General features: G+C 40.4%; 1 protein-coding gene across 1 annotated transcript; it reads left to right on the top strand.

Moving 5' to 3' along the window:
- Positions 1-16,487: 16,487 nt before the first annotated feature.
- LOC141549095 (uncharacterized) lies at positions 16,488-61,879 on the top strand. The gene is made up of 18 exons (XM_074278415.1): positions 16,488-16,628; positions 16,789-17,844; positions 23,912-24,070; positions 25,095-25,145; positions 34,004-34,042; positions 36,053-36,791; positions 37,168-37,258; positions 37,383-41,642; positions 41,879-41,934; positions 43,009-43,206; positions 43,347-44,131; positions 44,265-45,082; positions 45,159-45,249; positions 45,348-50,012; positions 50,264-53,334; positions 53,746-53,836; positions 54,100-56,266; positions 58,551-61,879. Exons 1-2 carry the CDS (start codon positions 16,488-16,490, stop codon positions 17,737-17,739), a joined length of 1,092 nt encoding a protein of 363 aa, XP_074134516.1. The 3' UTR covers positions 17,740-17,844; positions 23,912-24,070; positions 25,095-25,145; positions 34,004-34,042; positions 36,053-36,791; positions 37,168-37,258; positions 37,383-41,642; positions 41,879-41,934; positions 43,009-43,206; positions 43,347-44,131; positions 44,265-45,082; positions 45,159-45,249; positions 45,348-50,012; positions 50,264-53,334; positions 53,746-53,836; positions 54,100-56,266; positions 58,551-61,879.
- Positions 61,880-69,777: the final 7,898 nt, after the last annotated feature.

Raw genomic sequence — 69,777 nt, 5'->3', positions numbered from 1 at the left:
ACACAGTAACATATGGACACAATTACAAAATGCTCTTTACACACATAAAGGCAGCTCTAAATAATTAAACCAATTAAAATAAAAATGAGTATACTTCCAAAATTAAATTTCTTTTTTCAATGCCATATCAAACTTCCAAAGTATAATTTCATACAGCTAGAAAACATAACATGTGGAGAAATAAAAGTTAGATATTATCAAGGAAATCAATGGAAAAAAAAAAGGAAGGGTTAGGGCTGGCTATACCTCACCTCAAACAATATTGCATAGCCATAATCTTGAAAACAATTTATTACTGGGTAAGAAAAAGAATTTTTTCAAGATAACTCACTGGTCATAAAAACATTCTTTTTTCTTTTTTTTTTTTTCTTATTTTTCCTATTTATTTAATATTTTATTTTTTCCCAGTTACAAGTAAAAATACATTTGTTTTAAAAACTCTGAGCTCCAAATTCTTTCCCTTCCGCCCTCTCAAAATATTCTTTTCCAACAACACTAAAGGTGAATCTAGACCACATCATTAGATGGTCAATACTGAAATCAGACTGATCTTATACTTTGTAGCCAAAAGTAGAGAAACTACAATCAGTTAAATTTAAAACAAAGAACTGAATCTGACCATGTAGCACACACTGAGCTTCTTTCTTATTGCAAAATTTAGATTTAAATTGAAGAAAGTAGGGAAAACCAGCAGACCATACAGGTGTGACCTTAAATAACATCCCATATGAACATGAAGTAGAGAGGATGAATAGAGTTAAGAAATTAGATCTGGTAGATGGAGTGCCTGAAGAGCTACAGAGTTGTTTGCAATGTTGTACCGGAAGCAGCAGCAAAAAAAAAAATGCAAAGAAAGAGAGCAAGAAAGCAATTTGATGGTCTGGTGAGGCTTTATAAATAGTGGAAGAAAGAAGAAAAGGAAGAGAAAGATATACCCAACTGAATGCAGAATTACAGAGAATAGATAATCAGAAGGTTTTCTTTAAAAGAGCAATGCAAAGAAATGGAAGAAAACAACAGAATGGGACAGACAAAACCCCAAGAAAATTAGAGAAATCAAGGGAAAGTTTCATGTAAAAATGGTAGGAATTTAACAGAAGCAGAAAAGATTGAGAAGGTGGCAAGAATGCACACAATACAAGAAAAATCTTAACATCACTAATACCCACGATGATCTACTGATCTAGAGCCAGACACCCTGGAGAATTAAGTCAAGTGGGCCTTAGGTCTGCCAAGTAATGAGGACAATGGATGTAATGGAATTCTAGCTGTGCTATTTAAAATCCTTAAAGATGATGCAGTTAAAGTGCTGCACTCAATATACAGCAAATTTGGAAAATGTACCAGTGACCACTGGATTGGATAAAAGTTCCTGTCCCATCGCTAAAGAAGGGCATTGACAAGGAATGTTCAAATTGCTAAACAATTGCTCTCATTTCACATGCCAGCAAGCTTATACTTAAGATTCTGCAAGTTAGGCTTCAGCTATATGTAAACTGAGATTTGTTAGAAGAGTAAATTTGCTTTTGAAACAACTAGAAACCAAAGTGCTGTCAATTGACGAATTCCCAGAACTAGAAAAAAAAAATTGACACCTGTTTCGTTGAATGCATTAAGGCCCTTGACTGTGTGGATCACAACAAAATGTGAGAAATCCTCAAAGAAATGGGAGTATCAGATCATCTTGTCTGCCAGACACATCTGCCAGAAACAACTAGGTGAAGAACAACATCTCACACTACATACCAAGTACGTATCAAATTGGTACAATACACACACAAACACACATAATAAAGAGTGACAACATTAACAAAAAGTAAAGTGTTGAAGAAATTACTTCATATAAATGGAGAGGGATGATTTCAGGGATAGACAAGAGATAGAGGGACTCAGGAAGTAAAATGGACAATTTTGATCATCTAAAATTAAAATGCTCTTTGGCAGAATGAGGAAGAAGGAAACAGTAAAACCATTAAATAAAACCAAAGACATCAATGAAACCTTTTTTTTTTTTTAAAGGAAATTGAGAGCCCTGATTGGAGGAACAAGACAAGCAATTGTTTTTAAAAAATTAAGTATGTTGAATGGGACATTTTAGATCCTTATAACTAAGAATTACGTGATAACCATACTGGGATCCAATGAAAGTGGAAATACCAAGAGACATGTCTATTACTAGCACACTTGGCAAGATATTGAACTTTTGTGATTTTTATGATTTATTCAATCATGCACTCACGTGGTCTATATGGAGGCATGGGTTGTCATCCCCCTTTTGACAGCTTTCTCTACTTAGTGGCAATGGGGTGGCACTATAAATAGAGCACTGGGCCTGCAGTCAAATTTGATCTCAGACACGTCCTCATTATGTGACCCTGGCCAAATAACTTAATGCCATTTGCCACCATTCCCTGGACTGTAGAATAAGGAAAATAACAGCACCTACCTCCCACAGTGGTTGTCAGAATCAAATAAGATAACTATAAAGTGCTTAGCATGGTGCCTGGCACATAGTAAGTACTATAGAAGTACTAGTTGGGATGATGAGGAAAATGATGATGATAAAAGAGGGGCCATATTTTCAAGACCTCACATGGTACCAGTTTGTGGGTTTTTAGGCCCAGATTTAGTCATGTGATCCCACGCAAATTGAATATCAACCTATGCTGATGACCATAATGAGGAGATCATGCCTAGAATGTGCCATCTTCATAATATGTTAAATTCTTTTAAAAAAGGCACCAAAAAGTCTTAGACATTTCTCAGGCTGTGAATTGACCTGCATCAAAGTGATAGACAATTTTTCTCCAAAATGATTGACATTTCCATGAGAATAATTAAAGACTTCAGTAAAAAGTTAGGGGTAAATAGACCAAAAAGTAATTGGAAACTGAATAATCTCATCTTAAAGAATGACTGGGTGAAAGAGCAAATTATAGAAACAAAACAATTTCACCCAAGATAATGACAATGATGAGACATCATATCAAAATCTTTGGGATGCAGCTAAAGCAGTAATAAGGGGAAATTTTATATCTTTAGAGGCTTATTTGAAGAAAATTGAGAAAGAGAAGATTAACGAATTGGGCTTACAACTTAAAAGGCTAGAAAAAGACCAAATTATAAACCCCCAACCAAAAATTAAACTTGAAATACAAAAATTAAAAGGAGAAATCAATAATATTGAAAGTAAAAAAACTATTGAATTAATAAATAAAACCAAGAGTTGGTTTTATGAAAAAGCCAATAAAATAGATAAACCTTTGGTAAATTTGATCAAAAAAAAGAAAGAGGAAAATCAAATTGATAGTCTTACAAATGAAAAGGGGGATCTTTCCACCAATGAAGAGGAAATTAGAGAAATAATAAGGAGTTACTTTGCCCAACTTTATGCCAATAAATTTGATAACTTAAGTGAAATGGATGACTTCCTCCAAAAATATAGGCTCCCTAGATTAACAGAGGAGGAGATAAATTGCTTAAATAGTCCCATTTCAGAAAAAGAAATAGAACAAGCTATTAATCAACTCCCCAGGAAAAAATCCCCAGGGCCAGATAGATTCACATGTGAATTCTACCAAACATTTAAAGAACAATTAGCCCCAATGTTATATAAATTATTTGAAAAAATAGGGGATGAAGGAGTCCTACCAAACTCCTTTTATGACACAGACATGGTACTGATACCTAAACCAGGTAGATCGAAAACTGAGAAAGAAAAGTATAGACCAATCTCCTTAATGCTAAAATCTTAAATAAGATATTAGCAAAAAGACTTCAGAAAATCATCTCCAAGATAATACACTATGATCAAGTAGGATTTATTCCAGGAATGCAGGGCTGGTTTAATATTAGGAAAACTATTAGTATAATTGACCATATTAATAATCAAATTAATAAGAACCATATGATCATCTCAATAGATGCAGAAAAAGCATTTGACAAAATCCAACATCCATTCCTACTAAAAACTCTTGAGAGTATAGGAATAAATGGACTATTCCTTAGAATAATCAGGAGCATATATTTAAGACCGTCAATAAGCATAATATGCAATAGAAATAAACTGCAACCTTTCCCAGTAAGATCAGGAGTGAAACAAGGTTGCCCACTATCACCATTACTATTCAATATAGTACTAGAAACGCTAGCCTTGGCAATAAGAGCCGAGAAAGAGATTCAAGGAATTAGAGTAGGAAATGAGGAAATTAAACTATCACTTTTTGCAGATGACATGATGGTATACTTAGAGAACCCTAAAGACTCTGCTAAAAAGCTACTAGAAATAATTCAAATTTTCAGCAAAGTGGCAGGATACAAAATAAATCCACATAAATCCTCGGCATTTTTATATATCACTAACAAAATGCAACAGCAAGAGATACAAAGAGAAATTCCATTCCAAACAAATGTTGAGAGTATAAAATATTTGGGAATCCATCTACCAAAGAAAAGTCAGGAATTATATGAGAAAAATTACAAAACACTTGCCACAAAAATAAAATCAGATTTAAACAATTGGAAAGACATTCAGTGCTCTTGGATAGGCCGAGCGAATATAATAAAGATGACAATACTCCCCAAACTAATCTATTTATTTAGTGCTATACCAATCAGACTCCCAAGAAACTATTTTAATGACCTAGAAAAAATAACAACAAAATTCATATGGAAGAATAAAAGGTCGAGAATTGCAAAAACTCAGAGGAAGGTGGTCTAAGTGTACCTGATCTAAAGCTATATTATATAGCAGCAGTCACCAAAACCATTTGGTATTGGCTAAGAAATAGACCGGTAGATCAGTGGAACAGATTAGATACAAAGGACAAAAAAGGGTACATCTATAGCAATCTAATCTTTGACAAACCCAAAGATTCCAATATTAGGGATAAAAATTCATTATTCGGAAAAAACTGTTGGGAAAACTGGAAATTAGTATGGCAGAAATTAGATATGGATCCACACTTAACACCATATACCAAGATAAGATCAAAATGGATCCATGATTTAGGCATAAAGAGGGAGATAATAAATAGATTAGAGGAACAGAGGATAATCTACCTCTCAGACTTGTGGAGGAGGAAGGAATTTATGACCAGAGGAGAACTAGAGATCATTATTGATCACAAAATAGAAGATTTTGATTACATCAAACTAAAAAGTTTCTGTACAAATAATACTAATGCAAACAAGATTAGAAGGGAAGTAACAAATTGGGAAAATATTTTTAAAAACAAAGGTTCTGACAAAGGTCTCATTTCCAAAATATATAGAGAACTGACCATAATTTATAAGAAACCGAACCATTCTCCAATTGATAAATGGTCAAAGGATATGAACAGACAATTCTCAGAGGAAGAAATTGAAACTATATCCACTCACATGAAAGAGTGTTCCAAATCACTACTGATCAGAGAAATGCAAATTAAGACCACTCTGAGATACCACTACACACCTGTCAGATTGGCTAAGATGACAGGAACAAATAACGATGAATGTTGGAGGGGATGTGGGGAAATTGGGACACTAATACATTGCTGGTGGAGTTGCGAAAGAATCCAGCCATTCTGGAGAGCAATCTGGAATTATGCCCCAAAAGTTATCAAACTGTGCATACCCTTTGACCCAGCAGTGCTACTACTGGGATTATATCCCAAAGAAATACTAAAGAAGGGAAAGGGACCTGTATGTGCCAAAATGTTTGTGGCAGCTCTTTTTGTTGTAGCTAGAAACTGGGAGATGAATGGATGTCCATCAGTTGGAGAATGGTTGGGTAAATTGTGGTATATGAAGGTTATGGAATATTATTGCTCTGTAAGAAATGACCAGCAGGAGGAATACAGAGAGGCCTGGAGAGACTTACATCAACTGATGCTGAGTGAAATGAGCAGAACCAGGAGATCACTATACACTTCAACAACAATACTGTATGAGGATGTATTCTGATGGAAGTGGAAATCTTCAACATAAAGAAGATCCAACTCACTTCCAGTTGATCAATGATGGACAGAGGTAGCTACACCCAGAGAAGAAACACTGGGAAGTGAATGTAAATTGTTAGCACTAATATCTGTCTGCCCAGGTTGCATGTACCTTCGGATTCTAATGTTTATTGTGCAACAAGAAAATGATATTCACACACATGTATTGTACCTAGACTATATTGTAACACATGTAAAATGTATGGGATTGCCTGTCATCGGGGGGGGGGGGAATAGAGGGAGGGGGGGTAATTTGGAAAAATGAATACAAGGGATAATATTATAAAAAATATATATATATATATAATAAAAAAATTTTAAAAAAAAGAATAATTAAAGACTCTAAGAACCTTCACATTTAAAGAATTTAATTAGGATAGAATAATTATTCAGAAAAAGGCTGGAATATGATAAAGATTGGCCACAGATGGGGTCAGCAGTGGGACTGAAACCTGGATCTTCCCTACACAAAGTCCATTCCCACACACTGCCTCTTTAGACATGAAAAGGGCTGCACAAGGCCAAGATCAGATAGAGTGAAAGGAGGGAGAGTAAAGGTCCCAGACTGGTGGGGATTTCAGAGGGAAGGCTCAGACTGGTGGGGATTTCAGAGGGAAGGCTCAGACTGGTGGGGATTTCAGAGGGAAGGCTCAGACTGGTGGGGATTTTAATTTTTGACCACTCACCTCAGTCATCTTGCTGGCTACTACTCTCTAAGTGCAAGTCCCTTCCAGAAAGTTACCTTGAAGAACATGTGGAAGTATTCAGAAAATATTGGGTTGAACACAAAATATTCCTTAGCTGCAGGGCTCCTTCAGGAACCACTATACCTTCAGAGAGAGAGGCTTTGAGAAGATTGGAAAACTATCCTGACCCGCTCCCCAGACATCCAACTATTATCTGTACCTAGCCAGGGCTTCATGTGGAATACATCTTTGGTGAAACTCAGAATACTAGGAAGCCCGGGAATGGAAAGAAAAGGGGGGGGGGGAGGAATGGGCTGGGAGAAAGAAGAGTAGAAGGGTGGAAGAGGGAAAGGGTGGGGGAGAAAACGCACGCGAGAGAGGGGCGTCCGCGCTCCGCCCAAGGCCCCCGGGCACCAGCCGAGGAGCGCCGTCCAGCACCGATCTCTTCGGCCTGGGCCCGCCGCAGCCACCAGGCGGGTCTCGGCCTTGGCCCAGGGGGCGCGGAGCCCGCTTTCCATGTGGCCAATGGACAATTGCGGGGGGGGGGGGGGGCAGGGGCAGGGAGGGCGACGTCCCCGGGATCTCATTGGTGAGAGGAGAGCTGAAGAAGGGGGAGCGGTCTTCTCGAGGGGGGGCGGCACGCCTGTGCCCTCTCTGCCACCAGGAGACTCCCGAGGAGTGGAACCTGAACTTCCCGTAGCCGGGGTTAATGAGAGGGACTTCCTTAGGCTCTTCTCGCTGTCACAAGGAGGGGATGCTGGCCAGAGCCCAGGCGGAAGGCCAAGGGCCCCGCCCACAGACCCGCACCCTTCCCTTCGCCCGCTGCTGCCCCGGGGTCTCCCGGAACGGGGGAGCCCCTCAGTTTCCTCATGCGGAAAACGGGGCAGGCAAGCATGCCGCTCCCTCCTACTTGGCAGGGTGCTTGGGGGGGTTCCTCACAATCCCTCGGGATTTTCCCGCGGATCTAGATGATGTGGGGGATGAATGGACTCATAACCCAGGCTCCTCACAGCTGCCTCTTCTGGCTCGGGAGCCAGAGCCTGACCCGCAGCTGGGAAGGATCAGTTCTTGGCGAGTTCTCCGTGTCTGTCAAAGCTTGTAGAACCTGTCCCTCACAGAACCCTGGTCCTGTCTGTCCCCCCCCAAGCAATGACCCCGGGGATTTCCCCGACCACTTACCAAGCGTTCCCACAGTTCTGAGAACACCCGGGCTCTCGTGGGCAGCCACTGGGGCCCTGCCCCGGATCGTCTTGTACTCCGCCTTGCCCTCCCTTGGCACTCAGGATTCGGGGATGAAACCTCTCCCTTCCTGCATCAGGAGCAGGCCCCCTGCCCGAGAACGTCCAGCTGGGGGTCCCCCCTCGGATTCGGTGCTTAAGAAACCCTCTGCCTGCTTCGTGCAGGCCCCAGACCCACAGATCAGAGACCGAGACGGCAGCAATTGCATCAGCACGAGAGCGGGGATGAAAAAGACACCTGGACACCCTGTGGAGCTCCATAAAGGCCAGTGCTCGGGCTGAGCATCTTCAGTCTTGCCCTCCCTAGGCCTTTCCTCCCGCTGCCTACAGTCTCCAGGGTCCCCTGTTCTCGGATATAGAACCCTGAAAAGCTTTTCCTTCTGCCCCGAAGCTGGCAAATGCGCACCAGAGCGTCTGGGCCCCGAGGACTGCTTGGGCAGCGAGCGGGCTCCGCTCCGTCTTGGGGTTCTGGCTCCCGTCTTGGGGTTCTGCCTCCCGTCTCCGTGCCCCTCAGCAGACCGTTCTGCCCCAAGTCGTCCCCGGCCTCCCACAGGACAGAGCCGATGGCCTTTCCCTCTCCAGGTTTCAGGTGCTAAATGCCTCCCGTGTGCTGGCCGCCGCGTCCTTCCGCTTCAGTCTCTCTCCCGTCCCATCACCAGTTCCCCAAGGCCAGTCCTCCAGTCCGTTCCCTCACATAACACGACCCGGTCTGAACTACTGCCCAAAGTGCCCGAGAACCTCGTGCCCTTACTCACGCTCTCCTCCGGGCTCTCCTCGCCCTCATTTCCAGCAGGAGGCTCACTCGGGCCCTCCTCGGGTCGCGGCAGCCTCCGCTCCAAGCCGTGCCGTGGCACCCCACGCCTACCGAGTGAGGTCCGAGCTTTGTGCCCGGCCTCGGCTCCCCGCGGGACGGGGTCCTTCTCCTCTGGGTCTCGCCGCACAGAGCCCACTCCCTGTTCCAATCAGAAACAGTCCGAGCCCACTCCCTGTTCCAATCAGAAACAGTCCCTCTGGGCAGCAAGCGCTCTAGGCCTCCCTCCCCCCTTCACAACTGACTGGCCCTCCCTCCCGACCCCGGAATCCCGTGCCACTCGCCACGTTTCTACGCATCTTTTAGAGGCCGAGTGGCACGGCCCCTTGTCCAGAAGCCATGACGGGCCATGGCCAGAGGGCCTTGGCCTCCTGGGATCTCTGGGCCTGTCCCCTAGGCTTCTCCTGTGGGACTGCTGCCTTCTTTCTGCCCGTCGTCGCATGTGCCCAGGAGGCCTGAGAGCTCCCTGAAGAAGGGACCCAAGCTCCTCTCCATCCTTTCCCTCTTTCAGCTTCTCGGGCAAGCCTCGGAATCCTTGGTGCATTTAGAAATACCGTAGGTGCCCACCTCCTCCTCCTCCCGCCTCCTCCCGCCTCCTCCCCTGGCATCTGTCCTGCTGCCCCAGGCTGTCACCCAACGGAGGGAGGGAGGGAGGCTGTGAAGCCAGAGGGTGACCTCCTCCGAGATGGCCATTCAGGCTGCCCTGCGCACACGTGGCCCACGGGTGTTGGGGATCCCAGGTCTGACGCTGTGAGGGACCCCAGAGGCCAGCCACTGCAGTGCCCTCTCGTCACCGAGGCAAAGGAAGGTGCAGACAGACAACCAAAGTCCCCTGGGCAGGAAATGCCAGAGAGACGGATTTGGCCTCGAGTCCGGGTTAAGGTGAGACTGGGAGGCGGAAGCTTCAAGGAAATTGCCATTGGGGAAACTGAAGGGAACAACAGCTTTACCACCATTCTGTGCTGTAAGCAGGCGAGGAGAGACACCCGTGGGCACACACAGACATGCCACACAGTCATACCATACACACAGTCACACCACACACACACAGTCACACACACCCAGTCACACACCCAGTCACACCACACACACATGCACACACAGACACGCCACACAGTCATACCATACACACAGTCACACACAGTCACACTACACACACACAGTCATGCACAGACACACAGTCCCACAGCAGGCTTGATCCTTCTCCAGAGCTCTCTCCCGCCACCAGCTCCCAGCTTGGGACCCTTCTCCTCTCCAGGCCCAAGGGATGCTGGCTCTCCAACTCGGGCTTGCCGCGATGCACCCCCTTTCTCCCGCTGCCCCCTCCTCTCCCTCATCTTTCCCTCCTCCATGATCCTCCCCCGCCCCTCCCCGCCCCCTCCCCGCGACCCTGGGCTCAGAAGGACCATTGCACCCACAACAATTGGCTAATGAATTCCCCTGAGGATTTGGGGCGGAAACGTGGCCAGAGAAACTGGGTGGCTACAGATTCCCCCTCCCCCATCACCACCAGAACGTCTGACACGCAGACCCCCGCCCGCTGTCCCACCCCGCCCTTCCCTTCCGAGCAGGCAGGCCCGGGGAGAGATACCGCCTAAGCCTGAGGCAGATGGCGCCAAGGCGAGACCCTCATCCCGACGCTGGGGGCTCGGCTGCTTCCCACGTCCTTCCCAGGGTGTGTCACCCCACACCTCAGCAGGCAGCGCGGGCCGGGCAAGAAATGCCGCAGGAGAGAAGGCAAAATGCGCTGGCCAGGGAGGCAGTACTCCCGGGCACCCTTGGCACCGCCCCCAGCCCTGACTGACAGAAGCACCGCCCCCAGCCCTGACTGACAGAAGCACCGCCCTGACCCCGGACTGACAGAAGCACCGCCCCCAGCCCGGACTGACAGAAGCACCGCCCCCAGCCCGGACTGACAGAAGCACCGCCCCCAGCCCGGACTGACAGAAGCACCGCCCCCAGCCCGGACTGACAGAAGCACCGCCCCCAGCCCTGACTGACAGAAGCACCGCCCTCACCCCGGACTGACAGAAGCACCGCCCCCAGCCCGACTGACAGAAGCACCGCCCCCAGCCCGGACTGACAGAAGCACCGCCCTCACCCCGACTGACAGAAGCACCGCCCCCAGCCCGGACTGACAGAAGCACCGCCCCCAGCCCGGACTGACAGAAGCACCGCCCCCAGCCCTGACTGACAGAAGCACCGCCCTCACCCCGACTGACAGAAGCACCGCCCCCAGCCCGGACTGACAGAAGCACCGCCCCCAGCCCGGACTGACAGAAGCACCGCCCTCACCCCGACTGACAGAAGCACCGCCCCCAGCCCGGACTGACAGAAGCACCGCCCCCAGCCCGGACTGACAGAAGCACCGCCCCCAGCCCTGACTGACAGAAGCACCGCCCCCAGCCCGGACTGACAGAAGCACCGCCCCCAGCCCGGACTGACAGAAGCACCGCCCTCACCCCGACTGACAGAAGCACCGCCCCCAGCCCGGACTGACAGAAGCACCGCCCCCAGCCCGGACTGACAGAAGCACCGCCCCCCAGCCCTGACAAGCCCCTCCCTGGCCTTGTACCCCTAAGTGTACTCCTTGTACCCCTGGCTAAGGGCAAGATTTCCACTGAGGCCTTCTCCTCATTTCCAGCTTGGGGGGTGGGGCGAGAAGGCTCCGTCTGCGAAGGAGCTCTGCTGAGGCTCGCTGCCACCTCCCGCCACCTCTTGGGCCTCTGGGCCCCCAGGATGACAGTCACACACTGTCCCGGTAGCCATTCCTTCAGGCAGGCCAGGGTCGGGATCGTAGGTGCCCCCTCCGCCCGTCGGGGCTCTCTCCTCAGCTGGGACTCCATTCCCCTCCTCTGGGGCAGTGAGGTTTTTCTCTATTTCCCGATCAAACCCCCAGCGGCTGCTGTCTACAGCCTCCTTCCTCCCCTACAGGCCACTCCCCTTCCTCGCTTCACGTCATGCCTGGTCCGCAGTTTTACTCTCCTCCCCACTCCTATACCCCCACTCATCCCAGGAGGCGTCAGCGTAGATACACAAGTGTGTGTGTGTGTGTGTGTGTGTGTGTGTGTATGTGTATGTGCGCGCACACACGTGTATATGTATACAAATACGCACGTATATATGTGTATTTGTCTACATATCTGTGTATCTATAGATCTGTCTATATAGATTTATATATCTATCTATATACATATATCTATGTCTCTATACACAATGGAGTTCAAAGGAGAATCCCAGATTGACTACAGAGCACAATGTCTACAGCAGTAGCCTCACTTACTATTTGACTTTGAATCCTGCAGTATTGAAAAAAAAAAAAAAAAGTTAAGCTTAATGATTTTTATAAGCCTTTGGCATGTAGACGAGCATTCATCTGCATGTCTGATTTAACATTGGTAAAGTCTTAGTCAAACTTGTGATATTTGCTCAAACTTAAGAAATACTATCAAAACGATCAGCCATCATTTGAAGGAATGATTGAATTGAGCTCAGGTTTCTTCTCTTCCACAGACACACTTTCCCTCTCCTACCCCTCCAAAAACATGTACCTGTTAAATTTTATATGATTATTAGAAGCCTTTTTTCTGGCAACTCTACTTTCCCTCTCTTCCCACTGGTTGCCTTTTACTCTGCTCTGAGCTTTATGCATGTATAAGGTTTTATTTTATTTGAAAGTTTTTCCATGTTTGCATACTACACTAGGCCAGAGGAATTAGGCCATGCAAACTTATTCAGGAGAAGATGCAACAGAATTTGTGGCTGTGCTTGTGTCTTCCTCATTAGAACTTGAAGTGCATTAAGATAATTAACCGGAAACAATTCGATTTCTTCTCTTCCCAATACGAATGGGAAGAGTTTTTGAGCCTATTGATTCACTTCAACTTAGAGAATTGTTTTCTGAGGAGAAAAGATATGGGGGGAGAGAGTTTTCTCCAATGTCTCTTATACTTGAAAAGTATTGATGAAAAGGCATTCAGCGAATCCATTTAACTTGGAATAAGTGACATAGTGAAAGTGTTGAGCCAAAGCCTTGTTTTAAAAAAGCCAACCTATGGAAATAAATACTTAAAACCTGAGTCTTCATGTTTTATAGTCCAGTTCCAGAGTCACTTGCCAATATTAAACCAAATCATACCTGCTTTGATGTGCCTTGGAAGTTTATGTGGTTGATTCCATTTTTTTTTTAATTCTTTGCTCTCCTTATTTTAAGGCCAGGAGACAAGAGATGTTTTGTTTTGTTTTGTTTTAGTTTCCCCTCCCACCTCAGTAGCATTCAGATCACTTAGCCTTCAAGGAAGGATGCTAAACTACTCAAGTCAAATGTAGATCCATCTCCCCATCTCCAGAACATATGTTTAGAAACAAAATTTAATAGACTGAAAAGTGTACGATATAATTTTTGTTAGAATTCATAAAAAAAAAATCAAGTGGTTGGGGCAAGAGGAAGCTGTTTGGAAAAAGGCACTTAATATATTCTGCAAGTCGAGATAATAAAAGTGACGATTCATCAATATATGCTCATAGCATCTCATAACAAAAGGGGCTGTGGAGATCAGCCTGTCAAATGAGGCTCCCAAAGGTAGGTGAAATCCCAGAAGCCTCTTTTGGGTAGTGCTTTCCTTTTCATGCCTAAGGTGGGGATCCAGGTACCAATCATGCCTCTTAAATGCCAGTAAAGTTTGTAAACTGAAAACAAGAACACAAGCTGAATTGAAATTAGTCAAGGATACAATCATTTATCTAAGGCTAAATTACTAAAGGATTTTGGGAAGATCCATCATTTTATTTCACTGAATAACTGTTGAATTTAATAGAAATAAAATTTCTTTATTCTACCTTGAAGCAACCAAAAAAGCAAACAAACCAAGATTCAAACTTTGTTGACAAATTATTCTAAATTCTATATAAATTTGGGGTTTTCTGATAAATTCAGCATGAGAAAATCACCAATATAAATTACTAGGTTGTACAAAAAATTATTTAGGAAAAGATAAGAAAAAATTATGAAAAATCCAGAGATATTCTTCTATCAAGTGACCATTCTTGAAATGTTTAACCTTGACAATTATTAAATGATGTAATATGAACAATTCTATGTTTGGTCTTGATGGCTGACTGGATTATTAGTTATATGTGTACCATATTTATATAAATATGTGTATTTTTATCATTGTTGTCTTCCTGAATTTTACAACAGGAAAAGGACATTGTGGGTTAAGGTATTTACATTTTAAAGCCATTTAATGTTTGTACGAAGCAGTGTTTTATTGTATTGAATCTTGAACTTATTAATTAGGTATTGATTTTATGATTTTGTTAAAAGTGTATAGGTTTTTTTCTTCCTTAGTTATTATGGTCAGAACTCTGAAACAAGGATTCTTACAAGGTGCTAAGTCAGTGTAATTGATGAGACAATGGTTATCTAGTTTGGCATGGTGATTAATAGTTCTCTAAGTTCAGTGTGATTGATTTAATCTTACAACAAATTACGGTTTCCTAGTGATATAATGATTGGTTTATACTCAGTGTAGAGCATATAAGCTGGGACTCAGAACCAGAGAAGACAAGAGCACTGGAGGCTGGAGCTCAAGCTCTCTGAGCCAAGGAGAGAGATTCATTCCATCTTCATCAGCCTCATGGTGGCTGGTCTGTCCTGCACTTCCCTCACTGAGACCAAGGCTGGTCTGAAAGACTCTCCAGAAAGATGGCCTGGGACCCAGGCAAGGAAACTAGATTCGAAAGGAAACAATAAAGAATTTGGACTTCAGACGTTAACACCTGGCTATTCTTGTGGTGATTACTGAACTAAAAGGCTAGTCTAGAGACCTGTAGAAAACCAAACAAGAACACTACACTTAGTAAATGGTTCACACAATAAATAAACTTAGCAATAATTAGTTAAAAATAATAAAAATGATCAGCCAATTTCCTTGTATTTATTCTTCCAAGATTTATTCCCATAGATGGGCAAGAGGTGTGTCATACAAAGAAACCAGCTCAATACTATCTCCAATGATACTGAACTTAATCCTGTTTCAGATGACCTTTGATAGGGATAACAAATGTAACTGGCAATTTTAATAGAGATGATTTAGTCTGAATTCACATTCAGACTCCCTTCCCTTCATTTGTGGCACATTTGTGCCACTGACAGAGAGTGACTGAAGATAAGTGGCACAGAGAGTGAAATCTGTTGGAAGAAATGGAATGGTAGGTCGAGAGAAGGTAGAAGGTTAGCCTTGGCAAGGCAGGGGTGAAGGAGGAGATAATAGCAAAAAGAGACTGTGTGATGAGAGGTGGGAAAGAGAGGAAAATGTGGAGCTCATGCAAAATGGCTTCTATTTTTCTTTTTTCCTGTAAAAATATGAAGCAAGGATCTGAGTGTGAGGGGGTAAGCCATGGGAAGTTGAGGGGAGCTTCTCTGGGAGAACTACTGTGGAGAGGAGGAGAATGTGTTGATAAGGAAGGTGTCAGAGGATCACCTAACAGCAGGGAGGGCTTAGCTGAGGTTTGGGTGACTTAAATTTGTAGTAGATCATCTAGATCCGCGGGAAAATCCCGAGGGATTGTGAGGAACCCCCCCAAGCACCCTGCCAAGTAGGAGGGAGCGGCATGCTTGCCTGCCCCGTTTTCCGCATGAGGAAACTGAGGGGCTCCCCCGTTCCGGGAGACCCCGGGGCAGCAGCGGCCAAGGGAAGGGTGCGGGTCTGTGGGCGGGGCACTTGGCCTTCCGCCTGGGCTCTGGCCAGCATCCCCTCCTTGTGACAGCGAGAAGAGCCTAAGGAAGTCCCTCTCATTAACCCCGGCTACGGGAAGTTCAGGTTCCACTCCTCGGGAGTCTCCTGGTGGCAGAGAGGGCACAGGCGTGCCGCCCCCCCTCGAGAAGACCGCTCCCCCTTCTTCAGCTCTCCTCTCACCAATGAGATCCCGGGGACGTCGCCCTCCCTGCCCCTGCCCCCCCCCCCCCCCCGCAATTGTCCATTGGCCACATGGAAAGCGGGCTCCGCGCCCCCTGGGCCAAGGCCGAGACCCGCCTGGTGGCTGCGGCGGGCCCAGGCCGAAGAGATCGGTGCTGGACGGCGCTCCTCGGCTGGTGCCCGGGGGCCTTGGGCGGAGCGCGGACGCCCCTCTCTCGCGTGCGTTTTGTGCTTTGTAAGGAGGGAGCCCACGCGCAGAGGGGCCGGGAAGGCCGAGTTTGGCCGCGGAGTGGAGGACATGAGCCGGACCGCGGGACAGGGGCCTGGGGAGAGGGGAGAGGGTGGGGCGGCCCGAGGGGCGCATGCCTTGTCCCGGCTGTTCCAAACATTACCCTGGCCGCCCCCCTCCCCCCTCCCTTGTAGGCCAGCCCCCCCCCCCATCAAGGGACCTGAGGCCGCCAGCTTCTCGGGGCCCACAGCCGGCTCCGGCCGCGTGGGGCCTCCCCACGAAAGCCCCTCCGTCCCCCGGTGCCGGCGGATGGGCGCACCTCTTGTGGCTTCGACAGTCACCCCGTCCCTCCTTGCTGAGGGCAGAGGCGGGAAGGAGCAGGCCCCAGCCCCACCCCAGGTCCTCGTTTGGGGAGGGGTCTCTGAGGCCCAGGCTGCCGACGCTCCGGGGGCAGCTGGGAGCTTGGTCCTCCCGCGGATGCCAGCCTCGGAGCCAGGAAGGGCGTCTGGCCCTCTCCCCGAGAGGTCTGCTCTCCCTAATCTGGTTGCCTAGGAGATGCTGTCAAGCCCCGCCCCCCTGCACCCCGGGGGCGGGGGGAGGCCGTGGTTGTGCGGATTGGTGGATGAATGAGAGCCTGCTGGGCAGGCTGCTGCAGGGCGCATGCTCTCCGGGCGCAGGAGAAAGGGGATCTCTGGGGGAGAAGGTGCCCCTCCACGATCCTTCGAATCTGCTGAGTGAGGAGTTTGGGGTCTCTGAGCGGAGGGTCTGTTAATCTGGCTCCCTTCTTATATCCCTCCCCCCCCCTTTGTTTCTTACTTCATCTCCCTCTCCTGTACCCTCTCCGCTCTGCTCCGTAATCTGGTTGCCCCAAAGATGCTGTCAAACCCTCCCCTCCCACCCCCCCGCAGGCGCATGCTCTCTAGGGGGGGAGCAGAGAAGGGACGGGAGAAAGGGGATGGGTGGATGGGACCGGTGCTCCTGTGTCCCATCATCTGGGCTGGAGCCTGGGTCCCGGGATCTACTTCCTCCCCTTCCTCCTTCTCTCCTCTTCCTTCTCCCCTTTGCTCCTCTACTTCCTCTCCCCTTCCCTTCTCTTCCCTCTTCCTCTCCATTTCCCCCCTTCCCTTCCCCTCCTTTCCCTCCCCCTCAGCCCCCTTTTTCCTCTCCCTCTCCCCCATTTTTCCTCCCCCTTTCTTACCCTCGTTCCTTTCCCTCCCCCTCAGCCCCCTTTTTCCTCTCCCTCTCCCCCATTTTTCCTCCCCCTTTCTTACCCCTCGTTCCTTTCCCTCCCCCTCAGCCCCTTTTTCCTCTCCCTCTCCCCCATTTTTCCTCCCCCTTTCTTACCCCTCGTTCCTTTCCCTCCCCCTCAGTCCCTTTTTCCTCTCCATTCTCCCCTATCTTTTCCTCCCCCACCTTTCTCACTCCTTGTTCACTTCTGTCCCCCTCAATCCCCTTTTTCCTCTTCATTCTTCCTTACCCCATCTCTCCCTCCTCCTTCTTTCTCACCCCTCACTCCTTTTCCTCACCTGTCCCCCTTTTCTTCTCCATGCCCCTCCCCCAAGTTTCCCTTCTTCCTGCTCGTTCCCTTCCCCCTCCCTCCTTCTCTCCTGTTCTTTGTCTCTCTGGCCTCCCCTTTCCCTTCCTTTTCTCTTTTCTCCCCTCCCCTATCCTTTCATTTTCTCCTCCTCCCGCCTCTTTCTGGGTGCTTCTCCTCCTTTCCTTCCACCCTTCCTTTTCTGTTCCTTCTCTTCTCCCTTCTCCCATCCCCCTTCCCCCTCCCCACTCGCTTTCCCCTCCGCTTTCTTTTACCTCTGCCCCCCTTTCTGCTCCCGTACCCTCCTCTTTCTTGTAACTCTTGTGTTCCTCGTGAGTAAATGTTGATTTTGATTGTGATGAACTACTTAGAGCGTTTTCTTCATGTTAAGGCTCCTGGCATCCCTAGTATAAGTTCAGGTCGGTCGTAAGGAATGACTCGTTGGGTGAGTTGCTGAAGTCTGACAGTATTTTGTTTACCATTTGGAATCAGTTTTGGGGAAGGATATGGACACGTAGTTCTTCTGCACGAGCCCCTGCCACGGATTAGGTGTTCGAGCTGATGGGGGAAGGATCTTGTGAGTGCTCATACTTTGCGCAGGACGGGTACCAATATACTCTTTTCGTTCTTTTTGTCGATTTTTGCTTCCTCCGTGGCTACTTTGCTGCTTTGATTCCCTTTCCTTTTAATCCAATCAGTCAGTAATAAGTTTTCATTAAGCACCCACAGGCCCTGTGCTTATGCTGGGCATGTGGAAATAAAAGGCGGTGTTACCTGGCCTCAGAGCTTACAAGATCTTGGGAGAAAATAGCAGAGAGAAGGAAGCTGAAAAGCTGAGGCTGGGGTCAGGGGAGCTGGGGAAGGAGGGACCCAGGCCGGGTGGAGGAGAGCAAGCTGACGGGAAGGGAAGAGCAGGTTGGCCTGGGAGCCATCTTGAGATGGAAGAGTGCCTTCCATTTCGGAGAGCTTCGGAGTGCAGCCCTGCACTCGGAGGGGTAGAAGGTGCTGTGGCAGTGGGAGTACCAAGGCCAGTGTCTCCTGGACTGTGAGCATCCTGATGGGGGGTTTCCTGGGGCCTGCTGGTGTTCAGGGTGGTGGGAAGTTATTGCTGTCTTGTTATTGCAAAGAAAGAACTTCTACTGATTGTTTTCATGGGAATTTTTTGTTTGTTTCCAATTACTTCTCCTTTGATTTCTAATGGCTCCTATTTTGTGCTGATTTTAAGGTTATGTGCTTATTTTTTCATTTTCTAAATTTATATTCAATTCATTACTGTTTTTTTCCTATAGTTATAGGGTTATGATGTTCCCTCTGCGTAAACAGAGAGGGACAATGAAATGTGCCGTCATTATTGTACTTCTGTGCTTTCTGTTGGTTTTTCCTTTGTAAATTTGGATGTTCAGATTTGGAGCATATAAGTTTATTATTGACATTTGTTTATTTCTATGGTTCCTTTCAGCATGATGTAATTACCCTGCTGATCTTTTTTTACATTTATATATATATATATATATATATATATATATATATATATATATATATATATATATATATATTTTTTTTTTTACTTTGATAGTGTGGTTGCTGTATTACTTTTTTTGATTCACTTAATACATAGCAAATTTTTTCCCAGATCCTCATTTTTATTCTATGTAGCTCTCTTGTGCTGATAGATTCTGTCTGTTACATCACCAGTTTCGTGTACATCTTTTCCACATATGCTCCAGAGAGCCGTCCCATATGACAAATAGTATTTTTTGGGGGGAGGGGAAAAAGGGGATGATGGGTTGAAGGATAACTGATCAAGAAGCATTGAAAAAGTCTGAAAACATGTGCACTGTGTACACCTGTAGATCGCTCACCCACAGGAAGTACCACTTCTACCTACCAGGTTGGCACACCTTCTCATCTGTTGCTTTTTTGGGTCCTGTTTGATCTTAGACTTTTGTTACATCTACTTTTGGTTTTAGGTGTGTAATCTTTCTTTCCATTTGCATTGTTTTAATTACTGTGTAGATCTGTTTTCTTGTCTCTGCTACCTTTCCAGACTCCTCTAGATTTATCATACACAATTCTTACAGCTCCAGAATCTCCCATTCCATTCATTTACTATAATGTATTTAGCCATTCCTCAGCTGATGGACATCTACTTTGCTTCCAATTATCAGAAAAAAAAAAACTTCTGTTGTGAATATTTGGGAATGCATATTTATTTTGTTTTATTTGCTCCTTGATGGATGTTTTTGGTATGATCCCAACAATGGAGTCCCTAGGTGCAAAGTGGGTAAACATTTTAGTCACTTAATTAGCATGATTCCAAATAGCTTTGCAAAATGGAAAGCTCTCCCAACAGTGTATTAGTGAGACTCTTTTCCCATAACTCCTCCAACATGAAGCATTTTTTTGCTTTTTCAATTTATAGGGTGAGATGTCAAGTGTGTTTTGATTTTAATTTCTCTCAATGATTTGGAACTTTTTTTTCCGTTGTTGTGAATACTTTGAAGTTCTTTTGAGCACTGTTGATTTACGTCTTTTGGCCATTTATACCTATCCGTGAATGTCTGTTACTCTTATTTATATTTATTAATTGAATATATAACCTGGCTACCAAATTGTTATTAGAGAAATTGGACAGAAAGTTTCCCCCCATTTGACCACTTCCCTTTTTATCCTAGATTAATGTTGTTTGTGCAGAAGCTTTTCAGTTTCAAATAATCAAAGTTATCTAATCTTTTGTAATCACTTTTCCTACTCATTGTTGTGAGAAGTATATGATCTATTTCTCTTCCAATTTTGTTATATCATGACCTTTATTTTTCACGTTTTAATATTTTCATTTCCTCTGTTATATATAAAATAATTTTTTATATTTAATTGTAAAACTTTGAATTCCAGATTCTCTCCCTTTCCACCCCAATTGGTAAAGCCTATGTAAAGTTACACAAAACATTGCCATAAAAATCATGTTGCAAAAGAAAACATAGATCTCTGCCCCCCCCAAAAAAACCCTCAAGAAAAATAAAATTAAAAAAATATGTTCCCTTCTGTATTCAGACACAATCACCTCTTTCTGTGAGTATGGACAGCATTTTTCATCATAAGTCCTTCAGCGTGCTTTTGGATCATTGTATTGTTGAGAATAGCAGAGTCATTCACAGCTGATCATCCCCCAACTTTGCTATTATTATGTACACAGTTACATTTCACTGCACTTAAGCTCGTGGAGGACATTCCCCATTCATCATTTCACATAAAACAATAATATTCCACTATAATCACATACCACAATTTATCCAGCCATTCCCCAGTTGATGGACCTCTCCTCAATTTCCAATTCTTTACCCCAAGAAAAGAGCTGCTATAAACATTTTTGCACATGTAGGTCATTTTCCTTTTCTTTTAATCTCTTTTTGGATTAATGTCTTGTAGTGGTATTGTTAGATCAAAGAACATGCATGATTTCATAGCCTTTTGGGCATAGTTCATATCTTTTGGTCATTTATCAATTGGGGAATGGCTTTTTAAATATAATTTTGATTCAGTTCCCCATACATTTGAGAAATGAGGTCTTATCAGAAAAAAACTTGGCTTCAAAATTCTTTTCACAATTACTATTGCTAACGGTATTTCTCCCCTCTTTATTCTATTCTCTCTTGCCTTTCACCTTGAATCTCCTCAGAAGTATTTTGCTTCTGACCAGTCCTTCCCCCCTCTTCTATTACCCTTCCCCCTTCTCACATCCTCTTCTCCTCCTACTTTCTTGCAGGAAAAGAGATTTGTGTACCCATATTGAGTGTGTATGTTATTTCCTCTTTGAGCCAATTCTGATGAGCATAAGGTTCACTCACTACCCCCCTTCCTCTCTTTCTCTTTACTAAACAAGCTTTTCCTTTCCCCTTTTGTGGCAGATAATTTACACTATTCCACCTCTCCCTTTCCCTTTCTCCCAGTACATTTCTCTCTCACACCTTAATTTAAATTATTTTAGGTGTCCTCCCTTCATATTCAACTCACACCTGTGCCCTCTATCCTTCTAACTGCCACAATAATGAGAAAATTGTGAAGAGTTACAAATATCCTCCCATGTAAACAAATAAGCCTTACTAAGTCCCTTATGATTTCCCTTTCATGCTTCTTCTGAGTCCTGTATTTGAAAATCAGATTGTCTATTCAGATCTGGTCTTTTCATCAAGAATGTTTCATTGATGTTCACTTTTTTCTAGTGAAGGATTATAATCAGTTTTGCTGGGTAGGTGATTTTTGGTTGTAATCTTGGCTTCATTGCTCTGTGGAATATCATATTTCAGGCTCTCTGATTCTTTCATATAGAAGCTGCTAAATCATGTGTTAGCCTGACTGTGGCTCCATCATACTTGAATTTTTTCTTTTTGGATGCTTGCAATATTTTCTTCTTGACCTGGAAATAGTGAAATTTGGCTATAATATTCCTGGGAGTTTTCATCTTGGGATCTCTTTCAGGAGAGCATCAGTGGATTCTTTCAATTTCTATTTTATCCTCTGGTTCTAGAATATTGTTGTGGCCAGCACAACACAAATAGTCTGGTGGCAGTTGAAAATAGGGAGATGAGGTTGCTGAATTCAACAAAGCCATTTATTGAGAGAAATCATGTTGCTTATATATCTTAAACCCATATGTTACCATGAAAGGCATTGTTCTGTGACCAACAATTTATATTAAACAGTTTCTGTTTTCTAGGTTCTAACTCTCTGAAGCAGGTTGTTAGTTTCTAGGGACTCAATCTTTTTTTTTTTTTTTAATGTAGATAAAATTTATTTTTAAACTTTTTTTTTGACAGTTCCTATGCATGAGTAATTTTTTACATTATCCCTTACACTCATTTCTGTTCCGAATTTTCCCCTCCTTCCCTCCACCCCCTCCCCTAGATGGCAGGCAGTCCCATACATGTTAAATATGTTATAGTATATCCTAGATACAATATATGTGTGCAGAACCAAATTTCTTGTTGCACAGGAAGAATTGGATTAGGAAGGTAAAATTAACATGGGAAGAAAAAGAAAAATGCAACCAGTTTATACTCATTTCCCAGTGGTCCTTCTCTGGATGTAGCTGCTTCTGTCCATCATTGATCAATTAGTGACTCAATCTTATGTAAAGTTCACAGTGCCCCAGAAATTGTGCCAGGACCTTATTTTTTCCTCATGATTTCAAGCTTAAATGCACCCTTGATTAATATTAGGAAGAGAGGAATATCCATCCCAGTTAATGAAGTTTCTAGCTTTCTGGGAGTTCTCTATCAGGACAGTTTTCCTTGATAATTTCTTGAAAGATGATGTCCAGGATCTTTTTTGGTTCATGCCTTTCAGATAGACCAATAATTTAAAAATTATCTCTCATGAATCTATTTTCCAGGTCAGTTGTTTATCCAATGAGACATTTTATGTTGGTTTCTATTTTTCATCGGTTTTATTGTATCTTGATTTCTGGTAAAGTCATTAGCATCCATTTGCTAATTTTTAAGGTAAGCTTTTGTACCTCCTTTCCCATTTGGTCAGTTTTGCTCCTCATTAGATTTTTGCATTTCCTTTTGCCTTACTCCAAATTTTCTTTCCAATTTTCTCTCTACCTCTCTTACTTAATTTTAGAAATCCATTTTGAGCTCTTCCATGGCCTTAAATCGATTCTTAATTTTCTTGGAAGCTTTTGATGGAGGAGATTTGACTTTGTTATCTTCTTCTGGGTGTGTGTTTTGATCTTCCTTGTCACCGTAGTACCTTTTGAGGGTCAGAATCTTTTTCTGTTGTCTGCTCCTTTACCCAGCTTATTCCTTGGCTTTTAATTCTTGGTTAAGGTAGGGCTCTGTTTTCAGGGTACTGGTGCACTGTCCCAAGATTCAGGGGTTTGTGCGGCTGTTTTCAGAGATCTTTCCAGGGACCTGGACTGAGCCAGCACCACTACCCAGATCTTTGTATGGACAAAGCAACAGAGTCCTTCCATGGTGCCAGTAAAGAGGTCTCTGCCATCTCCTTCTGACCAGCTGTTCCACCCCTGTCTCTACATGGAGGCTGAGACCCCCAGTCTCATTGTGGTCACTGTCACTGCTGTGATGCTGCTGTGTTTCTGTGGATTCAGGGGCTCCCCAAGTTTGAGCTTGCTTCTCTGAGATCCCTCTCACTCTCCAGTGTGCCAAAACTTAACTGCCCCATTGGAGTCTATGGGTTGGAGCCCGCATAGAGATCTCTGCCCCTGACACAGATTCAGAGGTCCCTCTGCCTGCTCCCAATTTCCTGGGCTATGCCACCATTGACTCCAGATGCCCCTCCAGATGTCCATAGATATGTCCTAGACTTCCAAGCAGACTTCTTCCAAGCATTAAATATCTTATAGCATATCCTAGGTACAATATATATGTGCAGAACCGAATTTTGTTGTTGTTGTTGCAAAGGAAGAATTGTATTTGGAAGGTAAAAATAATCTAGGAAGAAAAAAAATGCTCACAGTTTACACTCATTTCCCAGTGTTCCTTTTCTAGGTGTAGCTGATTCTGTCCATCATTGATCAATTGGAATTGGATTAGCTCTTCTCTATGTTGAAGATATCTACTTCCATCAGAATACATCCTCATACAATATCATTGTTGAAGTGTATAATGATCTCCTAGTTCTGCTCGTTTCACTCGGCATCAGTTGATGTAAGTCTCTCCAAGCTTCTCTGTATTCCTCCTGTTGGTCATTTCTTACAGAACAATAATATTCCATAACATTCATATACCACAATTTACCCAACCATTCTCCAATTGATGGACATCCATTCATTTTCCATTTCAAAATCTATCCATTTCAAAAAGGGCTATCACAAACATTTTGGCACATACTGGTCCCTTTCCCTTCTTTATTATTTCCTTGGGATATAAGCCCAGTAGTAGCACTGCTGGGTCAAAGGGTATGCACATTTTGATAACTTTTGGGGCATAATTCCAGACTGCTCTCCAGAATGGTTGGATTCTTTCACAACTCCACCAACAATGCATCAGTGTCCCAGATTTTCCACATCCCCTCCAACATTCATCATTATTTGTTCCTGTCATCTTAGCCAATCTGACAGGTTTGTAGTGGTATCTCAAAGTTGCCTTAATTTGTATTTCTCTGCTCAATAGTGATTTGGAACACTTTCATATGAGTGGAAATAGTTTTAATTTCATCATCTGAAAAATTGTCTGTTCATATCCTTTGACTATTTATCAATTGGAGAATGGCTTGATTTCTTACAAATTAAAGTCAATTCTCTGTATATTTTGGAGATAAGGCCTTTATCAGAACCTTTAACTGTAAAAATGTCTTCCCAATTTGTTACTTCCCTCCTAATCTTGTTTGAATTAGTTTTGTTTGTGCAAAAACTTTTTAATTTGATGTAATCAAAATTTTCTATTTTGTGATTAATGATGATCTCTAATTCTCCTTTGGACACAAATTCCTTTCTCCTCTACAAGTCTGAGAGGTAAACTATCCTATGCTCCTCTAATTTATTTATGATTTCGTTCTTTATGCCTAAATCTTGGACCCATTTTGATCTTATCTTAGTATGTGGTGTTAAATGTGGGTCCACGCCTAGTTTCTGGGAAATATATTTTAAATGTATTCTTTTCTAATTTTTTAAAGTTACATGCCCAATTCATTGATCTGCATTTTCTCTGTTTTATTATTGTACTATTTTAGAGATACACAATTTCCCCTGAGTACTTCTTGGGCTGCATCCTATAGATTTTGGTATGTTGTCTTATTGTCATTCTCTTTAATAAAATTATTGATTGTTCCTCTGATTTATTATTGGACCCACTCATTTTTTAGAATTAGACTAGTTTATAGTTAATTTTTAATCTTTCTATTGCCCTTTATTGACTGCTATTTTTAGTACATTATTATCTGAAAAGGATGCATTCAATATTTCTGCCTTTCTGCATCTGATTGTGAGGTTTTTATACCCTGCTATATGGCAAGTTTTTTTTTTTTGTGTGTGTAGGTGCCATGTACAACTAAGAAAAAGTGTTTTCCTTTATACCCCCATTCAGTTTTCTCCATAGTTCTTTCATATATAATTTTTCTAAAATTCAGTTCATTTCCTTAGTTTCTTTCTTATTTATTTTTGTGATTCAATTTATCTTGTTCCCAGAGGGGAAAGTTGAGATACAACAAGGTTATGTAATGATCAACTGTCATGGACTTGGTGCTTCTCAGAAATGTGATGATTCAGGACAATTTCAATATACTGGGATGGAAAATGCCATTCACATTCAATGACAGAGAACTATGAAGATTGAATGTGGATTGAAGCATAATATTTTCCCTTCTTTTTTGTTTATTTGTTTTCTTTTTCTTTTTTTTTTCTTTTGGTCTGATTTTTCTTGTACAATGTGATAGATATGGAAATGTGCTTAAAAGTATTGCACATGTTTAACCTACATTAGATTGTCTTGGGGAGAGGGGAGGAAAGAGAAGGAAGTAGAAAAATTTGGAACACAAAATCTTATAAAAGCAAATGTTGAAAACTATTTTTAAAAGTATTTGGAAAAATAAAATGCTACTAAAAGACTCAGAGTAAAAAAAGAGAGAATTTGGATGCCTTACTGTTTGGAGTATATATGTTTAATATTGATATTGCCAACTGTCTATGGTACCTTTTAAGCAAGATATAGTTTCCTTCCTTATCTTTTTAAATTAGATCTATTTTTGCTTTTGCTTTCTCTAAGATCATAATTGCTACCTCTGTTTTTTTTAAACTTCTGCTGAAGTAGGATAGATTTTGTTCCAGCCTCTTGCCTTTACTCTGTGTGTGTGCCTCTCTGTTTTGTGTGTTTCTTGTAAATAACATATTGTAGGATTCTGGATTTTAATCCACTTTATTATCTGCTTCTGTATTTTTGGTGAGTTCATCACATTCACATTCACACTTGTGATTACTAGGTTTGCATTTTCTTCCATTCTATTTTCACCTTATTTCTTCTCTTTCTCCTTTCATCCTATCATTCCTCATCACTGTTTCCCTTCCGAGCACAATCTCCCTCAATCTACCCTTCTTTCTATCGTTCCCTCCCCAATTTGTTATTGCCTTCCTCTCCTAGTTCCATATATAGTAAGGTAGATTTTTATGCCCAGCATATTGTATATGTTATTCCCTCTTGATACCAGTTCTGATGAGAGTAAGATCTGAGTAGTGTACACCAGCCCTACCATCTTTCCTTCTATTGTAATAGGTCCTTTTTACCTTTTCATGTGAAATAATTTGCTCCTTTCTGTCTCTCCATTCCCTCTTCTTCCAGAGCATTCGACTTTCTTGCCACTTAGGGGGGCAATTAGGATTAAGTGACTTGTCCAGGGTTACACAGCCAGTAACTGTCTGAGTCTGGATTTGAATTCAGGTCTTCCTGACTTAGAGCCAGTGCTCTATCTATTGCACCATCTAGTTGTCCCTCTCACTCCTTAATTTTGTTTTTTGGTATCATCCTATCAAAGGCTACTTATATACCTCCTTTTCTGCCTGTGTTTACTCCTTCTAACTGCCCTGAGAGTGATCCATTTCTTTTTTTTTTTTTTTTAATTTTATTTCTTTTTTTTTTATTTAGAATTTTTTCCCCCACAGTATATATGCATGAGTAATTTTTAAATAATATTATCCCTTGTATTCATTTTTCCAAATTATCCCCCCCCTCCCTCCACTCCCTCCGCCCGATGACAGGCAATCCCATACATTTTAAATGTGTTACAATATAACCCAGATACAATATATGTGTGTAAATACCATTTTCTTGTTGCACATTAATATTTTAAGAATATTTTGGAAATAAGGCCTTTGTCAGAACCTTTAACTGTAAAAATATTTTCCCAATTTGTCACTTCCCTTCTAATCTTGTTTGCATTAGTATTGTTTGTACAGAAACTTTTTAGTTTGATGTAATCAAAATCTTCTATTTTGTGATCAATAATGATCTCTAGTTCTCCTCTAGTCATAAATTCCTTCCTCCTCCACAGGTCTGAGAGGTAAACAATTCTCTGTTCCTCTAATCTATTTATTATCTCATTCTTTATGCCTAAATCACGGACCCATTTTGATCTTATCTTGGTATATGGTATTAAGTGTGGATCCATATCTAATTTCTGCCATACTAATTTCCAGTTTTCCCAACAGTTTTTTCCAAATAATGAATTTTTATCCCTAATGTTGGTATCTTTGGGTTTGTCAAAGATTAGATTGCTATAGATGTACCCTTTTTTGTCCTTTGTATCTAATCTGTTCCACTGATCTACCGTTCTATTTCTTAGCCAGTACCAAATGGTTTTGGTGACTGCTGCTATATAATATAGCTTTAGATCAGGTACACTTAGACCACCTTCCTCTGACTTTTTTTTCATTAGTTCCCTTGCAATTCTTGACCTTTTATTCTTCCATATGAATTTTGTTGTTATTTTTTCTAGGTCATTAAAATAGTTTCTTGGGAGTCTGATTGGTATAGCACTAAATAAATAGATTAGTTTGGGGAGCATTGTCATCTTCATTATATTCGCTCGGCCTATCCAAGAGTACTGAATGTCTTTCCAATTATTTAAATCTGACTTTATTTTTGTGGCAAGTGTTTTGTAATTTTTCTCATATAATTCCTGACTATTCTTTGGTAGATGGATTCCCAAATACTTTATACTCTCAACATTTGTTTGGAATGGAATTTCTCTTTGTATCTCTTGCTGTTGCATTTTGTTGGTGATATATAAAAATGCTGAGGATTTATGTGGATTTATTTTGTATCCTGCCACTTTGCTAAAATTCTAAATTATTTCTAATAGCTTTTTAGCAGAGTCTTTGGGGTTCTCTAAGTATACCATCATGTCATCTGCAAAAAGTGATAGTTTGATTTCCTCATTTCCTACTCTAATTCCTTGAATCTCTTTCTCGGCTCTTATTGCCGAGGCTAGCGTTTCTAGGACTATATTGAATAGTAATGGTGATAGTGGGCAACCTTGTTTCACTCCTGATCTTACAGGGAAAGGTTCCAGTTTATTTCTATTGCATATTATGCTTACTGAAGGTCTTAAATATATGCTCCTGATTATTCTAAGGAATAATCCATTTATTCCTATACTCTCAAGAGTTTTTAGTAGGAATGGATGTTGGATTTTGTCAAATGCTTTTTCTGCATCTATTGAGATGATCATATGGTTTTTATTAATTTGATTATTAATATGGTCAATTATACTAATAGTTTTCCTAATATTAAACCAGCCCTGCATTCCTGGTATGAATCCTACTTGATCATAGTGTATTATCCTGGGGATGATTTTCTGAAGTCTTTTTGCTAATATCTTATTTAAGATTTTAGCATCAATATTAATTAAGGAGATTGGTCTATAATTTTCTTTCTCAGTTTTCGATTGACTTGGTACCATGTCTGTGTCATAAAAGGAGTTTGGTAGGACTCCTTCATTCCCTATTTTTTCAAATAGTTTACATAGCATTGGGGCTAATTGTTCTTTAAATGTTTGGTAGAATTCACATGTGAATCCATCTGGTCCAGGGGATTTTTTCCTGGGGAGTTGATTAATAGCTTGTTCTATTTCTTTTTCTGAAATGGGACTATTTAAGCAATTTATTTCCTCCTCTGTTAATCTAGGAAGCCTATATTTTTGGAGGAAGTCATCCATTTCACTTAAGTTATCAAATTTATTGGCATAAAGTTGGGCAAAGTAACTCATTATTTCTCTAATTTCCTCTTCATTGGTGGAAAGATCCCCCTTTTCATTTGTAAGGCTAACAAATTTGATTTTCCTCTTTCTTTTTTCTGATCAGATTTACCAAAGGTTTATCTATTTTATTGGCTTTTTCATAAAACCAACTCTTGGTTTTATTTATTAATTCAATAGTTTTTTTTTACTTTCAATATTATTGATTTCTCCTTTTAATTTTTGTATTTCAATTTTAATTTTTGGTTGGGGTTTTTACTTTGGTCTTTTTCTAGCTTTTTAAGTTGCAAGCCCAATTCATTAATCTTCTCTTTCTCTATTTTCTTCAAATAAGCCTCTAAAGATTATAAAATTTCCCCTTATTACTGCTTTAGCTGCATCCCACAGATTTTGGTATGATGTCTCATCATTGTCATTATCTTGGGTGAAATTATTAATTGTTTCTATAATTTGCTCTTTCACCCAGTCATTCTTTAAGATGAGATTATTCAGTTTCCAATTACTTTTTGGTCTATTTACCCCTAACTTTTTACTGAATGTAGCTTTTATTGCATTGTGATCTGAGAAGAAGGCATTTATTATTTCTGCCTTCCTACATTTAATTTTGAGCTCTTTATGTCCTAATATGTGGTCAATTTTTGTATAGGATCCATGAACTGCTGAGAAGAAAGTATATTCCTTTCTATTGCCATTCAGTTTTCTCCAAAGGTCTATCATACCTAGTTTTTCTAATGTTCTATTTACTTTTAAAATTTCTTTCTTATTTGTTTTGTGGTTTGATTTGTCTAAATCTGAGAGTGCAAGGTTGAGATCTCCCACTCTTATAGTTTTACTGTCTATTTCTTCTTGCCACTCTCTTAACTTTTCCTTTAGAAAGTTAGATGCTATACCACTTGGTGCATATATGTTTAGTATTGATATGGCTTCATTATTTATGCTACCTTTCAGCAGGATATAGTTTCCTTCCTTATCTCTTTTAATTAGTTCAACTTCTGCTTTTGCTTGATCTGAGATAAGGATAGCTACCCCTGCTTTTTTGGCTTTACCTGAAGCATAATAGATTCTGCTCCAACCTTTTGCCTTTACTCTGTGAATCTCCCTGCTTTAAGTGTGTTTTCTGTAAACAACATATTGTAGGGTTCTGGTTTTTGATCCAGTCTGCTATCCGTCTCCGTTTGATGGGAGCGTTCATCCCATTCACATTTACAGTTAAAATTACTAATTCTGTATTTCCTGCCATCATATTACCCCCAGATTATGCTTTTTTCTCTGGACCCCCCTGAAGCCCTTCCCCGATATTTAATTTATAGACCCCACTTGTGACGCGCAGCCCTCCCTTTTTTTAGTAACCCTCCCCCCTCCCTCCAAGTCCCTTCCCTTATTCTCCTTTTCCTTTTCCCTTTTCCTCTCCCCCCTTTTAATGAGGTGAGAGAGAATTCTCTGAAAAACAGATATGTCAATTATTTACTCTTTGAGCCTCTTCTGATGAGAGTAAGATTCACACAATGTTTCTCCCCCTCTCTAAATTCCCTCAGATATGGTGTATTTTCTATGCCTCTTCCTGGGATGTAGTTTCCCTCTTTTTATCACACCCTCCCCTTTTTCTGATACTGCCCCCTTCCCTTTACTACACCCCTCCATTTTTTTTCTTTTATATCAGTAAAATCAAATTATCCATGCATACTTTCTATATACCCACAACAGAGATACAGTTCTCAAGGATTCTGTGTACCTTTTTCTGTTTCTCTTCAGTCTTGTGGATGTAGATCAAATTTTTTGTTTAAGTCTGGTTTTTTTCTTAGCAACATATGGAATTCCTCTATTTCATTGAATGACCATCTTCTTCCATGGAAAAAGATGCTAAACTTAGCTGGGTAGTTTATTCTTGGTTGCAATCCTTGATCTTTTGCCTTTCGGAATATCAGGTTCCAGGCCCTTCTATCTTTTAATGTGGACGCAGCCAGATCTTGTGTGACCCTTATTGTGGCACCTTGGTATTTAAATTGTTTTTTTCTAGCTGCTTGCAAGATTTTCTCCTTTGTGTGGTAATTCTGCAGCTTAGCCACAATATTCCGTGGTGTTCTTTTTTTAGGGTCTATTTCAGAAGGAGTTCGATGAATTCTTTCGACATCTACTTTCCCTTCTGTTGCTATTATCTCTGGACAGTTCTCTTTGATAATTTCCTGTAAAATAGAATCTCGGCTCTTTTTTTGGTCATAGTTTTTGGGAAGTCCAATGATCCACAGATTATCTCTCCTAGATCTATTTTCCAGATCTATAGATTTTCCCAGTAAGTATTTGACGTTGTTCTCCAGCTTCTCTTTTTTTTTGTTTTGTTTGACTGATTCTTGGGTTCTCTGTGAATCATTCATTTCTATTTGTTCCATCCTGAATTTTAAGGAGTTATTTTCTTCATTCACAGTTTTTAGTTCTTTTTGTAAATGCCCAATTTCGTTTTTAAATGAAATATTTTGCTCTATTGAATTTTTTTCCATTTCTCTAATTTTTTTGAGAATTATTTTCTTTTTCCAATTCAAAAATCCTATTTTCTTGAGACTTTTTTATCTTTTCCAATTCAGAAATCCTACTTTCCTGTGATTTTTTAACCTTTTCTAATTCACAAATTTTGTTTCCCTGCATCTCCTGTGAATTCTTTATTTTTTCCAACTCCAATTTCAGAACGTTGTTATTCTCTATCATAGCTTCTCTTTCCTTTCCCCATTTTTCTTCAAACTCTCTTAACTTTTTAATAGTCTCTTCTAGGAGAGAGTTATGTGATGGGGTACAAGAATCATTCCCCTTTAGGTTGTTATCTGCTGACTCTCTGCTGTTAACTTCCTCGGGGTTGTATACCCGCTCTTTCTCTGTGTAGAAGGAATCTATAGGTTTTTTTTGGCTTCTTGTTCATACTTAAAAAATCTTTTGGGGTCTGTCCCTGGGGTAGAAAATTATTTATTTATTTCTTTACCAGCTTCCTCCCAGACCGGATGGATGCAGCGGCTCCTGCGCCTGAGCTAAGAGAGAGCTCTGGGAGAGAGTTCCCCACCTCCTCCCTGGAAGTGCCTCGGAGGTGATTAGCAGGACTGTGCTGTGAGGGCGCTGTGTGTCCTAGCGACTTTCCTGAGGTTTAAGACTGAACAGTAAAGGCGACACAAAGCCCGGCCTATGCGTCCCATGGGGCGTGGATGTCAGCAGCAGATGATGTGAAAAGCCCCTGTGCTCAAACTGGAAGTGTCTGCCCTGAAACCGGGGTCCCTAGTTCAAAGGTTCCACTTCTCTGGGACTTCTGGGGCTGAGCTCCACAGCCTCCAGCTGAACAAGGCAGTATGTGTTTCCTTGGGCCGTGTCAGCTCGCTTTTCAATCTCTTAACTACCCCCAGGTGAAAGCCTGGACAGCCGAAGTTGGCCACACCCACAGTGCGGAGATCTGTTGAGTCACCTCAGGATTGGGGTGGATCTAGTATCTGGCTTATATTTTAAAGTGGCTTTGATTTCTCCTCTGAACTGCTGTATTATAAGCAGAGAAGAGCTAACAGCCTGTGCCAGATTCTTCTATCTCAGTGGCTTCTCTGATCCCAGAGCCCTCCCCAGCGCGATCGGCACAGTGTGCCACCACCCAACCATCTGTGCTGGCCTCTTTTTTTTTTCCTCCCCTGGGAACTAACCTTTTTTTGTTGAAACTCCAGATTCTCTTCAGCTGGTAAGTCGTGCTTCTAGTCCTTGTGTTTTCTATCAGTCCAGCACTATTTTTGAGGTTGATTTATCTAATTTGTAGTGAGGGAAGAAAGGAGCTTACAGGATTGCGTGTATCTTCTCCACCATCTTGGCTCCGCCAAGTGATCCATTTCTTAAGAGTTATAAATATCATCTTCCCATGTGCAGAGATGTAAAGAGTTTAACCTCATTGAATCCCTTATGCTTTCTCTTTGTTTACCTTTCTTGGGCTTCTCTTGATTCTTGTATTTGAAAGTCGAAATTTCTGTTCAGCTCTGGCCTTTTCATCAGGAAGACTTGAAAAGTACTCTATTGATTAAATGTCCATTTTCCCCTGAAGAATTATGCTCAGTTTCATTGGGTAGATGATTCTTGGTTTGTAATCTTAACTTCTTTGCCTTCCAGAGTATCATATTTCATGCCCTCCAGTTCTTTAATACAGAAGCTGCTAAATCCTGTATAATCCTTACTGTGACTCCCCAATACTAGGATTGTTTCTTTCTGGCTGTGTACTCTATTTTCTCTTTGACCTGGGAGTTCTGAATATGGCTTTAATAGTCCCAGGATTTTTTATTTTGGTATCTCTTTCAGGAGGTGATCAATGGATTTTCCTTTGTAATTTCTTGAAATATGATATTGAGGCTCTTTTCATGATTATGGTTTTAGTGTGTCCAATAATTCTTGTTATCTCTCCTGGATCTGTGTTATAGGTCAGTTGCCTTTCTAGTGAGATATTAAACATTTTCTTCTATTTCACTTTTTTGATTTTATTTGATGTCTCATGGAGTCATTAGCTCATGGAATTATTTTCTTCAGTTAGCATTTTTACCTCATTTTTCATCTGACCAATTATTTTTAAAAGAAGTTATTTTCTTCAGTGAATTTTTCTATATCCTTCCACCCCATTTTTTGTGCTTCCTTTAACAAACCATTTTTTTTTCAGGATTCTTTTGCATAAGTCTCATTTCTTTTCTAATCTTTCTTCTATCTCTTTTTGTGTTAAAATACTTTCTGAGCTCTTCTAGTTCTTTTTGGGGCTTGAGACTAATACAGATTTTTTTCTCTGAGTTTCACATGGAGGTGTTTTTACATTGTTTTTTTCTCTTTTGAGTTTGTATTTTGGTCTTCTCTGTGACCATAGTAACTGTCTTTGATCCGATTTTTTTTTCTCTTTTTTCCAGATTTATTCATGAATTTCCACATTGAACTCTGCTCTTAAGGTAAAAAGGACACTGTCCAAAGCTTCTTACACTAAGGAGCTCTAACCACTTGCCTACTGCTGTGATCAACACAGTCAAAGTCTTTAGTGTATGCAGTGAAACAGAAGTAGATGTATTTCTGGAGCTACCTTGCTTCCCTCAAAATCCAGAGAATGTTGTCAATCTGGTTTCCAGTTCCTCTGCCACTTTGAAAACTAACCTGTTCTTCTGGCAATTCTCAATTCACCTATTGCTAAAGTTTAGCTTCAAGAATCTTAAGCAGAGTGCTTAAAATGAGTTCATTTGTTCAGTAATTTAAATGTTTCTTGGCCTTGCCCTTTTGAGGATTGGCATGTAAACTGATCTTTCCCTCTTTCAGTTGCCACTTCTGAGTTTTCCAAATTTGCTGAAATATTGAGTGCAGTAGTTTAATGGTATCATCTTTTGGGGTTTTATACAACTCAGCTGGAATCCCATCACCTCCACTGATCTTATTAGCAATGCTTGGTTGCCCTAAGGCCAACTTGACTTCATTTTCCAGGATGTCAGGCTCTACATCAACCCCACAGCTATGTTTATCAGTGATGTTAAGCTCTTTCTAGAATAGTTCTCAACTCAACAATTTCAAGGGACTCAATGATAAACTGTTTTATACATGAAAATATAAACCATATTCTTAGATTGGCATCAGTACACGGATTGTTTAAAAGAAAAATTAGGGCAAAGTATGATTTGGTTTTAAAAAAACAACATTTTCTAAGAAAAGATAAAAATTGTAATTTATGCTATATAAGTGAGGGGCAGAGGAAAAACTGATACAGAGGCATTAGATGGGAGGGAGAGCAAGGCTGGTAGTTCTGAAAACCTACTCATATCAGGAATTGAATAAATAGAGAAATATATATATATATGTATATTATATACATATATATATAGATAGATAGACACACACACATATATATATATATATATATATACATATATATATATACACACACACAAACATACATATGTATGTATGTGTATCATGAAGGGCATATCACCATCTAAAATCTATAAAGAAACAAGGAGGGAGGGAATAGGATACTATGAAGTATAGAAGGATGTGTAGATGAAGGGGAATTTGCTAAGGTATGTAGATTAATGAGAATGAGATAAAGAAGGAGGGAAATGTTGGAGCAAGAAAATAAGGGACATGTCTATATGTGAGGAGGAGGTTAAGTAATTGTAAGGCAAGTGAAAGAGTAGACATAAAGTAGAAGAGTTTCCAGGGATTCCTAATAAGAAATTCCTAATAACAAGCACAATAATAAAAATGGAGTAGAATTTATTTAAAAAAATAAAGATAGAGCTAGAAATCATAGATCTCAGACCAAGTAAAACAGAAAAAGTCAATCAGGAGAGAAATCTATATTATATGCCAGCCATATTAATATTGTTTTAGATACATGTCTATGTGTAAATACATATTATATCTATCCCTCTATATACATATATGTGTGTGTATTGTATATACATTACAAAGTATATATGTGTATAGAGATATATGTGTGTATGTAAATATATATATATATATGTATGTATGTATGTATATATGTATACACAGACATATCTGTGCTTATTATGCCCTGATTGGGGAAGTTTGAGGGGGAAAAACAGAAAATAGTTAAAAGTACAATGTAGAGGCTAAAATTAAGCTGAAAGAAAGCAAAGATAGAGAGACATGATGAATGCAATGTTTTCTAAGTTATATATTCTTTTTAAAAATGGAAACTTATTGTTGCAGTCCTTTCTTATGTTCAGCTTGGTAAATTACAATGCTTTCTTTTCTTTTTTTCTAATTTTTCTATTTTGATCTTTCTTCCTTTACATTTAATTCTAAATAAACTTTTTTTTTAAAAGAAAAAACAATTTATCAGTGAGAGGACTAAGCTCTCCATGAAATGTTCTCTTTTTGAACCATTATAGATTATGCCTCTAGAAATGATACATGTAACAATGTACCACTATTAGTTTTTGCTTTCCCTTCAGACTTTCCAGGAATGTTCTTAAGTAGACGGTGGACATGATTTCGTCTTGGGGGATGCCTCATTGAAGAAGGTAAATATAAAAGGTAATGGTATTGCAGAAGTTTATTGAACACCTAGCATTGATTTGCACTGAGTCCCTTGTGATTTACTTTAGACTTAGACTCCCACAAACATTTTTCCTCCCTTACTCAAGTGTTTCATTGTTTAGGAGGTGTCATTGTGGGAGGGGAAAGAGGTCAGAATTTTCAACTGGGCCCTCTGAGATAGAAATAGATAAAAACATGATCCAAGTTATTGTGAAATGCATTTTTCAAAGGAAGACCCCACAGAGATTCTGACCAACCTTGTTCCTATTTAGGCTGTCTTCCATACTGTCCTTGTCCCACATCCTACTGGAAATAGAATTTACATATATTTCTTAGGTGTACACCCATCATGCTAATATTGAAGAGGTTTTGGAAATTATAGGGGAGAAGCTGCATTTTGCACAAGCACAAATCTTGTGTTGCTCTGGTTGCCAGAACATGAAGAGATTATACTAAAGAAGAGCCATTCTTGCATGCATCTTTAGTCAGCATTGCTGTCCCCTCAAAATGTTGTTGGAGCCTTATTGCTGCCATTCATGCTGTGTCCCTGATACATCCATCCATGGGCACTTTAAATAGAATGTCTACAACAACTCGCTTATGTCAATGAAATGATCTTATGCTACGGCCATCTGGAGACTTTATCGGGAGAAGGTAAGGACCCATGATCTGTTTGCAGCTCTTTGCCTGAGATCCTGTTCTGCATCTAAAATATTCCATGCTTTCTGAATAATCTTAAAGGCAGCCACCCTCACCTTCAAGAAACATGCAAAGTTATTCAACCCCTCCTTTGATCACCTAAAGTCCTGAGAAGAATCCATTGGCAAGGCACAATATTTCCACCAGTGCCAAGGAGAGAGCCCCTCTCCCAATAGTTGTAATAGTCAGTGATTTTTTGGCATTTTCCCTTTGGTCTTTCTGCATTCTACCACTGGGCTGCAATTCAGCAGCATTGTACTGAAGGTAAGTCATTAGCCATCCATTGCAATGCAATCATCTCTTTTTCTCCCTAAACATTTTATTTAATTAGGTGGAGGCTATGTGTCACACTGGTGGAAGGAATCCTATTGCCAGTCCAGGGGAATCAGGCAGCAGCAGTCTTGGCTTTCTCCTCAGCTCTGGTGAGTGCTCAGATTTTTCTCTTTCCTTTCCTGACCCATTGACCAACATCCTGTTACAATGAGCAGTTTAGCTTTCTTCTTGAAGATACTCCCAAGCATTTTTTTTTCACATCTGATCTTACAGGAGTATCTGCCTCTGTCTTTCCAATATAAATTATGGCACTAGAGCACATTTTACTCTCTCCATGGAGCAACCCCTGATCCATACATATGTGGTTTTGCTGGGCGGTTCTCCAGTGGGCAATTGGACCAGATGTCACCAGTGACTGCTTCCTTGAAGAAGGTGAGGTTTAGATAGGATGCTATTTCTGAAGGTTATTGAGCAAGTAGCATTGACCTGGTTTCCATGATGATGACAATATGGAACCAAAGCAGAGCAATAGACATTGTTGGTTCCTAGAGCTTGGGAAGATCAGGATCAAGAAGAGCCATTTCTGCATCATTAATCATCATGTCTGCTCCCCATAGAATGGGCTTGAAGCACCATTTCTGCTAACCAAGGTGTATTCTTTCCCTGGTCATGGACATTTGAACACCGCTTGTGTCACCAAAATGATCTTATTCAACAGCCATCCAGTCTTCATGTGAAGATAAACAACCAATATCTTCCTGCAGCTCTGACTCTGAGATCCTGTTCCTGTATCTAAAATATTGTTGGTACAGCATGTGAAGATCATGATAAAGAAGAGGCATTTTTGTTTTCATCTTTAGTCATTATGGCTATTTCCCTCAAATTGTCTTGGAGCCCCATTTCTGTCATTCACACTGTTTTTCTTTCCCAAATATGGGCAGTTTTAATAGAATATATATACAACAGCTTACTTATGTTGATAAAATGATCTTATGCTATGTCTATCTGGAGACTTCCTGTGAAGGTAAGGAACCATGAAGCTCTTTGCCTGAGATCCTGTTTCTGCATCTAAAATATTGTTGGTAGAGCATGTGATGATCATGATTAAAAGAGTAATTCTTGTGTACATCTTTAGTCAGTATGGCTGACTCCCTCCAAATGGGCTTGGAGAGACCCATTTCTGCCCTTCACGCTGTTTTCCTTCCCCAAATAAGGGCACTTTTAATAGAATGTATACAACCATTTGTTTATGTTGATGAAATGTTTTTATGCTACCTTCCATCTGGAGACTTCCTGTGAAGGTAAGGAACCATGATCTGCTTGCAGCTCTTGGCCTGAGATCCTGTTTCTGCATCTCAAATATTCCATGCCATATGAATGATCTTAATTGCAGCCACCCTCACCTTCAAGTAAATGCTAGATGCAAAGTGATTCAACTGCTCCTTTGATTATCTGAAGTCCTGAGGAGAATCCATTGCTAAGGTACAATATTTCCCCCAGTGCGAAAGAGAAAGCAATAGTCATGTTTGTCAGACGATTTTTTTGGCTTTTTCCCTTTAGTCATTCTGCATTCTATCACTGAGCTGCAATCCAACAGTGTTTTCAAGGTGAAACTCTCTATTGCAGGAAAATCATTAACCATTCATTATGATGCCATTTCCCTTTTTTTTTTCCTCCCTAAGCATTTTATTCAATTAGCTGGAGGCTATATGTCACACTGGTGGATGGAGTCCTATTGCCAGTCCATGGGAACCAGGCAGCAGCAGTCTTGGCTTTCTCCTCAGCTCTGGTGAGTGCTCAGATTTTTCTTTTTCCTTTCCTGACCCATTGTCCAACATCCTGTTACAATGCTCAGCTTCCTTCTCGAAGCCACTCTCAAGCAATTTTTTCACATTTGTTGAAAACCAATCAGACGTCTGCCTCTGGGAATTTTGCCCCTGTGTTTCCAATGTCAATTTTGTCACTAGAGTCCATTTTGTACTCTCCATGTAGCAATGCACCTCTGATCCATATGTGCTTTTCCTAGAAGGTTCTCCACTGGGCATTTTGACCTGATGTCCTTGAAGAAGGTGAGGTTTAGATGGCATCCTATTTCTGAAAGTTGTTGAGCAGCTAGCATTGACTTGCCTTCTATGAGATGACAATATGGAACCAAAGCAGAACAGTAGAGATTATTGGTTCCTTGAGCTTGGGAAGATCAGGATCAAGAAGAGCCATTCCTGCATGCATTGTTAGTCAGTATGGCTGGCCCCTCACAGAATGGGCTTGAAGCACCATTTCTGCCATTCAAGGTGTATTCTTTCCCTGGCCATGGGCATTTGAACATTGCTCTTGTTACCAAAATTATCTTATTCTACAGTCATCCAGTGTTCATGTAAAGGTAAGCAACCAATATCAACTTGCAGTTCTTCCTCTGAGATCCTGGTCTTGCATCTAAAATATTTTCGGTAGAACAAATGAAAACCATGACAAAGAAGAGCCATTCTTGTATGCATCTTTATTCAGCATTGCTGTCCTCCTCAAATTTGAGTTTGAGCCTCATGGTGGCCATTCACTATTTTCCTTTGCCAATCATGGGCACTTTCAGTAGATTGTGTATAACACCTCTCTTGTGTCAATGAAATGATCTTATTCTATAGCCATCCGATGCTCCTGTAAATGTACGCAACTGACATCTGCTGTAGCTCTTCCACTGAGATGCTTTTTCTGCATCTAAAGTATTCCATGCTATCTACATTATCTGAAATTGGGTCCCCTTCACCTTCGAGAAACTGCTAGATGCAAAGCGATTCAACTGCTCCTTTGATTACCTAAAGACCTGTGGAAAATCGATTGTCAAGGTACAATATTTCCCCCAGTCCCAACGAGAAAGCCCCTCTGCCCAAAGTCATGATTGTTTGTGATTTTTTGGTGTTTTCCCTTTGGTCTTTCTGCTTTCTACAACTGGGCTGCAATCCAATAGCGTTTTCAGGGTACAACCCCCTGCTGCAGGTAAATCATTAACCATGCATTACAATGTAATTATCTTTTTTTCCTCCCTAAGCATTTTATTTAATTAGATGGAAGCTATATGTCACAACAGTTTGTGGACCATGTTCATGTGAACCAGACTTCTCCTCAGCTCTGGTGAGTGCTCAGATTTTTCTGTTTCCTTTCATGATCCATTGTCTAGCTTCTTGTTAAGATGTGCAGCTCTGCTTCCTTTTCAAAGCCATTGTCAAGCAATTTCTTCAAATTCTTTTGAAATGCAGACAAAGGTATCCCTTTTTGTAAATTTTGCCTCTGTCTTTCCAATGTAAATTGTGTCACTAGTGTCCATAGTGCTCTCTCCATGGACAAATGAACCACTGATCCATATGTTCTTTTCCGGGAAGGTTTTCTAGTGGGCAGTTGGGACTGATTTCACCTGGGATTGCCTATTTGAAGCAGTGGAGGATTGGATGGCATCCTGTTTCTCAAGTTTGCTGAGAAACTAGCATTGATTTGGCTTCCATGGTATTGACAACATGGAACCAAAGCAGAACAGTAGAAATGCTTGTTTCTTGGAGCTTGTGAAGATCAGGATCAAGAAGAGCCATTCCCACATGTATGGTTACTGAGCATGTCTGCTCCCAACAGAATGGGCTTGAAGTACCATTTCACAATTCAACATGTATTCTTTCCTTGGCCTTGGGTATTTGAACACCACTCATATTAAAAAACTCATCAATTATGTCAACGGATTGATCTTATGCTGGAGTCCTCAGGAGTCTCCCATGTGAAGAGAGGCAACAATGATCTTGGAGCTCTTCCTCTGAGATCCTGTTTGTGCATCTAAAGTCTGGTAGAGCATGTGAAGATAATGATAATGAAGAGCCATTCTTGTTTTCCTCTTTAGTCAGCATGGCTGTCCCCTTACAATTGATGGTTGTGCTCCATTGTGGCCATTCATGCTGTTTTCCTTCCCCAATCTTGGGCACTTTGAGTAGAATGTGTACAACACTTCTCATATGTTAACAAAATGATCTTATGCTATGTCCATCTGGAGACTTCATGTGAAGGTAAGGAACCAAGATCTGCTTGCAGCTCTTGGCCTGAGATCCTGTTTCTGCATCTCAAACATTCCATGCCATATGAATGATCTTAATTGCAGCCACCCTCACCTTCAAGTAAATGCTAGATGCAAAGTGATTCAACTGCTCCTTTGATTATCTAAAGTCCTGAGGAAAATCCATTGGCAAGGCACTATATTTTCTCCCCCAGTGGGAAAGAAAAAAGCAACTCTCCCCAACAGTCATGATCATAGGTGATTGTTTGGCGTTTTTCCTTTAGTCTTTCTGCATTCTACCACTGAGCTGCAATCCAAAGTTGTTTTCAGAATGCAACTCCCTATTACAGGTCAGTCATTAACCACTAGTTATGTAATTATCCTTTTTATTTCATCCTAAGCATTTTATCTAATTAGGTGAAAACACCATCATACTGATGGATGGAGTCTAATTGCCAGTTCATAAGAATGAGGCACCTGCAGTCTCGGGCTTCTCCTAAGCTTTGGTGAGTGCTCAGAATTTTTGGTTTCCTTTCATGACCCATTGTCTAACATCTTGTAAGATGTGCAGGTCAGCTTCCTTTTCAAAGTCATTGTCCTGCTTTTTTTTTTCTTTCAAACTTTTTGGAATACAATTAGACAAATATATCCCCTTCTGGAAATGTTTTCCCTGTAAATTATGTCACATTTTGCTCTCTTCATGTACAAATGCCCCAGTAATCTATATGTGTTTTTTCTGCAGGGTTCTCCAGTGGGCAATTGAACCTGATTTCACCAGGGAATTCCTCTTTGAAAAAGGTAAGGTTTAAATAGGATGCCATTTCTGAAGTTTACTGAGCAGCTAGCAATGACTTGGCTTCTGTGGTGTTGACAATATGGAAACAGAGCAGAGCAGTAGAAATGCTTATTTCTTGGAAATTATAAAGATCAGGATCAAAGAAGAGCCATTCCCGCATGCATTGTTAGTCAGCATGGCTGCCTACCACAGAATGGGCTTGAAGCATGGTTTCTGCCATTCAGGGTGTATTATTTCCTTGGCCTTGGGCATTTGAACATTGGTCACGTCACCAAAATGATATTTTTCTACAGCCATCCAATCTTCATATGAAGGTAATCAACCATGAGCTTGAAGCTATTCCTCTGAGATCCGGTTCCTACATCTGAAATATTTTTGGTAGAACATGTGACAATCATGATAAAGACGAGCCATTCTTGTAAACATCTTTAGTCAGCATGGCTGTCTTCCTCAAATTGGGCTTGGACCCCCATTTCTGCCTTTCATGCTGTCTTCCTTCCCCAACATGGGCACTTGAGTAGAATGTGTACAACCACTTGCTTATGTTGATGAAATGTTCTTATGCTACCTCCATCTGGAGACTTCATGTGAAGGTAAAGAACCATGATCTATTTGCAGCTGAGATCCTGTTTCTGCATCTCAAATAGTCCATGCCTTCTGAGTGATCTTAAGTGCAGCCACCCTCACTTTCAAGAAAATGCTAAATGCAAAGTGATTCAATCATTCTACTTGGCATGTACTCCATAGGTTGTAATGATGTAATTGTAATAAAATATTTAAGGGCTCAGAGAACTTGGGAGTGAGTCACTCAGAGTCAACAGACTTTGAAGGAGACAATAAAAACTTTAGACTCTATTCTTGACCATCCTTGTGGTGACTATCCTGCTGAGACCAAGGCCCATCTGGAGGACCTCCAGAAAGCTAGCCTGGACATTAAAAAAGCCATTGTCAAGAATTATGTATCCTCTTTTGTAAATTTTGCCATTGTCTTTCCAGTGTAAATTAAGTCACTTGTGTCCATTTTACTCTCTCCATCTACAAATGCACCACTGATCCATATGTTCTTTTCCTGGAAGGTTCTCTAGTAAGCAATTGGACCTAATTTCACCAGAAACTGACTCCTTGAAGCAATGGAGGATCGGATGGTATCCTATTTGTGAAGATTGCTGAGCAGCTAGCATTGACTTGGCTTGCCCATATGGAAACAAAGCAGAGCACTAGAAATGCTTGTTTCTTGGAGGTGGTGAAGATCAGGATCAAAAAGAGCCTTTCCTGTATGTATCATTAGTCAGCATGGCTGCTCCCCATAGAATGGGCATGAAGTATCGTTTCTGCCATACAAGGTGTATTCTGTTCCTGGCCCTGAGCATTTGAACACCACTCATGTGACCAAAATCTTATTCTTATTCTACAGCCATCCTGCTTTCATGTGAAGATAAGTACCCAAGCTCTTCCTGTAGCTCTTCGTCTGAGATCCTGTTCCTGCATCAAAAATATTTTTTGGTAGAACATGTGAAGATCATGATAAAGAAGAGCCATTCTTGCATGCATCTTTAGTCAGTATGGTTGTCTTCCTGAAATTGGACTTGAAGCCCCATTTCTTCTTTCCATGCTGTTTTGCAAACCCAAATATGGGTACTTCAGAGAGAATATGTACAGTTATTCCCTAATATTGATGAAATCATCTTAAGCCACATCTATCTGGAGACTTCATGGTAAGGAACCCTGATCTGCTTGCAGCTCTTTGTCTGGGATCCTGTTTTTTCATCCAAAATATTCCATGCCACGTGAGGGATCTTTAACGCAACCACCCTCACCTTCAAGAAAATGCTAGATGCAAAGCGATTCAACCGCTCCTTTGCCTAAAGTGCTGAGGAAAATCCATTGGCAAGGTACAATATTTCTCCCAGTGTGAAAGAGAAAGCAACTCTCCCAACGGTCATGATCTTTGGTGATGTTTTGGTGTTTTCCCCTTGGTCTTTCTGAATTCTACCACTGGGCTGCAATTCAACAGTTTTCAGAATGTAGCTCCCTATTGCTGGTCAGTCATTAACCATTCATTGTGATGCAATTATCTTTTTTTCTCCCTAAGCATTTTATTTAATTAGGTGGAGGCTATATGTCACACTGGTGGATGGAGTCCTATTGTCAGTCCAGGGGAATCAGGCAGAAGCAGTCTTGGCTTTCTCCTCAGCTCTGGTGAGTGCTCAGATTTTTCTCCTTCCTTTCCGGACACATTGTCCAACATGCTGTTACAATGAACAGCTCAGCTTCCTTCTCGAAGCCACTCTCAAGCATTTTTTTCCACATTTGTTGAAATCTGATCTTATAGGAGACCTCTGGAAGTGTCGCCCCTATCTTTCCAATACAAATTGTGGCACTAGAGCACATTTTACTCTCTCCATGAAACAACCTCTGATCCATATGTGGTTTTGCTGGGCGGTTCTCCAGTGGGCAATTGGACCAGATGTCACCAGCAACTGCTTCCTTGAAGAAGAGGAGGTTTAGATGGGATGCTATTTCTGAAGTTTGCTGAGCAGCTAGTGTTGACTTGGCTTCCATGATGATGACAATATGGAACCAAAGCAGAACAGTAGAGATTATTGGTTCCTAGAGCTTGGGAATATCAGGATCAAGAAAAGCCATTCCAGTAAGTATTGTTAGGCAGCATGGCTGCCCCCACCCCCCAGAATGAGCTGGAAGCACCATTTCTGCCATGGGCATTTGAACACTGCTTGTGTCAAAAAAAAAATAACAAAAAACTCCTCGGTTGTGTCAAGGAATTGATTTTGTGCCACAGTTTTCAGGAGTCTTCATGTGATGATAGGCAACCACCATCTGCTTGCAGCTTCTCCTCTGTGATCCTGTTCTTGCATCTAAAATATTCCATGCCATCTATCTTAAATGCAGCCACCCTCACCTTCAATAAAATGCTAGATACAAAGTGATTCAACGGCTCCTTTGATTGCCTAAAGGCCTGAGGAGAATCCATTGGCAAAGTGCAATATTTCCCCCAGTGCGAAAGAAAAAGCAATTCTCCCAACAATTGTGATCATTGGTGATTTTTTGGTATTTTCTCTTTGGTCTTTCTACACTCCACCAGTGGGCTGCAATCCAACAGCGTTTTCTGGGTGCAAGTCCCTATTTTAGGTAAGTCATTAACTACTAATTGCAATGAGATTATCCTTTTTTTTTTTTTTTCTACCTAAGCATTTTATTTAATTAGGTGAAAACTATGTGTCACATTAGTGGATGGACTCCAATTGCCAGTCTATGGGAACCAAGCAGCAGCAGTCTCAGGCTTCTCCTAAGCTCTAGTGAGTGCTCAGATTTTTTGGTTTCCTTTTATGACCCATTGTCCATATGGGTCATAAAAATTTGTGCATTTATGCATGATCCTTATGTTCTTTCCCAGGAAGGTTCTTTAGTGGGCCCTTGGACCTAATTTCACCAGAAACTGCCTCCTTGAAGCAGTGGAGGATCGGATGGCATTCTATTTCTGAAGTTTGCTGAGCAGCTAGTGTTGACTTGGCTTCCATGATGATGACAATATGGAACCAAAGCAGAACAGAAGGATTGCTTGTTTCTTGGAGCTTGTGAAGATCAGGATCAAAGGGAGCCATGCCTGCATATATCATTATTCAGCATGGCTCCCCCCACTAAATGGCCTTGAAGCACCATTTCTGCCATTCATGATGTATTCTTTCCTTGGCCTTGGGCATTTGAACATCAATTGTGTCAATAAACTCCTCAGTTGTATTGAAGAATTGATCTTATGCTGGGGTCATCAGGAGCCTGCATGTGAAGTTAGGCAACTCTGATCTGCTTGCAGCTCTTCCTCTGAGATTCTATCTCTACATCTAAAGTGTTCCATGTTATCTGAATGATTTTAAATATGGACACTCTCATCTTTGGGTAAGTTCTAGAAGGGAAGATCGTCTAAGTACTGAGGAAAATCCCATTGGAAAGGAACCCATGCATTCCTCACTTCCAATGAGAGAGAACCTCTTTCAACAGTCATGATTGGCCATGACTTTTTGGTGTTTTCCCTTTGATCTTGCTGCATTTCACCAATGGGCTATAATCCAACAGAGTTTTCAGGGTTCAATTCCCTATTGAAGTTAAATTCTTAACTATTCATTGCCATGCAATTAACTTCTTTCCTCCCTAATCATTTTATTCAATTGTCTGGGGGCTATATGTCATACTGGTTGATGGAATCTAATTGCCAGACCATGGGAATCAGGCTCCTACAGTCTCGTGCTTCTCCTCAACTCTGGTGAGTGCTCAGATTTTTCTGTTTCCTTTCATGCCCCATTGTCTAGCATCTTGTTAAGATGTGCAGCTCAGCTTCCTTTTCAATACTATTGTCAAGCATTTGTTTTTGCAAATTTGTCAAAATCCAATCAGACAAGAATATCTACTTCAGGAAGTGTTGCCTTCCAACATAGATTATTGTGCCAGAGAGCATTATTCTCTTTCCATGAAGCAGTGCACCCCTGATCCATATATATTTCTCCTGAAAGGTTCTCCAGTGGGCAGTTGGACCTAATTTCACTGGACAACCTCCTTGAAGCAGGGGAGGATCGGATGGCATCCTATTTCTGAAGTTTGCTGAGCTTTGACAATATGGAACCAAAGCACAAGCGAAGAATGGAGCTTGTGAAGACCATGATAAAGAAGAGCCATTATTGTATGCATCTTCAGTCAGCATGGCTATCTTCCTCAAATTGGGCTTGGAGCCTCATTTCTGCCATTCACAGTTTTCCTTCCCAAATCTTGGGCACTTTGAATAGAATGTGTGCAACCACTCGCTAATATCAATGAAATGATCTTATCCTACATCCATCTGGAGACTTCCTGTGAAGGTAAGGAACCATGATCTGCTTGCAGCTCTTTGCCTGAGATCCTGTTTCTGCATCTCAAATATTCCATGCCATCTGAGGGATCTTAAATGCAGCCACCATCACCTTCAAGAACATGCTTAATGCAAAGAGATTCAACCGCTCCTTTGATTGCCTAAAGTGTTGAGGAGACTCCATTAGCAAGGCACAATATTTCCCCAAGTGTGGAGGAGAAAGAAACTCCCCTAACAGTCGTGATCGTCGGTGATGTTATGGGGTTTTCCCTTTGGTCTTTCTGCATTCTACCACTGGGCTGCAATCCAAGAGCGTTTTCAGGATGCAACTTCCTATTGAAGGTCAGTCATTAACCATTCATTCCAATGCGATTATCTTTTTCCTCCTTAAGCATTTTATTTAATTAGGTGGAGGCTATGTGTCACACTGGTGCATGGAATCCTATTGCCAGTCCATGGGAACCAGGCAGCAGCAGTCTTGGCTTTCTCCTCAGCTCTGGTGAATGCTCAGATTTGTTGGTTTCCTTTCCTGATCCATTGTCCAACATCTTGGTATGGTGAGCAGCTCCGCTTCTTCCTCAAAGCCACTCTCAAGTATATTTTTTCATATATGTTGAAATCCGATATCACAGGAATGTCCGCCTGTTTTTCCAATATAAATTTCCAATAAATTATGGCACTAGAGCACATCTCATTCTTTCCATGAAGCAGCCTCTGATCCATATGTGGTTTTGCTGGGCAGTTCTCCAGTGGGCAATTGGACCAGACTGCCTCCTTGAAGACCGTGAGGTTTAGATGGGATTCTCTTTCTGAAGGTTGTTGAGCAAGTAGCATTGACCTGGCTTACATGATGATGACGATATGGAACGAAAGGAGAAGAGAAGAACCGCTTGTTTCTTGGAGCTTGTGAAGGTCAGGATCAAGAAGAGCCATTCCTGCATGTATCATTAGTCAGCATGGCTGCCACTCCTCTCCTGAATGGGCTGGAAGCAACATTTCTGCCATTCAAGGTGTCATCTTTCCTTGGCCAAGGGCATTTGAACACCAATCCTGTAAATGGTCTTATTCTACACCCATCCAGTGTTCATGTAAAGATATGCCCCCAAGATCTTCCTGCAGCTCTTCCTTTAAGTTCTTGTTCCTGCATCTAAAATATTTTTGGCAAAGGATATGACAATCATGATAAAGAAGAGCCATTCTTGTATACATCTTTAGTCAGTAGGGCTGTGTCCCTCACATTGTGCTTGTGGCCCCCATTTCTGCTTTCCATGGGCACTTTTAATAGAATGTGTACAACCACTCGCTACTGTTGATGAAATGATCTTATGCTATGTCTATCTGGAGACTTCCTGTGAAGGTAAGGAACCATGATCTGCTTGCAGCTCTTTGCCTGAGATCCTGTTTCTGCATCTCAAATATTCCATGCCTTCTGAGTAATCTTAAATGCAGCCACCATTGCCTTCAAGAAAATGCTAAATGCAAAGTGATTCAACCACTCCTTTGATTACCTAAAGTCCTGAGGAAAATCCATTGGTAAGGTACAATCTTTCCCCTAGTGCGAAAGAGAAAGCAATTCTCCCAACAATTGTGAGCATTGGTGATTTTTTGGTATTTTCCCTTTGGTCTTTCTACACTCCACCAGTAGGCTGCAATCCAACAGCATTTTCAGGATACAGCTTTGTATTGCAGATGTGCCATTAACCTTTCATTGCAAAGCAAATATCTGTTTTCCTACCTAAGCATTTTAATTACGTGGAGGCTATGTATCACACTGGTAGATGGGGTCCAAATGCCAAGCTAAGTCATCCAGGTTCCAGCAGTCTTGGCTTTCTCCTCAGCTCTGGTAAGGGCTCAGAATATTGTGTTTCCTTTCACGAGCCATTGTCCAACATCCTGTTACAATGAGCAGCTCAGCTTCCTTCTTGAAGCCACTCTCAAGCATTTTCTCTCCAAATTTGTTGAACTCCAGTCTTACAGGAATATCCACTTCTGGAAGTGTTGCTCCTATTTTTTCAATATAAATGATGTCACTAGAATCCATTTATCTCTTTCCATCAAGCAGTGCACCTCTAATCTATATGTGATTTTCCTGGAAGTTTCTCCAGTGGGCAAATTGTCACCAGGGTTTGCCTCTTTGAAGTGGTGGAGTATAGGATGGTATCCTATTTCTGAAGTTTGCTGAGCCAGTTGTCATCACCATGGAAGCAGAGTCAATGCTAATATGGAACCAAAGCAGAACAGTAGCAATGTTTGTTTCTTGGAGCTTGTGAAGATCAGGATCAAGAAGAGCCATTCCTTCACATATTGTTAGTCAGCATGGCTGCTCCCCACAGCATGGGCTTAAATGAAACATGATTTCTGCTATTCAAGGTGTGTCTTTTCCCTGGTCCTGAGCATTTGAACATCGCTTATGTCACCAAAATGATCTTATTCTACAGCCATCCAGTTTTTATGTAAAGATACATACCCAAGATCTTCCTGCAGCTCTTCCTCTGAGTTCCTGTTCCTGCAGCTAAAATATTTTTTGGTAGAGCATGTGAAGTGTCATTCTTGTATGCATCTTTAGTCAGTAGGGCTATCTCTCTTCAAATGTGCTTGGAGCCTCATTTCTGCTTTTCATGCTGTTTTCCTTCCCCAAACATGGGCACTTTTAGTAGAATGTGTACAATCACTAGCTAATGTTGATGATCTTATGCTATGGCCATCTGGAGACTTCATGTGAAGATAAGGAACTATAATCTGCTTGCAGCTAGTTGCCTGAGATCCTCTTTCTGCATCTAAAATATTCCATACCATGTGAATGATCTTAAACGCAGCCACCCACTTTTTCAAGAAAATGGTAGATGCAAAGTGATTCAACCACTCTTTTGATTACCTAATGTTCTGAGGAGAATTCATTGGCAAGGTACTATATTTTTCCAATTTGGAAGGAGAAAACAACTCGCCCAACAATCATGATCATTAGTGATTTTTTTGGCTTTTTCCCTGCATCTTTCTGCATTCCACCAGTGGGCTTCAATCCACTGGTGTTTTCAGGGTGCTACTTCCTATTTCATGTATGTCATTAACCATTCATTGCAAAGCAATTATCGTCCCCACCCCACCCCAATCTAAGCATTTTATTTAATTAGGTGGAGGCTATGTGTCAAACTGGTGGGTGGAGTCCAATTGCCAGTCCAGGGGAATCAGGCAGCAGCAGTCTTGGCTTTCTCCTCAGCTCTGGTGAGTGCTCAGATTTGTTGGTTTCCTTTCGTGACCCATTGTCCAACATCCTTTTAAGATGTGCAGCTCAGTTTTCTTTTCAAAGTGACTGTGAAGCAATTTTTTCAAATTTTTTGAAATCCAATCAGACCAATGTATCTCATTATGCAAATTTTGCCCCTGTTTTTCCAATGTAAATTTTATCTCTAGTGTCCATTTGGCTCTCTCCGTGTACAAATGCATCACTGATTCATATGCTCTTTTCCTGGAAGGTTCTCTAGTGAGCAATTGGACCTGATGGCACCAGGGATTGCCTCTTTGAAGCGGTGGAGGATCGGATGGCATCCTATTTCTGAAGTTTGTTGAGCCAGTTAGCATTGACTTGGCTTCCATCGTGCTGACAATATGGAATCAAAGCAGAGCAGAAGAACTGCTTGTTTCTTGGAGCATGTGATGATCAGGATCAAGAAGAGCCATTCCTGCATGTATTGTTAGTCAGTATGGCTGGCCCCCCACAGAATGGGCTTGAAGCACCATTTCTGCCATTCAAGGTGTATTATTTCCTTGGCCTTGGACATTTGAACACCACTCGTATCAACAAACTCCTCAGTTGTGTTGATGAATTGATCTTATGCTGGGGACATCAGGAGTCTCTGTGTAAAGATAGGCAACAATGATCTTCTTGGAGCTCTTCCTCTGAGATGCTGTTTCTCCATGTGAAATATTCCATGCCATTTAAGTGATCTTAAATGTGGACATTTCCACCTTCAAGTAAGTTCTAAAAGATAAGAAATGCAACTCCTAGGTCCTGAGGAGAATTCATTGGCACAGTACAATATTTCCCCAAATGGAAAGAAGAGAGTACCTCTTCCAATAATCATGATCACTGGTGATGTTTTGGCATTTTCCCTTTGGTGTTTCTGCATTCTACCACAGGGCTGCGATCCGCTGGTGTTTTCAGGGTGCAACTTCCTACTTCTTGCATATCATTAACCACTCATTCCAATGCAATTATCCTTTTTTTCCTACCTAAGCATTTTATGTAATTAGGAGGAGGTGTCATACTTGTTGCTGCAGTCTAATTGCCAGACCATGGGAACCAGGTACCTGCAGTTTCGGGCTTCTCCTCAGCTCTGGTAAGTGCTCAGATTTTTCTATTTCCTTTCCTGGTACATTGTCCAATATTCTGTTAAGGTGAACATCTCAGCTTCCTTCTCAAAGCCATTGTAAAGCATTTTTTCCCCTAAGTTTGATGAAATCAACTAAGACTGGAATATCCACTTTGGAAAATGATGCCTCTGTCCATCCTCTATAGTTCATGCTGCTAGAGACCGTTTTTCTCTGTCCATGAAGCAAAGCACCCCTGATCCATATGTGCTTGTCCTGGAAGGTTCTCCAGTGGGCAATTGGGTCTGATTTCACCAGGGACTCCCTACTTACAGCAGTGGAGGATCGGATGGCATCCTATTTCTGAAGTTTGTTGAGCAGTTAGCATTGACCTGGCTTCCATGATAAGGATAATGTGGAACCAAAGCAGAGAAGCAGAAATGCTTATTTCTTGGATATTTGAAGATCAGGATCAAGAAGAGCAATTCCTTCATATATCATTAGTCAACATGGCTGCTCCCCACAGAATGGGCTTGAAGCACCATTTCTGCCATTCAAGGTGTATTCTTTCCTTGGCCTTGGGTATTTGAACGCCCCTCATATCAACAAACTCCTCAGTTGTGTCAATGAATTGATCTTATGCTGGGGTCATCAGGAGTCTCCCATGTGAAGAGAGGCAACAATGATCTTCTTGGAGCTCTTCCTCTGAGATTCTGTCTCTGCATCTAAAGTGTTCCATGTTATCTGAAGGATTTCAAATATGGACACCTTCATCTTTGAGTGAGTTCTAGAAGAAAAGAGATGCAAACACTCCTTTGATCACCAAAGTACTGAGGAAAATCCCATTGGCAAGGAACCATGCATTCCTTATTGCCAGTGGGAGAGAACCTCTTTCAACAGTTGTGATTTTCAGTCTTGTTTTTTTTGTTTTGTTTTGTTTTGTTTTGTTGTTGTTATTGTTTGTTTGTTTGTTTTTTGCGTTTTCCCTTTGGTTTTTCTGCATTCTATCAAAGGGGTACAATCCAACGGTGTTTTTAGTGTGCAACTCCCTACTGCAGGTAAATCCTTAACCATTCATTGCAATGTAAGCATCTTATTTTCTCCCTAATCATTTTATTTAATTAGCTAGAGGCTATGTGTCATACTGCTTGATGGAGTTTAATTGCCAGACCATGAGAATGAGGCATCTGTAGTCTTGGGCTTCTTCTTAGCTCTGGTGAGTGCTCAGATTTTTCCGTTTCCTTTCAATATTCATTGTCCAATATCTTGTTAAAATGAACATCTCAGCTTCCTTCTCAAAGCCATTGTAAAAAAAAAGATATATATATACATACACACACACACACACACACACACACACATATATATATATATATATATATATATATATATATATCTTTTTTTTTTTTTTTTGCAAATTTATTGAAATCCAATCAGCCAAGTATATCTACTTCAGGAAGTGTTGCCTTTGTATATAGATTATTCTGCTAGAGATCATTTTTCTCTTTCCTTGAAGCAACGCAACTATGAGCCTCATGTGCTTTTCCTAGAAGGTTCTCCAGGGGGCAAATGTACCTGATTTCAAAAGGGCAACCTCTTTCAAGAAGTGGAGGTTTGGATGGCATCCTATTTCTGAAGTTTGCTGAGCAGCTAGCATTGATTTTACTTTCATGGTGTGGAATATGGTTCCAATGGTTTTGGTTCCAATATGGAACCAAAGCAGAACAGTAGAAATGCTTGTTTCTTGGAGATTGTGAAGATCAGGATCAAGAAGAGCCATTCCTGCATATATTGTTAGTCATCATGTCTGCTCCCCACAGAATGGGCTTGAAGCACCGTTTCTACCATTCAATGTGTATTCTTTCCTTGCCCTTAGGCATTTGAACACCACTGGTATCAAACACTCCTCAACTGTTTTGATGATATGATCTCATACTGGAGTCATTAGGAGTCTCTAAGTGAAGAGGCAATAATGATCTTGGAGCTCTTCCTCGGAGATCCTGTCTCTGCATCTACTCTGCATCAGCATATTTGTGAAGATCATGATAATGATAATGAAGCGCCATTCTTGTTTTCATCTTTAGTCAGCATGGCTGTCCCCTTCCAGTTGGGGTTTGAGCCCCATTGTGGTCATTCACTGTTTTCCTTTCCCCAACATAGGAAGAATGTACACAACATCTCTCATGTGCCAATGAAATTATTTTATGCTGTGGCCATCTGGAGACTTCATGTGAAGGTAAGGAACCATGATCTATTTGCAGCTAGTTGCCTGAGATCCTCTTTTTGCATCTAAAATATTGCATACCATCTGAGTGACGTTAAATGCAACCACCCTCACCTTCAAGAAAATGCTAGATGTAAAGCGATTCAACCGCTCCTTTGATTACCTAAAGTCCTGAGGACATTCCACTGATAAGGTATAATATTTCCCTGAGTATGAAGGAGAAAGCAACTCTCACCACAATCATGATCATTGGAGATTTTGGGGGGTTTTCACTTGGCTTTTCTGCATTTCCCCAGTGGGCTGCAATCCACCAGTGTTTTCAGGGTGCACCTTCCTATTGCATGTATGTCATTAACCATTCATTGCAAAGTAGTTATTTTTCCTTCATTCCTTTATTCCTACCTAAGCATTTTATTTAATTAGGTGAAGGGTATGTGTCTCACTGGTGGATGGAGTCCAATTGCCAGTCCATGGGAACCAGGCAGCAGCAGTCTCTGGCTTCTCCTCAGCTCTGGTGAGTGCTCAGATTTGTTGGTTTCCTTTCATGACCCATTGTCCAACATATTCTTAAGATGTGCAGGTCAACCTCCTTTTCAATGCCATTGTAAAGCAACTTTTTCAATTTTTTTTGAAAACCAATCAGATAAATGTATACACTTCTGTAAATTTTACCCCTGTATTTCCAATGTAAATTAAGTCACTAATGTCCATTTTGCAATGTACAAATGTACTCCATATACAAATGCACCACTGATCGATATGTTCTCTTTCTGGAAGGTTCTCTAATGGGCAATTGGACTTAATTTCACCAGAAACTGTCCCCTTGAAGCAGTGGAGGATCCGATGGTGTCCTATTTCTGAAGTTTGCTGAGCGGCTAGCATTGACTTGGCTTCCATGATGATGACAATATGGAACCAAAGCAGAGAATAAAAATGATTGCTTCCTAAAGCTTGTGAAGATCAAAATCAAAAGGAGCTGTTCCTGCTTGTATCATTATTCAGCCTGGTTGCCCCCCACAGAATGGACTTGAAGCACCATTTCTTCCTTGGCCAGGGGCATTGGAATACCATTCATATCAATAAACTCCTTGGTTCTATCAACGAATTGGGGCTGTGCTACAGTCATCAAGAGTCTTCATGTGAAGATAGGCAACCATGGTCTGCTCTTCCTCTAAGAAACCATTCCTGCATCTAAAATATTTTTGGTAGAGCATGTGATGATCATGATTAAAAGAGTAATTCTTGTGTACATCTTTAGCCAGTATGACTGACTCCCTCCAAATGGGCTTGGAGAAACCCATTTCTGCCCTTCATACTGTTTTCTTTCCCCAGACAAGGGCACTTTTAGTAGAACATGTACAACCATTTGCTTATGTTGATGAAATGTTTTTATGCTACGTCCATCTGGAGACTTCCTGTGAAGGTAAGGAACCATGATCTGCTTGCAGCTCTTTGCCTGAGATCTTGTTTCTGCATCTCACATGGTATGTGAGAGCTCTTAAATGCAGCTACCATCACCTTCAAGAAAATGCTAGATGCAAAGTGATTCAACTGCTCCTTTGATTATCTGAAGTCCTAAGGAGAATTCATTGGTAATGTTTCCCCTAGTGCAAAAGAGAAAACAAGAATATTGGGATATTTCCCAATAATTCTTGGGAAAACAATCCCAATAATCGTGATCATCAGTGATTTTTTGGTGTTTTCCCTTTGGTCATTTTGCATTCCACCAATGGGCTGCAATCCACCAGCGTTTTCAGGGCGCACCTTCCTATTGTAGGTAAGTCCTTAATCACTCATTGCAATGAAATTTTCCTTTTTTTCCCCTAAGCATTAATTAGGTGGAAGCTATGTGTCACACTGGTGAGTGGAGTCCAATTGCCAGGTAACATCAATGCCCTGCTTTGGGAAGCAGGCAACAGCAGTCTCAGGCTTCTCCCATGCTCTGGTGTATGCTCAGATTTTGATATAGCCAGCTGAATAGTATATGTTCACTAGGGGAAATATTCATATTACACATCCACATGAGCAAGACAACTTTTCTTTTCCTCCCTAAAACAAAAAATGCTTTGTCCCATGGGATGACTCGGGGGAGGGGAAAGAAGAAAGGACACATGGTAGGCTGTGGTGCTGCAAGAAACAGAAAACATCAAAATTTTTTCAAGAGTTCAAGAATCTCATGGTAGTAATAGAAGAAGGGAAGGAGGAAAACAAACAGTCTGGGTTAGGTTTTACAAGTAGCAGGTCTAAAACTATACTACAAATCTGTTGATACTTATTAAAACTAGGTTGATCACTAGAAAATATTACATATACAGTATACAGAATCAAACAAATGCAATAACAGAATAAAAGAAATACAAAATCAGAAGTTGGGAGACTGAGGCGGGGGAGGACACACTATTCCATAAAAAGATGGAATAAGTGAAAAAAAGGTTAGCAGAAGTTGGATAGGACATCCAAAGCCTCACACCACATATCAAATTAAAACTCAAGTGTATCCACAAATTAGATTCCAAAGGGGAATACTTAGCAAATTAGAGGAGAAAAGAGGAAATTTCTTTTCAAGTCTATGGGGATGAGGTCATGACCTATCAAGTGATACAGAGGATGACATATCCTCTCTTTACACTCATTCTTTTCATGACTTCATAATCTCCTATGGGTTTTATTGTCATCTCTTTATAGATGACTCAGATGTCTATATTTGTGTAGAGGTGGGGGAGTAGGCCAGAGCCTAGCACTATGACCTCAAGTTTTACAAAGAACATGTAAAAAGCAAAAGATGCTCCAAATATCCCACAGGAACACTTGTATGTGACATGAGCCATCCTGGTACTATGTCTTCTTTCTTCTTTTTAGGTATAAAATGTGACCCCGCCTGGGATTGGGAAGAAGATTCATGATGTTACTTTGTCCTACTACAGCCCAGGTTGTCGGGACTCCTGTAAGTAACCCCTTCCCCTCTCCTTCCTACTAACCTAATTCCTCCTAATACAGCCAAGCTGTTATGAGCTTCTCTTTAGTATCTTGGCATTCTTGTGGTACATCACCCTGCAACTGGCCTAATTAGTTAATTCATTCTTATGTTTAGTATGGTTGACAAGGTAACAGAGAAGGGGGCTGTCGAGTGAAACTTCTGCAAGGGAATCCTTACTCCGGAGGGAGAGGTGGTATGTTGGACACCCACATGCAAGTGGATATGGGACCACATTGGCTTGTGTCTTGATAGAATTCCACTGGGGGAAGGATGGAATAGGGCCATCCTTTATGACCTCAGCTGTTTGTGTTACTAAATGGAAGATTATCTTAGACAAAAACAAGAATTTTCAGTGCTTTAAAGAGAAACTTTGAAATGGTAATTGCCCTCTGTATCATAGGATAAAGAACAGAGAGAATTTCTTTTTCTCCCCTTCCCTTTCTGACTGTGTGCACCAGAGAGACAGGAGAGAAGCAGAGGAAGATAAACTCAGAGAAATGAAGATTAGTTGACATATAATTGATAAAGTGTCAGATTAGGATATCTGTGAAACAAAACAGGTGCCATTTTTTAAAAAGTGGTGATTTCTTAAGCTGTGTATATTTATGTGTGTGTGTGTGTGTTTGTGTGCGTGTGCGTGTGTGTGTGTGTTTGCGTGCGTGTGCGTGTGTGTGTGTGTGTGTGTGTGTGTGTGTGTGTGTGTGTGTGACAGCATGGCCTGCAAACATCTAGTAAGGTAGGCAAGAAGAAGTAATGATATCAGGGCCATTGTCTCACTATGGTATATTTGGGTTTTTCTGTGCCTATGTGTGTCTTTTAGAGTCTGTAATTGTGTGCAGTTTTTAATTTTTATTTTGCCTTTTTCTTTTTTATTGAATCAAAGTTAAGACCAGTGGATAAACACAAATATAGCACAGTTACTTCAGATCATTCTTCGTATTTGTGTACATACAGACTCATGGACTTAATCCCAGAGAAACGTGCAGTCAGCAATGAAATGCATACAGCCTTTCCTCTCCTTTCTCATTGGCCCACACTCTCTCATTACAAAGAAATCATGCATAAAGAGGTCACGGGTACAAAGAAACTAATATGCTAACAAATGTCTAACCTTTGTTTTCTATAGCGACCACAATACATTCAGGTACAGATAACTACTCATACCATAAGAGGCATTATCCAAAGAGAAATTATGCTGCAGAGAAAAGCTATATACACATACACACAATGCAAAAATAAAAACTGCTGCAAGGTTAGCACATACATGGAAAAGTCCACCCTTCCCATATTCCTCCATGTTTGTTATAAAAGCCCTCTCCACTCAACTAAAATTAAAATGACCTTTACAAGATAATGTTTGGAAAATTTGCTGAAGTATTTTCAGCCACAGAAATGCAATGGCAATAAATGTTTGGAGTAGTTTTCAAAACAAGACCAAAAATCAATTCTTCTGATGATGTGCTTGACTAAAAATTTTGTGCAAGATACCTTGCTCTACATTCCCAATGACTAGGAGGAAAAAGCTCAAGTCAGCTTGCAGAGGGTCAAAAGGATTTGGGCATTCCAGCAGGAATTTGAATCTTCTGGGTCTTTCCCCAACAACTATGGGGTTTTCTCTTTTGATTTTCTCAGCAGCACCAGTTTTGCAATTGTCTATCTGAATAGCAGTGCACATCACAATAAACATGTCCACACCAGCAATCAAACCCAGTCAATCTTACTTTCTCCCTGCCCATGAAAGAGCAATTTTTTTGGTTTGGTTTGTGACTTGCTTTGCTCTTCAGAGGGCTACACTGAAATGTCCCATCTTGAAGCTTGTAAATAGTCCGTTCAGGTACTGCTTTGTTGACAGAGGTACTCCACTTGGGCAGATGCTACAGAATCTGCTGAAAGTGACTGCTTTGATACAGGATACAGGACTTAGTTGCATAGATGGTGGATATGTGAGCTGTGAGGAGCTTCTGGGGCATTTCCCACTGTACACTGAACTGGCAAATATTCAGACTACTGACAAGAGTTGCAGGTGGGCAGATCTTCCATCTTTAGTAGCATCCTAGGTTTTCCATCAGATGCAAAGCCAGTGAAAGCAAGCACAGGAACCATGCTATAGTTAGTTTCCTAAACCATATTCCTCTCCCTGGAGAAAATGTATAGGGAACCGGGGGTAGGAGGCCAGGCCTGTTCCTGCACACAGTTCTCTACCTGGGTCACTGTTCTCACTTCCCAATGTCACGTTGTTTTTCCACCCCAGGTGGATTTGCCGGCCACAACCGCTGCCAGTGATGGGGAGAGATGAAGCTGCCAAACCCCCCAGCTTGCTGTGCCTCAGCCAGGCCTTCCTGTGCATGGATGTGTAAAGGGAAAACTGTCAGAAAATCTCTCCCTGTGTCTTGTTCACTAATGTGAATCTCTATAAGTTTGCAGAAAAATCCTTTCTCTGCTTTTATGTTCCTGAACTGTGGTCATGTTCTGGAGTGTAGAATGACTGATATGGGGCAGGAGGAGAAAAAAGAGGGAATCTCCCACTGATAAAAAAGAGAAAATTAAGAAAAATTAAATGATTCTGATCTTACTTTGTAAGTAAAACCATTCTGTATCACCTTCAACATCTTGCAAAATTGCCCAAGCCATGTTTGTCTTTGAACTTAATTCAGAAATTCAGCTCATTCTGTGTTTCATTTCTCATATAAAAGCAGACTGAAATTTTCTGGATTATATGGTAAGAGGAGTTTATCCCCCTCCAGGCGTTCAAGGACACCTCCATTACTCATCTTTATAAAGGTAAAGGAAATAGATCATCCTGTGATGATCATGGAGATGTGGGTCCTTTCAGGCTGGCAAGAATTTTGTTGGAGTCCACTTTCATAGGCTGATACTTCACTTGGAAGATGATCATGTACTTGAGATCCAGTGTGGCTTCAGAAAGGGCCAAGGGCCAGTCAATATGGTATTTGCTAACTGGCAACTCCAGGAGAAATGCCAGGAGTAGAACAGAAATCTATACACAATGTAAATCTGACCAAGACTTTTGATACTGTTAGCAATTAGGGCTTATGGAGAATTATGTCAAAATTCATTTGCTTTGGAACTCTGCCCAAACTGTGCCTACTCTTGGATCCAGCAGTGCTTCTACTGGGCTTGTATCCTAAAGAAATCATAAAAAAGGAAAAGGATCCATGTGTACAAAAATGTTTGTAGCAGCCCTTTTGTGCTTGCAGGAATCTGTAGGTTGGGTGGATTTGGGGAATGAGTGAGTGGGTTATGGTGTGTGAATGTAGTGGAGTATTTTTGTTCTGTGGGAAGTGATAAGCAGGCTGATTTTGGAGGGGTCTGGAGAGACTTGCATGAATTGATGCCGAGTGAAGTGAGCAGAACTAGGAGATCATTGTACACAGCAACAGCAAGATTATACAATGATGGACGTGGCTCTTTTCAGCAGTGAGGTGTTTGAGGCCAATACCAATGATCTTGTGTTGGAAAGAGCCATTCGCACCCGGAGAGAGAGAGGACTGTGGGAACTGAATGTGGATCACAACATAGGATTTTCACCCTTTTTGTTGTTTGCTTTTTTTTTTCTTTCTTGTGCCCCCCCCCTTGATCTGATTTTTCTTGCAGAGCATCATCAATATGGAAATATTTTTAAAAGAATTATACATTTGGCCTGTATTGGATTGCTTGCTATCTAGGGAAGGGGGTGGGAGGTGGGAAGGGGAAAAATTTGGAATGCAAGGTTTTGCAGAGGTGAATGTTAAAAACTATTTTTTATGTATTGGGGAAAATAAGAAAAAAGAAAAAAATGTTACCCAGAGAAATTCATCCATATAGTACATGGCATATTTGGTCAGGTCCTGGACAACGGACAATGCTCTTGTAGTATGTGCTTGTTCCCATGCTTTGTAGCATGATGTTTTCAGCCATGTTGTCAAACTCCTTCAACAAGGACAAAAACAACATGAAGGTCAGCTACTGCACTGATGGTCAGTCCTTCAACTTGAAAAGGCCACAAGCCAGAACTAAGGTGGCAGGAGTGTTGGTGTAGGATTTTTTGTCCCCAGGTGACTGGGCACCCAGTGCAGCCTCTGAAGCAGAGATGTTACAAATGGATCGATTCTCTGCCTCTTGTGCTCATTCTGGACTAGCAATGAACAACCAGAAAGCCCAGGTCCTCCATCAGCCAGTGCCACACCATCCATAGGGGGAACCACCAGGTACAGCAAATGGAGAAGTTCTGAGTGCTGTGGATAAGCTCACTTCCTGTGGCAGCATACTTCCCAGGGATGTCCACATTGATAATTAGGTTGAACATGCCTTGCCAGAGCTCACTCAGTGTTTGGGAGGCTCAGAAGCAAAGGGTGGGAGAGGAGAAGTAGTAGACTGACCACCAGACTGAAGGTCTGCAGAGCCCTTGTGCTGACCCCTTGGTTGTACACCTGTGAAACCTGGACAGTATCCCAGCACCATGCTGGGAAACCGAATTGCTTCCATTTGAATTGTCTCGGGAAGATCCTGAAGGTCACCGGGCAGGAAAAGGTACTGGACACTGAGGTCCTTCCCCAAACTAAACTGCCAAGCGTTCCAGCTCTACTGCAGCAAGTGCAACTCTACTGGGCTGGCCATATTCATTCATCTGGAAAACATGCATAAATTGATTAAAAGGCTCCAAGTTCCTTATGAATTCTGTATATGTTTGATCTCATTTTAAGAGTACTAAGGAAATGTAGGAAGGGACAATAAATACTTTTATAAACTAATGGGCCTTTGGTCAAGAAGTGAGTGATTCCCCTGAAGTTTATTCACTGAATGGGTTTTTGAAGAAATATGTGCATATTGGTCAGGGTGTAAGAAGGAAGCTCCTTAACAGGAACTCTGCAGACTCATTGCAGATGAAGCCAGGAAAAAAATTTTACTCACAAGTTTGTAAGAATGGGTAACTACAAATAGGCACACATGTCAAATGCCAAAGCATAATCTTTTGTTTCCTGTCCTAAGATGCATCTCCCCTGATTTACTGGGTACTACAGAGATTATAGACTATCCAGAGCACCTAATGTCCCCATGTCAGTCTCCACTCCTAATTACATCATCCACAGGTATTCACTTCCCCTTTCCTTATACCTTATTTGCTCATAGTTTCCCATAACCGTGATTGTAATGACCATTTTGGCAAAAACCAGTTCTTTGTCATGTAGGTGTACTCACCCTGATACAGAAGCAACATCTCCAACCACATTTTCTACAACAGTATAGGTAGGTGATTAATGATAACTAGGCTCTTTGTAGCTGCTGGTACCATCTTGAATGATGTGGGGAAAGAAGTTAAGTAATATTTTTGTGGCTACACAAACACGTTTTCCAATTCTGTAACTGTTAAGTCATAAACTTGCTGAATGGGAGGGTATTCTCCTAACATTATGGATATGACTATCTCTAGACACTAGTTTCAATGCAAATTTTCTATCCTGGCAAGGATCTCATGCTATCCTGTTGGAATCCAGCTCCTGTAGTGAATTAAGGGTGTGAATTTTAACAGGCCAGGAGGAGTCTTAAATATGAACTCTTAGAAGTTTATTGATCAGAGAGACAAATCAAATATATAGCTATATAATATATCTATAATAATATATATATATATATAAATGCATACATATATATGCATATATACATATATGTGCATATACACACACACACACACACACACATATATATATATATATAATGTTCATAGACTTGATACAAAGTACACTTTTTGAAGTTCCTATAATTTTCTCTTACAAACAAGATCTACTGAGATATAAATGATTAAGATTTGAGATTACATTAGACAGAAATGCAAACAGTTGATATACACATCAGGGTAAGGTTTATCATACCATTGTCTCAAGTATCTTTCTCCCAAATGCCTTTAGTCTCTATTGTGGGCTCTTTTTCTTGTCCTATATTCAAAGGTTTGCCGTTAATCCAAAGAGGAGTGTTTGCATTTGGCTTCAGTCACTAGATTATTAATTTGTTATATTGACAAGCAGTCTCTGCTATTTCATAAGAAAAGGGAGGTTGGTGAGCCAAGTTACTGTAAGATTCAAGACCTGAAATGGATTCTTACCTCCTGGCCCGCTACACAATCCCATATCTCTGGGTTGCCATAGACTGCTCACACTCATCTCTAAGGAGGATTCCTCCTTTGGTATGGTGATCAGGCCATTTGCCATCCACAAGGACCCCCTGAATTGCAAATACGTTGACTTAAACACTATGTGTAAGGACAACTTTTAGAAGGGGTGCTTTAGAAACTGGGTTCTATGGAATTATCAAAATTTTTCTATCATGGGTGAGGTCATATGAGGTGGAATGCATTACAAGCTATCATAGCTTTAATAACCAGTGAAACTCATAAAGCCATTGATACCAGAAAAGAATATCTTTACTTCTTGGCACTGAGGATTTTATACCATGACCTTGCTCTAGGTTATTTGCTAGTTACTGAAAGAGGCAGCTGCCATAGACAATACTTTACATTGCTTTGGGATAAATACCAGTGGAGAAGTGGCAATATCTTGGAAAAAGATTATGAAACAGCTCAGCTGGTTCTCCAAGTTCAAGTGGAAAGGAATTGGGCCTCCTGGTTCAAGATAGACTCTGGAGGTACAGAACCTCAATCAGGTTCCCCCTTACTCACCATATGTATCATAGTGTAAATGCAGGTCCAGTGTTGCTGAAAGATGTATCCTCAATTGTTTTACAACCTATGGGTTAAGGTGAATTTCCTCTGAAAGTAAATCTTATGTTGAGGCAGTCTGGGACAGATTTATCAGACAGTGTATTGATTAGCTAGAATTGTCTATGGTCCAGCTCTTTCAGACACAGCTTCTGTTAAGGCCAATATGCAATCCATTCTCATTAGAACTGGTCAATGAAACTTGGGTTACACATATTAAGTTTTGTCCCTCTACAATCCATCATCTACTTATCAGCTACTTGAAAAACATATGCAATTAACTCCAGTGGCTCCTAGTACATTTTGGATCAAATACAGATTTCTTTGAGGAACTCCCTGGCTTCTTCCTATCTTTCTTTTCTTTTCTTTTCTGTCTTTTCTTTTCTTTTTCTTTCTTTCTTTTTCTTTTTTTTTTTTTTTTTTGCTGAGGCAATTGAGGTTAAATGACTTACTTTTAAAGTTAAGATGCTCTGACTCAGAATTGTGAGTTCTTTAACAAAATTGATATGAACAGAAATAACTTCAATAGATTTCTAAACACCTTATTCTACCCTAGTAAATATGCAAATCTAGGCACCACTACAAACATTTGAAAAGTTCTTTACAATAAATTTTCTGAAACATGCATTCATACTGTGTTTAGAATTAAAGACACCAAAAAAATCTTTAATTGAAAATGAGGAACTAAAAGGAAATGCAAAATTTTAATTGCATCAATTCTCTGTCATGATCATTTCAAGAGAAATTTCTGTTTGTGGTTCTTCAACATCAGTTGTTATCCCATATACAACAAGAACCATTTCATTTGTATCATTCTTTATGTTTCCAATGGAAATATTTTCAATTGGCATCTGCTCAACAACTTTATATGAAAAAATAGACCATAATTGACATTAGCAATGAAACATTAAAATCAGAATTTACAAACTGCAAATATATAAATTTATGCTGAAAACTAACTTGATCTAAAACATAAAATCAAGTATTTTAGAACTTTAACCCACGACGATGGTATAATATAAATACTTCCATTTCCCCCTTCTATTAGTGAATTTTGTAGTCCCCAAAAAGATATATTTCAAAGATCAACTATTTCATTGGCTCTTTTTACTCCAAATCAGAAATATATTCTAGCAAATGAATATTTTGTTTCATTTATTTCATAACTTAACTATCCACGTTATTCTTTTCCAAACAGTTTTATTTCTGTTAGAAACAGGTCAGAAATAGTGTCATCAAAAAAGCTATTATGATCCATTTGTCTAATACTTCTCGTTTGTCTACTGGGTGGTATGAAGCATATGAAGTAACAGATTTTTGTTCCCAATCACAGCAAACTTAAACCTTATAATGAGGATTTAAAAAAATCATTCCAAATATTTGTACTAGTAACTATTATTCATACTATTTGATACACTTTCTTGTTGGCCATGAACATCCAAAGGAATACTCTATTGCTACAAACATTCTGAGAAGGAAGAACAGCTTTAATTTAAAACATCAAAGGGCGGTTTTAAAAATGTTAATAAATTATATCTATGAGAGTGTTTTAAATTCATTTTGAATTCCTGTTTAAAAAAAGTGACACTGAACTTAATCTTCCCAAGAGGTTTATCAGTAGTTAGGACTAGTATGCCCCAAAGCAAAATGTTCTCTTCTTACCAGTGGAATAAAGTAGAAGTGTTAGATAATAATCTGAATAAAATGAGAGAACGTATCAACTATGAAATGAAGCTTCTCAAATTCATTGTTCAAAATAATTTCATCAATTTTATGCTTAGCTCTGGTAGTGCAGGCTAACATGAATTTATCACGATTAGTAGAATTCTCCGTTGACAACAGTGAAAAGTAGTCAAAATGGGAAGACAGGCATTTGGCATATTAAAGAGTGTTCTGGATTTGGAGGCATGAAAAGCTAAGTTCAGAATCCATGACACTTGTTAATTGTGCAACTTTAGCCAAATCATTTACCATACCTGAGTCTCAGTTTCATTAATTTCTTAACTGCTGGACAGTTTGAAATTCAAATAATACTAAAATTCATCTTTTACATGAATCACCTGGGAACTTTATTTTACTTTTATGTGTTCTTTATCCTCTTCATGTTCTTTTCTTATTTACCCCCACACTTTGCATCATACCAAAAGATATTAATGTTCAATGAAATCCTTAAATATCTATTCAAATGGGCTAATTCTGTCATAACATTACTGTCATAATTGTCTCCAATCTTTTCTCTTTTATTGACGGCATCTAAAGAAATTTTTGGATTCAAAGGTAGTCTGAAAATAGGAAGATAAATATGAAGTAAGATGCATTTTTGTCTATTTATAAAAATATTTTCAAATTTCAAATTTTAACAGTCAAAATAAGCAGTTAGTAGATGTTAACTCTGAGTTTAACAAAGATGTGTTATCAAGTGTCTAAGGCTTAACAGTAAAAATTTAAGGCCATTTTTAAAAGTTACATCAATGGTTAAACTTTAAATGTTCTTCTAATTTTTATTTTTAATAGGAATTTTAATAGCAAGAGATTATTAACAGATGCTTACATTTATAAATTTGTTTATTGTATCAAAATTTCATTGTTAGTATAAGTAAATATGCCTTTATTACTCATAATAAAACCCCAGGAATTTTTTTGTTAGTAAAAATTGTGTAATACACTCATTTTTAAAGAAAAGAAAAAAATTAGAATTATATCTACAACTGTAATAATTTATAATCTTTTAGAATAAACAATAAAATATCTACTCTGGATGCTTTAAGTCATTATTCTGCTTAGATTTTGAATTATATGACCTCTAAAGAATATATAACAATTAATTGATTATACCCAGATTATCATTATTACATAATCTCTTATATGAAAATTTAAAATATTCCTTAGGTTCAATGAAATGATTCAGGAAAATCGCTGACTGGCATTAAAATTTAAATTAATGCAATTTTTTTCTATTTGTACTTGAATTAAGTAATGTCTGAAGAAGCTATATATATAAAGGCATGATTTTAATCTATTTTGAAAAGCAAATAAAAATGGTACGAATTATCTGGGGAAATATAAAAACTAGAGTCTATCCTATAAGGTCAGAAGATCTGTATTGCTATCCTTGATCTCATGGCTCATGAAAAAAGTGTTTCCCTTGTTCCCTTGTACCTTGTTCTGTGTCCTTTTGGTTTTTCTAATTTTTTCTTCCTTTTGCTAATAGAACAGCCTTTCCTGTCACCACTTCACAATGTTCAAAATGTTTTCGCATATTATTCTGTTGGTAAAATGTTTCAGAATTAGCATAATGAAAGTAACATTATTTTCTAACATTTTAGTTAAGTATTTATGATTTAAGGCACTAATACTGAGAAAACACTGGGTCACATCTACTTATACCACTTGTACAAATAAAGATGATGCTGTTTATTAGTACAGATCCATCCATGTACAGCTAAATGCTTCATTGTTTTGTAGAATTAACAGAACTTTGCAGATCCTGTAAAAATGAATAGGTACCCACAAACTTTGACTATTAAGAATTTTCAGTTCACACAAAATAGCATTTGCTGAAATGCTCAACCATAGACTTGTTGAATAAATCCTGTTAGGAAAAGGAGAAAGTAAAGTCAAACTTTTTTTTTTCCAAATTTAATTTTTATTTAATTTTATAATTATAACTTTTTTTTTGACAGTACATATGCATGGGTAATTTTTTACAACATTATCCCTTGCACTTACTTCTATTCAGATTTTTTCCCTTCCTCCCCCAACCCCCTCCCCCAGATGGCAAGCAGTCATATACAGGTTAAATATATTACAGTATATTCTAGATACAATATATGTGTGTAGAACCGAATTTCTTGTTGCACAGGAAGAATTGGATTCAGAAGGTAAAAATAACAGTTTACACTCATTTCTCAGTGTTCCTTTTTTGGATGGAGCTGATTCTGTCCATCATTAATCAATTGGAATTGGATTAGCTCTTCTCTATGTTGAAGATATCCACTTCCATCAGCATACATCCTCGTACAGTATCATTGTTGAAGTGTATAATGATCTTCTGGTTCTGCTCGTTTCACTCAGCATCAGTTGATGTAAGTCTCTCCAAGCCTCTCTGTATTTCTTCTGTTGGTCATTTCTTATAGAACAATAATATTCTATAACATTCATATACCATAGTTTACCCAACCATTCTCCAATTGATGGACATCCATTCATCTTCCAGCTTCTAGCCACTATGAAAAGGGCTGCCACAAACATTTTGGCACATACAGGTCCCTTTCCCTTCTTTAGTATTTCCTTGGGGTATAAGCCCAGTAGTAGTATGGCTGGGTCAAAGGGTATGCACATTTTGATAACTTTTGGGGCATAATTCCAGATTGCTCTCCAGAATGGTTGGATTCTTTCACAACTCCACCAACAATGCATCAGTGTCCCAGTTTTCCCACAGCCCCTCCTACATTCATCGTTATTTGTTCCTGTCATCTTAGCCAATCTGACAGGTGTGTAATGATACCTCAGAGTTGTCTTAATTTGCATTTCTCTGATCAATAGTGATTTGGAACACTCTTTCATATGAGTGGAAATAGTTTTAATTTCATCATCTGAAAATTGTCTGTTCATATCCTTTGACCATTTATCAATTGGAGAATGGCTTGATTTCTTATAAATTAAAGTCAGTTCTCTGTATATTTTGGAGATGAGGCCTTTATCAGAACCTTTAACTGTAAAAATATTTTCCCAATTTGTTACTTCCTTTCTAATCTTGTTTGCATTAATTTTGTTTGTGCAGAAACTTTTTAATTTGGTGTAATCAAAATTTTCTATTTTGTGATCAATAATGGTCTCTAGTTCTCCCTTGGACACAAACTCCTTCCTCCTCCACAAGTCTGAGAGGTAAACCATCCCATGTTCCTCCAATTTATTTATGATTTCGTTCTTTATGCCTAAATCTTGGACCCATTTTGATCTAATCTTAGTATGTGGTGTTAAATGTGGGTCCATGCCTAGTTTCTGCCATACTAATTTCCAGTTTTTCCAGCAGTTTTTGTCAAATAATGAATCCTTATCCCAAAATTTGGGATCTTTGGGTTTGTCAAACACTAGATTGCTATTTTTATTCACTATCTTGCCCTGTGAACCTAACCTATGCCACTGATCAACTAGTCTATTTCTTAGCCAATACCAAATGGTTTTGGTGACTGTTGCTTTATAATACAGTTCTAGATCAGGTACAGCTAGACCACCTTCATTTAATTTTTTTTTCATTACTTCCCTTGAAATTCTCGACCTTTTGTTGTTCCATATGAATTCTGTTGTTATTTTTTCTAGGTTATTAAAATAGTTTCTTGGAAGTCTGGTATAGCACTAAATAAATAGATTAGTTTAGGGAGTATTGTCATCTTAATTATATTCGCTCAGCCTATCCAAGAGCACTGAATGTCTTTCCAATTATTTAAATCTGACTTTATTTTTGTGGCAAGTGTTTTGTAATTTTGCTCATATAATTCCTGACTCTCCTTTGGTAGATATATTCCCAAATATTTTATACTATTGACCGTTGTTTTGAATGGAATTTCTCTTTGTATCTCTTGCTGTTGGATTGTGTTGGTAATGTATAAAAATGCTGAGGATGTATGTGGATTTATTTTGTATCCTGCGACTTTGCTAAAATTCTGAATTATTTCTAATAGCTTTTTAGCAGAGTCTTTGGGGTTCTCTAAGTATACCATCATGTCATCTGCGAAAAGTGATAATTTGATTTCCTCATTTCCTACTCTAATTCCTTGAATCTCTTTCTCAGCTCTTATTGCCGAGGCTAGAGTTTCTAGTACTATATTGAAAAGTAATGGTGATAGTGGGCAACCTTGTTTCACTCCTGATCTTACAGGGAAAGGTTCTAGTTTATCGCCATTACATATGATGTTTACTGAAGGTTTTAAATATATGCTCCTTATTATTTTAAGGAATAGTCCATTTATTCCTATACTCTCAAGCGTTTTAAGTAGGAATGGATGTTGGATTTTATCAAATGCTTTTTCTGCATCTATTGAGATGATCATATGGTTTTTATTAATTTGATTATTAATATGGTCAATTATACTAATAGTTTTCCTAATATTAAACCAGCCCTGCATTCCTGGTATAAATCCTACTTGGTCATAGTGTATTATCCTGGGGATGATTTTCTGAAGTCTATTTGCTAATATCTTATTTAAGATTTTAGCATCAATATTCATTAAGGAAATTGGTCTATAGTTTTCTTTCTCAGTTTTCGATCTACCTGGTTTAGGTATCAGTACCATGTCTGTGTCATAGAAGGAATTTGGTAGGACTCCTTCAATCCCTATTTTTTCAAACAGTTTACATAGCATTGGAGTTAGTTGTTCTTTAAATGTTTGGTAGAATTCACATGTAAATTCATCTGGTCTTGGGGACTTTTTCTTAGGAAGTTGGTTAATAGCTTGATCTATTTCTTTTTCTGAAATGGGACTATTTAGACTACTTACTTCTTCTTCTGTTAATCTGGGCAAGCTATATTTTTGAAGGTATTCTTCCATTTCATTTAAGTTATCGAATTTATCGGCATAAAGTTGAGCAAAGTAGCTCCTAACTATTGTTCTAATTTCCTCTTCATTAGTGGTGAGTTCACCCTTTTCATTTTCAAGACTAACAATTTGCTTTTTCTCTTTCCTTTTTTTAATCAGGTTTACTAAGGGTTTGTCTATTTTGTTGGTTTTTTCATAGAACCAACTCTTAGTTTTATTAATTAATT

The sequence above is a fragment of the Sminthopsis crassicaudata genome, chromosome X, assembly GCF_048593235.1.
Source record: "Sminthopsis crassicaudata isolate SCR6 chromosome X, ASM4859323v1, whole genome shotgun sequence".
NCBI classification, from domain to species: domain Eukaryota; kingdom Metazoa; phylum Chordata; class Mammalia; order Dasyuromorphia; family Dasyuridae; genus Sminthopsis; species Sminthopsis crassicaudata.
Note: the sequence above shows the minus strand (reverse complement) of the source record. Positions and strands in the feature narration are given on the sequence as shown.

Excerpts from the sequence above, each read along its gene's own strand:
- LOC141549095 (XM_074278415.1), top strand. The coding sequence starts at position 16,488 with ATGAATGAGAGCCTGCTGGGCAGGCTGCTGCAGGGCGCATGCTCTCCG. Across the intron at positions 16,629-16,788 it reads TTGGGGTCTCTGAGCGGAGG|GGGGGGAGCAGAGAAGGGAC; the intron begins GTCTGTTAATCT and ends CATGCTCTCTAG.